The 64,034-nt window shown below is 41.2% G+C and overlaps 2 protein-coding genes and 3 long non-coding RNA genes across 7 annotated transcripts; 1 reads left to right on the top strand and 4 right to left on the bottom strand.

Annotated features, from left to right (window-relative positions):
• Positions 1–3,505: 3,505 nt before the first annotated feature.
• Positions 3,506–18,871, bottom strand: si:ch211-122l24.6 (uncharacterized protein LOC557261 homolog). Of its 2 annotated transcripts, none has more exons than XM_042099656.1 (5): positions 18,613–18,871; positions 13,283–13,393; positions 9,692–9,833; positions 8,362–8,476; positions 3,506–3,899 (listed from the first exon to the last, which is right to left on the bottom strand). In XM_042099656.1, the coding sequence occupies exons 1-5, from the start codon at positions 18,680–18,682 to the stop codon at positions 3,897–3,899; spliced, it is 441 nt and encodes a 146-aa protein (XP_041955590.1). In that variant the 5' UTR covers positions 18,683–18,871; the 3' UTR covers positions 3,506–3,896. The 2 variants fall into 2 exon arrangements, with proteins under 2 accessions (XP_041955590.1, XP_041955589.1); XM_042099655.1 differs by lacking the exon at positions 3,506–3,899 and adding an exon at positions 5,589–5,807 and having other exon boundaries at positions 18,613–18,870.
• Positions 4,007–5,439, top strand: LOC121714620 (C-C motif chemokine 13-like). Of its 2 annotated transcripts, XM_042099663.1 has the most exons (5): positions 4,007–4,058; positions 4,094–4,214; positions 4,427–4,544; positions 4,772–4,849; positions 5,090–5,439. In XM_042099663.1, the coding sequence occupies exons 2-5, from the start codon at positions 4,136–4,138 to the stop codon at positions 5,235–5,237; spliced, it is 423 nt and encodes a 140-aa protein (XP_041955597.1). In that variant the 5' UTR covers positions 4,007–4,058; positions 4,094–4,135; the 3' UTR covers positions 5,238–5,439. The 2 variants fall into 2 exon arrangements, with proteins under 2 accessions (XP_041955597.1, XP_041955596.1); XM_042099662.1 differs by having other exon boundaries at positions 4,016–4,214.
• An 11,936-nt stretch (positions 18,872–30,807) lies between the features above and the next one.
• Positions 30,808–31,686, bottom strand: LOC121714748. The gene is made up of 4 exons (XR_006033416.1): positions 31,644–31,686; positions 31,393–31,490; positions 31,093–31,218; positions 30,808–30,947 (listed from the first exon to the last, which is right to left on the bottom strand). It is a non-coding gene; the product is annotated as an uncharacterized LOC121714748 (long non-coding RNA).
• A 104-nt stretch (positions 31,687–31,790) lies between these two features.
• LOC121714762 lies at positions 31,791–33,361 on the bottom strand. The gene is made up of 4 exons (XR_006033420.1): positions 32,411–33,361; positions 32,233–32,326; positions 32,000–32,044; positions 31,791–31,838 (listed from the first exon to the last, which is right to left on the bottom strand). It is a non-coding gene; the product is annotated as an uncharacterized LOC121714762 (long non-coding RNA).
• Positions 33,362–38,506: 5,145 nt separating this feature from the next.
• Positions 38,507–40,183, bottom strand: LOC121714771. The gene is made up of 4 exons (XR_006033424.1): positions 40,042–40,183; positions 39,581–39,743; positions 38,971–39,060; positions 38,507–38,742 (listed from the first exon to the last, which is right to left on the bottom strand). It is a non-coding gene; the product is annotated as an uncharacterized LOC121714771 (long non-coding RNA).
• Positions 40,184–64,034: the final 23,851 nt, after the last annotated feature.

Below are 64,034 nucleotides of genomic sequence, written 5' to 3'. Positions count from 1 at the left end.
CTGCATCTCTGGGTCATACCCTGGACTGCCATGTCCTCCACACTCTCTTAGTGTGTTTCAATACGAATAGTGTGGTGGCCCTGGTCCTCTCCTCTCTGGTGGCCAGATTCTCCACTGGCTGGGCTCTGTGGGCTTTGGGCTGGACACACACTGGGAGGTTTCTCTCAGTCCTCCAACACTGGCTACTTAGTCAGGCCAGTGACACACTAGAGCTAATTAAAAACTCCCAGAAACACCAGGAAGTACTGTAAGTCGAGAAGGCCTGGATCAATCCCTAGAGAGTCACACTGACCCCTAGGGGCCATGACTGATAGTCTATTTTTGCACTGTGCTCAATCTCACTTGAGATTTCTTGACAGACATAAAAAATGGCTTCAATTGTGACATTCAGAAGACAAGCGCCTTTGGTGTTTAGAGGGACATTAGGGATAATTTATATTCAAGTGTCTGGAAAAAAAAGCCAAAGATATAGAAAAGGAGAGATAGAGAAAGAGAGAACGTCTTTTTTATCTCAGCATAATGATCCATCTATGAAGTGAAATGTGTCTCTACATATACAGAAAAAATGTCTCATTCTGACAAAGTTAAACGGACATCACTGGGCAGATTTTGAACTGTCAAATTCTACTGCTACCTGCAGCTTTATCGCATGAGTGAAGCAAAATGCTCTGTGGGTGGGGGTAGAGAGCAGAGGCTCTGAAATGTTTATCTGTATAGTGCCATTTCAGAATATATATTGTCTCATAGTGCCTCCCACAGCCCAAGGCCTGAAACCCCTAAAGCAAACCTAAAGTGGCTGGGGAAACTTTGAATAATCACAAGGGAGGCCTGTTTGCTTGAGGCTGGTCTGGTCAAGAGATCTGGTTGACTAGACTGACGAGAGACCACATCTTATAACACCATGCAAAGCTGACCTTCAATGGGTAGTGGACCACTCATTGCAAATATGTCATTATAACATTTCCTTGACAAAGACATTAAAACATGGACATGCGTTATTCATGTGGTGTCGAAGTCACTGATTAATACATTACATTCCCCGAGCTCAAAGTTCTCTTTCAGTGTGTGATCAGTTGACAGTGTTGCGGTAGTAGGCCTCCAGAGATTTGGGATCAGCTAATAATGTCTGCGCTTCTTAGCTTGGAGCAGACAGCTCTGTGCTCGATAGAGCAACAACAGACATCAATCTCCGGGGACAACCGTCTGCCAATCAATCAAGCCCTCACCCGGCCTTGCTCGCTTCATTATGATGGAGATGGTGGACGGGTGAGATAACTTAATCCTACCCTGCTCTCATCTCTCTCTCTTTCTCTCTCTGTCAGTCAGTCTATCCTTCTGTCTCACTCACTCTGTTATCTGTATGTCCTTAGAGAGAAGATAGAGGGAGGGATGGGGAAAGGAGGAAGGGGAAGGCAGAGGACAGACATTTTAATCAGGCTATTCTGAAGTAATGAGCCAAGGTCAAGCCTGACCCCTTGCACACCAAAAGTGCCCCCGGCTCCCCCTCGCCCCACAACTCCCCCATGACCCCTTGAGGTCACAGCCAGAGACGAATGAAGTGTGAGGGTCATCTAGCAGTCGATGCTGGACCCCAAAGGCCTGGCTGGACCCTGATCAGATCAGAGCGTCTGTGTGTACTCTGTAAGAGTAGAGGTCACTCTGTCCTGGTGGGGAATCAGGAGGCTGCTCCTGCCTGCCTGTGATATGATCCAGCTGGCTATTCACCTCCCCATCACAATCAGCTTGACAAGACTGACTGGGAATCAGATGTGACATCATAAACAGAACGACTTAAAGCAGATCCACCAGCGAGGCCAGGCAGGCAGGCACACTTCCCCGAAGTCCACTGACTGATGGTATATATGTGTGTGTATGTGTGTGTTTTATGAGAGGGCTGAGAAATAAAACAGAAACATGGAGAGAGCAGGGGGTGTGTGGATGACAGAGTGAGAGGAAAGAGAGAGAGGTTTCATCTTATGATTCTTTCAGCTGTGTGTGTGTGTGTGCACGCATTCCTCTGCTGTGAGCACATCACTCTCAGTGCATGTGTTGAAACGGGACCACTGATTCAGCTGAATGGCACACAATCATATTTTAGTTCTAGCTCATTTGTTTTTCACAGTTAATTTCATCAAAATCTGTACAAAAACTTAATACAGTAATAATGTTAGTGGAACCCATCAATGAATCAGTGACGACATATGTCTTTAAATGTTTCAAGATGGTCATTAAGATGTTTTCAAGCCAAAATTCCACGATCAAAGATCAGTAGACTTTAAATGGCATCATTCTTGGCCTCACACTATCCCCCAGTGGTGGCAGAAGATACTGCAGGATGTTGCATAGAGCAACAGTGTGTGTGTGTGTGTGTCTGTGTGTGTTAGTGTGTCTGTGTGTATGTGTTTGTGTGTGTATGTGTGCATGCACAAGTCTGTAGATCAAATGTGGGCGGAGGGGGTGAATGTGCAACCTTTGATGAAAAGATAAAGACTCAGGCCCTCTGGCCCAACATGTGTCTGTGTGGGGGTAGATTGACATGATTAAACTGTGAATAAACTGACACAGATGCACACTGGACAATGTCCCTGACAATGTCAGGAAACACATCCACACATGGTGAATATATGAGGGGAGTTTGCTTAGATCGTTGGCTTGGAATTTGGAATAGTTCCAGTTTGATACATAATGAAACGCTATGATGGTGAAGTAAAATGCTAATCTGATTTATAATCTAAATAAATAAAAAATACCACACCTATGCTCATGCTGCCTAGCTCAGCCTCATATGAAATGCGTATGTCTTCATTAAACCTTTCTGGGGCAGAGAGGCTGTACGTGCTAATTTGCTCTTTTGCACACGGGGGACAAACCTTTCAATTCACTCAAATGGGTCACAGTGTAGATTAACTCTCTCAGTTTAGCCTCACACTTTACATAACGTGTTTTCTTCCCACAGACTTTAGCAGTCATGTCATAGTATGCTAAACTCTATTTATAGAAAATTACTCTCCAGAGATGTTCATACGTTACACTATGTTGTATTGTATCAATATGATTCTTGGCAATAGCAACTTCCCTGTTTTACATTGAGGTGTTTCAGTTTAATTATAATTAAAGAAGGAAATATGCTATTAATGTATATGTGATTAATGTATTGCAAATTAACATATACACATACAATGTACATGTGTGTGTGTGTATGTCTGTGGTTGTGTGTTGCACATGTGGGTGTGCACATACAAGTGTGTGAGTATAATGATACTGCCAGTGCCATTCCATCCAGTTTATTTTAAATATCAATACTAATTTGAAGGCAACAACCTAATATTGATCATAACAGCAATGAGAGAGATGAAAAGAAATTATGAGCAATGCAAACGATAAATAAAAGCAATAAAAGTAAACATTATTTGTATATCACAAGAAAAGCAGTATGTTGTATGTGAATATGTTTTGGCAAAAAAAAAAAGTCACTTGCCACCCACAACACCACTTACATCATACTCAGCCAACTGTATTTCCAACTTCATACATCATCCATCATAAGAAACAAAAAACTAACCTAATTTTCTATTCCTTGGGGTATACTTTTAATAACACAGTGTAGGCCTAAATGTCAGCGCTCAAATGAAAAGGTTAGACTCTGACACATCATCAGATCATTGACATGTACAGCTGTGTCATAAGACAAATCAATAGGGGGCAGACAGCTTGAAAACAGCTACAATTTGCATGGTTGTGTGGCTTGTAGAAACTGCGTGGTGAGCACTTTGAGAGGTGGTAATGCACTACTGAGTTTCCTGTCCCATTTGTTGCACGCTGGTTGTCCTCATTTCCACCACCGCATCTCTCTAGCTTGGACGTGATTACAGCATCCTGGCATCATTTCTCACCTTTCACTACACGTGGGACAGAAGCACTTTTGAGTATTTGATCGACCTGCCCTCCAACCACCCCACTCAGACATATATAAAGTCCCACAGGCAGTCAGTCACTCAGTCATACTCAAGCGTTAGTCCATACTTAAGGTTGATCATTACTCAAGCGTTAGTCCATACTTAAGGTTGATCATTACTCAAGCGTTAGTCCATACTTAAGGTTGATCATTACTCAAGGGTACTTCCGGTTAATCATTATGTCTCCTCGGTATCTGGTCACCACCATCCTGGTCTGCTGCTTTGCTCTGACTGTGCTCTCTGCCAGGTCGTATCCACGTGAGTTTGTCCTCACCTTTTTTTTTATCAATACTGATAGCTTGTCTATAGTGAAAAGTATGAAAAGTGGATGAGAAAGTAACAGCTGCTGTGGTAAAACAACAGCAGCAACAAAACTACAAATGGGTTGGTATTGTAAAAGTTCACAAATCGATTGGTATTGTTGAGTTTGTATGTGTGTTTGTTGATGTGCTTGTATGTTTTGCTGTCAGCTCGTCCTAAGAGGGCGGCCTGCTGTGTGAAGTTCACTAAGCGGCCGATCAGTGTCAACATAATCAAAGGTGTCACCATCCAGGACTCTCGTGGGCCATGCCGCCTCAGTGCTGTGATGTGAGTAAACGTTAGATATGTAATACTCTGATGGACTTATCAACAGACACCCTCTCCAACAAAGACATTTCACAACCAAGCTTCGAAGGGTTAATATAAGGGAAAACAAACAAATGAAAGTATTTGATATCAAACTTTATTTTCTCTATATACTCATGCCAATATATATATTATTTGTAATTCGAATTAAAATTGTATTCAGTGTATGTATTTATATTTTTTTCAAGATTTCACACCACCACCACCACGGATGTTTGTGCGACTATACGGCACAAATGGGTGAAAAAGGTTCTTGAGCAACTTAGGTGCAGTAACATTTATTTCATCTAATATTGTGTAAAATACATTACTATATATTACTGTTTATTGATCCTCAACATGTAAATTATATTCAGTCTCAATTGATCAAATGTACTGAAGATATACATACAGGCTGTACAGTAGGCTATGTACATGTACATAAACATACAGTAGGCTATATGTGTTGAAATATGTTTTTCTTCTTCTGTCATTGAAGTTAATGCTAAAACATGACTCTCTTCCAGTGATAAATTCAAGGCACTCTCTAAAACCCTGGAGAAACACAACCTGCTGAAGAAAAAGCACCCTGCTGTGGTGATGCCTACTAACGGCACCGGCATCACACTGGTGGATGTAGAAGGCTCTACAGAGCCATTCGGTGCCTTACAATAGCCGAAGATTATTTCCCCTCATAAAGCTTTAAGAACCGCTTTTAAATCTGGAACAGTCTGTTGTATTTTAGTCTTAAGTGTTAACTTACTAAATTATAGTTAGAGACAAGTTATTAAAGCTATCTTTCTTGCACACAATTTTTCTGCTAATTACAAACTGCTGATTACATGTCTTATGGTAATAACGCAAAGCTAAATGACAACTGACACCACTGAGCTGATATTCTTAAATGTACAATAAGAGTAAAACTTATCTGTGTAATATGGCAAAATTAGTTTTTTTTAGTCACAAAGAAACTTTACTTGTCAGATATTTTTTTTAATTTTTTCACAATAAAAAATATGAAGAAAATATAGTGTAATTTTTTTTAAATTTAAATTCTTGAACTGTAAATATTTGACATTTAAAACTCTCCATTAGAGAATCTTAGAAAACACCATAACACATTTGGCGAAAGGGGTCCAAATGTGCCACCTTATTGACAAGTTCCTGCACATCACTTTGATCTAGTTCCTCCTCCGTTTCTGGGCGTTTGACAATAGGCATGCCCTTCTTAATATCATACATAAGCTGTTTGAAATAGAGAAAGACAGAAAAAAAAAGATTGTTTAGTTGTGTATATTTGTATATGTTGATTGTATAGTTATTAAGAGGTAAGAAAAGAGGTATAGACTATTGAGTGTGGAAGTCCCCACTGTCATTTTGTATGCGGTGGATTAGTATTTTCTTGATGAGGGATTTTTGCCCTACGGCTTAGGCTAACTCACTCAACAGCCTGGGCTGCCAATAATTGTATTGTGGAAGGCACCGGGAGTAGCCTAGAGCTGCAATGATTAGTCAACAAAGTCGATTATAAGAGTTTTATTGTCGACGTGTCATATTATTAGCCTGAAAGGACTATGATAATAAAGTCTGGCTACTCTCATGCAAATGTTCAATAACATGAATGATGGAGCAACAGAGTGAGAGGAGAGGTGAAGTAAAGGTGAGGCTAAAACTTGGAGTGAAATAAAGCAGGCTGAATTCAGACTTTGTTAAGCAGAGTTGTCATTTCACAGCAGCATGAAAGTGATGCATGAGCATCTCAAACACAAGCACCACACGTATGAATGTACATTTGATTATACATATGATTAAGCTATCAAGCTTAAGTTTCATATACATCTGGTTCATGAGTCATTATTTTAATCCATGGGCACATTATTTTAATTTGAATCCATGGGCACCTCTGTTGAGGCAGAGACTGGACAGCAGGGGGCAGACTTGAGCAGGTGATGCACAACATGCACAGGACCCCAGAATAGGAGCCGCGCCCATAAGAGGCAGGGATGGTGGACGTGACAGAAATGTAGATATCAACTAAGTTGCAGCCCTAAATGGGAGTAGTTTTTTGGGCTCAATAACGCCAATGCAACCCTGAAAGCATGCATATAAACAGTGCCCCAGAATATCACTATTCGAAACCGCATCGCCTACTTGCGTATCAATGATGTCATCGCCACACCTCAGCTGCCTTGGACTTGACTAACAATGTATTGCCTAACAATACTAGTTCTTCTCATAGGCTACATGACATTACCTACAATTACACTCAGTAGGATAAATATCACAACTGGTGCTGCGTAGCGCCAATAGCTTATCATGACTTGGTGGAGTGAACAGTGTTTTTCCTATGTGTTTTCTTGATGCATTCTAGCTACTGTCAGTGACTGACGCGAGAGAACTAGTCAGAAGTTATTAGGGAAGTGCGGTGTAAGTTTAAATTAATTTGTGCGTAGTGCCGGTGTCATTCATGTATTTTACATGTCTTACAACATAAATAAATGCATTCATAGTCTAGTGAAGTCAGATATGAGCCTACAAATCGCTTAGAAATCACACTAAGCGTATAGATGCGCACTAAATGCGAATGCGTGATTTGATGCAGGCAAAAGTATCGACTGTTACTAACGAAGGTATTATATCAATATTATAAATGTGGCGATAGCCTAGAACTTGGGTAGGCCTACATTAGTAGCCTATGCACTTGCGGTGATAGAAACTAATGTGAATCGCGGACTATACAACCAAAGAAAGTAAAAGAGATTATTGGCACCTGTGTTAGCCAAATAAAGGATGGGACTGCACCCTTCACAAACCGTAAAAATTAAGTTTATTAGTTTTACAGTTGACTACAGTTGACAGTTCACTATCAGTCCACACAAACGATTCTGGTTTCCTTGCACTAGCCATTTTCGCCGTAGCCTATTCTGTCTGTTTGTAAACTACATCGCGCAAGCTTTGGTGAATTTATGAAACAGAAACAGTGCCACCTATAGGCCTGGAATATGAAGTAACGTGTTGAGTCGTGTTGAGATGGATTCGTTTGGACGCAAATATTCTTGAAACGATTCCAGGGAAGACGGGGGGGGGGGGGGGGGGGAAAGATTGGTTTGGTATGTGTGGACTAGGCCTAAGTCATCATCCTAGATTCTGCTTGACTCTCCACACACACACAAACACACTGAAAATGATGGCTTATGTGATATGTTTCTATTTCATATATTTTTAAATTCATATAGAGTGTATTTAGTTAATAATGTATTTTTTAATGTATAGCATTTTACTAGTAATTACTAGTAGCTAAACATATTTAGTAATTTGAATGCTTCATATTGACGTTTAAACTATAACACTTATAGATCAAGTGTTGACGTGACCTGAGCTAGCAGTTACCAAGGAGCTCTTTCCAGATGTAAAAGTTTGCCATGGTTGCGTAGCCTATTTGCTATTATTATGCTATTATAAGCGCAAAGTGGTTCTCTCTCTCTCTCTCCCTCTCTCTCTCCGTGTGTGTGTGTGTGTGTGTCTGCGTCTGCATGAGGCTATGTTCAATTCAACTTGGTAGTTGATCCGTCCGGTCAATAGCACCGCATTCACGCCACTTCATGATTATATTAACGTCATCAGACAGGCTGTAAAAGTGTATGCGGGAATTTCTCGCATTAAGATGGCTAGAGTTGTGGGAAAACCTGTCAGTTGTCCTGCCAAAAACCTGCTAAACAAACAAACAAACCACTGCATAATCTTTCTGACCATGCACCGACTAACTTGGAGATAGTCTTCTGACCATGCACTGACTAACCTGGAGATATTCTTCCAAGTTGATGCTGTTGTACTTCTGAAAGTCAGCTCTGTCAAAAAGGGCCCTGCGCTTCTCCTCTGAGTCACTGTAGTTCACCAGATCTAGAGCTGCACAGCTGCGGTTGGTCATGGGGAGCAAAATAAACAGCGTCACAAATGTCTCTTCAATACCAGTGGAGTTTGTGTGTATCTGCTGCCATCTGCAGACAGTACTAGCAAAAAAATCAATTTCAAAGATGAGAAATGTTGTCAGAGTGGTAGACTACATGTCCTGGTGTAGGCACACTGTAATTCTGTATAGCACTACTGTAAGTTGTATTTCTCTAGGTGTTTACAGAGAATTGAAACACACACACAAGGGTGTAGGTTTGGTCTCAGCTTTGGTGGGGACACATCCCCAACTCCTGTTGTCATGATACCAAAATTATTGTTTCAATACCAATACCAAGTGAAGAATCTTGATTTCAATGGAATTTTTTAAAATTTGATTTGATTTGGGGGCCCCCACCACCTTGACGCCATCAGTAGGCTAATATTGAATATTGTGTGATCATTCACATCAGTGGTGATCGTACCTAATTTGATTGACCCTCCACACACACACACACACAGACAGAAAGTGATGGTTGTCATAGTTTTCTATTTCATATTCTGGAATACATATTGGTCGGCTTCAGTAAACTGTTTTATATGATGGCAATAGGTTTAGGTTTTTGCTGATGGCAATGACAATGCCAGCATTACTGTAATCACTTTTGGTTTAAATTAGAAAAATGTCGAAATAGGCTGTGGCAGAGAATTTCTAGGGTTGGGATATTACACGTTGCCACTGTCTCCACCAATGATGTGTATCGCTGCATCATCAACGTTGTTGGAACTACGTTGTTCGAACGCCGGAGGTAGCGAATTGTGACACAAGCATGATGCTTCGTGGAAACAGGTGTTACAACATTGTTGTTTGAATGCAAGCTGCATGGTACCACGGTGGTTGAGCAACATCGTTGCTAACTTTTCTAGAAACGAACCCCTGGCCGTCGGAATCAGTCCAAATAGCACAAAGGAGTTCACTAAAATATTGGTGGGGATAATTTTGTCAAAATATTGATTGGGACTAGTACCTAGCGTCCAACCCTAAACCTAGGAGCACACACACACACATACACACACCTTGGGCTAATTCCTAATGAATTCTTAGGTGCCATTTGCAATCCTAATCCCAAACACTTTCCTCAAACTGTCTGTTCAGTGTGTGCGGTAAAGAACTTCACTCTACTCCTGGCATTATGGTTGAGATTCAGAAATAGCGTTTTGTGTTTTCCTTCTGAACTTACAAGTCTGTAAAGTTGAGCAGTTTGTCACCACAAATGTCAAAGAACTCAAACTGATGTCTGAGGTTCAGGAAGTCATCAGTTGTCCACTCAGGATACAGCTGTTTCCAATTCTCAACAAAGCTGGGCCAATCGTCATCCATCACTGAGAAAAAGTGCAATATAATAATAACTAGATGTACCGCAGAGCGGTACAAAATATGACCGCCGCCCAGTCCAGCACATTTTTTCCAGAAAAATAAGTCACGCTTGTCAAATTGTGTTCATTTCCTACTTTGTTCCTTTTTTGTGTGTTTGTAATTGAGTGTCTGCAGAGTGTGTGGTTGTTTTTGTGTATATGTGTTTTGTGTGTGTTTTTTTGTGTGTGAGTGTGTGTGCGTGTGTTTGTGTATGTAGGTGTGTTTGTATGTGTGGGTGCATGTGTGTGTGTGTGTGTATGTGTGTTTATGTGTTTGTGTGCGTGTTTGTGCGTGTCATGTGTGTGTGCATGTATGTGTGTGTGCATGTATGTGTGTGTGCATGTATGTGTGTGTTTTTTTGTGTGTGTGTGTGTGTGTCTTTATGTATGTGTACATAAATAAAGCAAATCAGGGAACCACCTACTCTTTGCGATAAGTGCCATGGGATCTTTAACAACCATGGTGAGTCAGGACCTCAATTTGACATTCATGCAAAGGAAAACATCTCCTGCAGTACAGTGTCCCTGTCACTGCAATAGGACATTGGGATTTTATACAACCCCACCCCCATCTTGCCTGTTCATAATTCTGAGAAATTCTTGAATTGTGTGCATGTGTGTGTGTACGTGTTTATGTTTGTGTGTGTGTGTGTTTGTGTGCGTGTGTGTGTGCGTGCACGTTAGGGCTGGGACAACGCGTCAACGTAATCGATTACGTCGACGCAAAAAATACGTTGACGCAAAATATGCGCGTCGGTTTGTCAGACCCAAAAATCTACGGTGGGCCGCCACAAAACCGGCCGTCACACATTGATGCTCTATGTTGTACTATTTAAATTAAAAATCCTTTGAGCTGCACTTTTTACACACGCAGCCTTTCCCTGCCCCGCCCGCTCTCTCTCATAACGAGCCCGCTGCCCCCCTATTTAACACAAAATATTCACGATTGTTGAAGGATTGTTGTTGCCACATAGAAGCATTGCATAGAACACGGCTGGCTAAATTGCTATTAAATCCGCTTAGCATCATGACCATGCTGTGCAAATTTGTTCAAAACTGCTTCAGTCAAGTTAACTCTGCTAAGGTCTTATCACAACATAGTACATTGAGGAGACTAAACTTAGTTAAGTTATGCAATCAAGCAGTATCTCAAAGCTAATGTTAGAATACTGTTTGGATGTTGAGTTTAGCATGCTTACTTACAGCTGCTTGTCAATTTCGTTACTCAGGGCTCATTTTATTGACTCTGACACTGAATGTTTGCAAAATCCCGATGTAAATGGAAAAGTGTTTTCCAAGACTCAAAAGTGCTTGTCCCAATGAGAAGTACAAACTGTTATTTGAACTAACTACAAGTTAGTTCTTGAATTTCCCCTGGGGATCAATAAAGTATCTATCTATCTATCTATCTACGTTATGAACGTGCGTGCACGTTAGGGCTGGGACAACGCGTCAACGTAATCGATTACGTCGACGCAAAAAATACGTTGACGCAAAATATGCGCGTCGGTTTGTCAGACCCAAAAATCTACGGTGGGCCGCCACAAAACCGGCCGTCACACATTGATGCTCTATGTTGTACTATTTAAATTAAAAATCCTTTGAGCTGCACTTTTTACACACGCAGCCTTTCCCTGCCCCGCCCGCTCTCTCTCATAACGAGCCCGCTGCCCCCCTATTTAACACAAAATATTCACGATTGTTGAAGGATTGTTGTTGCCACATAGAAGCATTGCATAGAACACGGCTGGCTAAATTGCTATTAAATCCGCTTAGCATCATGACCATGCTGTGCAAATTTGTTCAAAACTGCTTCAGTCAAGTTAACTCTGCTAAGGTCTTATCACAACATAGTACATTGAGGAGACTAAACTTAGTTAAGTTATGCAATCAAGCAGTATCTCAAAGCTAATGTTAGAATACTGTTTGGATGTTGAGTTTAGCATGCTTACTTACAGCTGCTTGTCAATTTCGTTACTCAGGGCTCATTTTATTGACTCTGACACTGAATGTTTGCAAAATCCCGATGTAAATGGAAAAGTGTTTTCCAAGACTCAAAAGTGCTTGTCCCAATGAGAAGTACAAACTGTTATTTGAACTAACTACAAGTTAGTTCTTGAATTTCCCCTGGGGATCAATAAAGTATCTATCTATCTATCTATCTACGTTATGAATTGCATCTATACATCAGCTGCGTTTTAACTGCGTTAGTGTTACAATTGCAAGGGAACGAACGTCTTAAAGTGACAGGAACTCAATTAGACCTATACACTACTGAACTTTATTGAATGCTACCTCTGACTAAGAATGCATTACTTTGCACTTGTTTAGTCTTTTATTTTGGAATTTTAAGAGCAATAAACATATATTGCAATGTTAAGGAATTCATGTTTTTTTCATTCAGATATATAAATCAACGTATAAATTGCTATTAGTCAACTAATGGGGAGATAATCGATAATCGAATTGAATCGAAATCTAATCGGACTGAAAAAATGAATCGTTAGATTAATCAATGCATCGAAAAAATAATCGCTAGATTAATCGTTTAAAAAATAATCGTTTATCCCAGCCCTAGTGCACATGCTTGTGGGTTTGCCTGTGTGTGTGCCCGTCTGTGTGCATGTGCATGCATGCGTACATATGTCTACCGTGTGTGTATGTGTTGAGAGAAAGTGGAATAGAACATTATGTCCAATATTCCAATATGTGGGTTAATGTTCTGCATTTCTCATTAGTAGGTCACTTTGATACTAAAAGTATGATTCTATAAAAGTTTGATACTAAAAGTATGACTGTATGATATTTGTACTGTCCCTGTGTATATCTGTGTACGTGACTGTATTTAGAGATAAGCAGGAATATTATGACTGCAGTGTTTCACTGTTCTGCATGGCTGCGTCAGTAGATATCTGCTCCGGATTGCCAGGTTGCCACTAATCAGGGTCTGATTCAGTGTAGTCCACGTGAGATGGGATGACCAACGCCATCTCCCGTCGGCCTGGAATGATACTTAAACCCTAACTATTTACTTGTCTAGTTAGAGCAGCTGATGGATCTTTAGGTGAAGTCATGCTGTCTCTCCCTTGATGCGCATCATTGTAAATAAACTCTGTTCCTGATTTTTCATACTATTGGTCTGACTGGGTCTCTAATAAATCTATGGTATCAAAATTACCATCAGTGTCATACGTATGATTACTGTGAATGTGTGTGTGTGTGTGTGTGTGTCTGTGTGTGTGTGAATATCTGTTTATGCACACAGCTTCGCTGTGCGGCGGTCATAATAAGAAGAACAAGACGAACAAGGCAATGGAAACAACATCGTCATCATCTGCCACCATCATTTCAATGAAAGAAAATGAGCACAAATCAATCAACTGTCATTTTCTGTATGGGTAATAAAGCCAACATACTCTGAAACTTGGCCTTCTCTCTGATTGACCGGATTCTGTGTTGAATCATATCATAACAGAAGGACAAAGTGATATCATGCAACTCCTTTCCAAAGTCCATTGAATTAGACTCTGCAAGGAGAGAGAGAGAGGGAGAGAGAAATAAGTGCAAACAATAACAGGGGTGCATTGACAGCTGCAGAGAATTCACCTCTGATAGGGGTTGATATGCCTTGTTTTAGTTAGATTCATTTTGGATATTCAACAGACACTCAGCGTTACAAACATGATAGCTATTCAGTTTGTTTAATACTGATAAGATTGTTGTAGATAAAGATGCATTATTTAAAATTTGACCATCACACATATTCCCATTATGGGTTTGAATTTCATCTTCCACTTTTAATAATTCATTCTATGAGGGACATATCTCCACTTAAACAATGCATTTGTATTCATGTTGGCTTTGTTTTGTTTTCACATTCACTCATTTAATCACATTCAGGTATTATATGTGGGGCAGTCATGGCCTACTCCGGGTTAGTGTGTGCTTCACCTCACTGTGTGCTCATTGTGTGCCTCACCTCGCTGTGTGCTCTGTGTGTTTCACTAACGGATTGGATAAATGCAGAGACCAAATTTCTTGTATAGTATACTTGGCCTATAAACCTGATCTACATATTTTAGCTTCACAGAAGAGAACTTCTGACGGCAAATTTGAGGAAAAGTTGGTAAACCACCCTTCTTACCTAATTTGAGGGTGCTGATTCTGAATATTTTGTTTACCAAGCTCAATTCTGAGTTCTAAGCCACATAATCAGCATTTTAACATAAACCACTCAGGTCTTAATCAGATAGGACCTACACCAGTATATGTTGCAATATCTGTGTGCATTCCTACCTTAGGTCTATTTCTTTGATATAGTTAACATAATTTGCTACTACATAACAAATACCAAATAACAATACAAAAGTGTCTTACAAACGTTCCTGCATACTTCTTAAATGTACTGTAGTCAGATGGGTGTCCTAAAGACATAACTAGATCTTGAGCATCTATTACCAGTGTTGAATGAGCAGTTTTTGCAGTGATCACTACTGGACATTCCACATTGCTAGACAGCACTTGAGTGAGGATAGACTTATTTCCACTTCACAAATAACCATCGCTGTCTGCAATAGCTACAGTACAACCAGTTCATAGCTGAGGATTTGTCCTAGGTGCACTTCCCTTTCAGCATCATATGCAGTAATGATGCACTGAAGAATGTTTCTTTTTGTTGCACTATAAAGGATATCTTGTCTAATTTTTTTGCAAATAATGCAATCTCCATAGCACTCTTCAGCACTCCTCAAACATACACACTCTTCCATTTTTTGCATGGCTGGAATTTGAATGATAGGAAAGAGCACCAGTGAAATGTTTTAACTAGGCAAGCACACCTTTGCAGTAAAAAATAAATACAGTGTAAATCTTCTGTAAAGACTGACAACTGTTCATAATAGTTAGTGACAAAGTACTTTCTACAGAAAAATGAGCAGTGACCTACTATTCTATCAATTTATTATCAAAGAATCTATTTTGTTTCTAAACATCATACTGAATTTTAGCTATTATTTCAATTTATATTTTAATTTTAGCTTATTTTCATTTGCTACTTGAGGGTCATTAGGGTAATTCCTGTCCTGTCCTACAACATATCTGATACATAAAGAGTATATTAATGCCTTATGTTTTTGCAATTCCTATGATATCTGGTGGCAAAACCAAAAAGTACGTGAATTATGCTAATTAGCAAGCTTAAAACTCAAAATTGAGCTTGGTAAACAAAATATTTGAATTCCGCTCCCTTAAATTGTGTGAAATGGCCCCTTTACCGACTTTTCCTCAAATTTGCCAACAGGACTTTTTCTGAACTTTGTTAGCTATCTGCTCTCCCTCTATTTGCAGTAGGGGGGCAATTCCACGGAAAATTGACTTTTTGTCACATTTGAAGTATTAAAAAACATCGTTTTAGAATTTTCGAACGAAATGGTTAGTAATTAGCACGTTTATGATACTTTCCATAGAGGGTAAGATTATCACCACTTTTGTTCAGAAATTCTAAAACAATGATGTTTTTTAACACTTCAAAATAACATTTGCTAAATGAACCTTACATTTTTCAGTAGCCATAGGTGTGTAGATTTGAAAAAAATGTCGTTTTGTTCTTAACGGGAGCATTTACTGCCTGAAATATCCAATTTTGTTTACCACGCTCTGAGTTATAGTGCTGGCCTGATGGATCGCCTATTTACGCCGTTTCAACAGCACATAAACGGTTAGACCGAGAATTCTGGTCATGAAATTAAAATTCCACTGGAGCTCCAAGCGGATGTGTACACGCAGCCTTACAACACTGTTTACAGCTCTTTGAGTCACGGTAAAATGTCATTTTTGGTACATAGCTAATTTAGATACACCTATGGCATACCTGTCAACATTTAGCTTTCCAAAATGGGAGATTTTTTTTCGGGGGGGGGGGGACAAGTTCAGTGTATCAACAACACAACAACAGTTTATGTGATGTGTTAATCAATTAAATTCCCAACAATTTCACAACAGCTAGTTCTGGAGAGGCCATTCAACCAGCCCGCTGCTTCAACCAGGCTGTGCAGTCGGAACCCGCTTCCTTATTTGGGTTTTGGGTTGCCAGGTTTTAGCCTATGACAAAACAGTTGAAATTGAAACTAAGTGATCGTGTATGTGTAGGGTGTATTTCATACACAATCTGGCAACCTGGGAGATGTCAGACTAATAGAAAAAATGCATGGATCAATGATTTTAAAATGGAGTTTGATGGCCATGCAAATTACGGGAGTTTTCCGGGAGAAATAACAAAACAGGAGGGTGCCGGGAGATGACCTTGAAATACGGGAGAACCCAGGAAAAACGGGAGTGTTGACAGGTATGACCTATGGTGTGGGTGCTTGCGTTTCTTTAGGAATCCGCCATCTTGGTTTGTATAAAAATGGATATTAAGTGACACATACACGCAAGACGGCGGAAATACGGGACCGACGGTAATAGGGGGAGTTCCGATAATGGTTACTTTTTTAAGAAGTAACGAGTAACGAGCAAACACTACTTTTTAAAAGTAACTTCCCCAACACTGACTATGAGCTGCGGGAGCGCACCTATGTTCCCCGGGTCCTATGTTCCCCGCTATTTGTATGGGACCGGGGTACCCTTTTTGTAGAAAAGGGTCCTATGTTCCCCGCCTTGTATCTGACCACGGAAATTGCATGGGATATCTTGCGAGTGCACATTTCGTGCAAAAACGGTAGCAAAGTGTATTTTTCTGTCAATGTTGCTTGCCGTAGCACACCAGGTAGACCTACACATACGCGCACGGTGCAATATTGACACAAGCCAGAAGGGCGATTTTCCTAACTTCCACGTTGAGTATAGCGGAGTAAAAGAATAGATGAAGAACATTTTTTATAACATAGGCCTGCAATGGTTTTACTTGTGTAGTGCTTCTTTACTGAATATAACGAGTTCAAAGTTAACATTGCATCGCATTGTCCGCTTCAGCACTAAATTGAGGACAGCAACACACACGAGCTGCACCTCTGACAGAAGAAACGCGCTACAACTACATGCCTTTTTAAGTTGATATTTAATTGGTTTGTTTTGTTCATTTTTCCATTCGCTGGCACGCTGCAGGGGGGACTGCGCGTTGCTCCGAAGCCCCTTTGGTCTGACTCGTCAATAATCCAAAAATGTCCCTTTGGATCTACAGCCCAGTATAGTTTGATATCTCTTTGTTCCGTTAAAATTAATCCCATTCTTCCGACAGCTCAACCAAAGGCTATTTTAGATCACCTCCTTCACCTCTTGTACAGTAAGAATCAACAATGACATGCCAAGTGCAAAGACAATGACAAGCTTGGGACTGAAGCCATGCAGACTCGGCTAGATTTAAACACAGCAGGCCGTTGCAGCAAGACACTGAGCCAATCCTAATATCATAGGAAAACAGGTGGGGCTGTGTCATTAGGCTGATTGCCACTGACACCAGCTACTGTTACATACAAGACTTAAAGGTGCCATGTGTAATGTCTGCCAAAAAATCAATTCATACTCCACATTCCATAAAAGATGGGTCAGTATACCCCCAGAAAGTGAGTTTGTCTACCCTAGAGTAACAACCAAGACACGTGTATTGCAGTTTGGCTGGCGGTTGGATATTTTTACCTCAATTCTTACACATGGCACCTTTAAGTGTCTCAATTAAATAAATTAAACGTGACTATATCGCACTGGGCTCCCCCTGCAAAGAACTTCAGTTCGTGGCGCCCCCTCTTCCTTCCCTCCTTCCCTCATCACAAACAAAGTGTTTTCCACCAAAAGCTGTCACCGGTCTGCACGTCTGTTGTAACTGTGTTGACTGAAGGGATTGTGTGTTTCTGGTTAAATAAAACGGATATATGTGAGTGTATATGTGAATATTTTCCTTATTTATTGATGTCATAAGCATGCTTTATAGGTAGCCTAAGTTAAGTTTATGCTAACATAGCCTAGCATTATTAACTTAAAGGAATTATCCGGAGTAAAATGCACTTTAGATCAATTTACGGATGATTGGGAGTACATACGTTGAGTTGACATCCAAATCATGTCATTCGGATGTGTTTTGAGTGAGAAGGGCATATTATTTCGCCGCTACAAAACGCTATTTTTATACCTCTTCTACAGTTCCAAACAACATTACACTTACGTGGTAGTGAGTAGAGGGTCCCTAAAGCCAAACCGAAGTATCCCGAGGTCTTTATGTGGTCGGATAGAGAGTCCAGAATGAATTTCATCAAGCCAGTACCTTTCCGGAAATGTTGCCATCTTTGCTGCCATCTTTAGGGGAAAGTCCGTAAGAGTCGATTGCTTGTGTGCTCTGGAAATTCACAATTTCGTCGCCGTTTAAAAATAAAATAAAACATAGTCCAGTATTTCTTTTGAAATTGAAATGAAGTTTTTTGGACTGGACTATGTTTTTTTTTTTTTTTTTTTTTTAACGGCGACGAAATTGTGAATTTCGGGGAACCCGGGGAACATAGGGATGACCCCTGAGCGAACTGACATTTCAAACAAAAACGCCCACACACGACTGAACGAGGGGAGGCAGCGTGATACCATGCTCCTGTAGCTAACTAGTTAGGGCTAACTTTAGTGGATCAGCGCCGTTATTGCTCAATCATTAAGTGTGACTTTTAGGATTGGGGCTATCAGATCACGGCTGTCACGCCGAACAAAGAAAGATTCATGAATAAAACATAACAAGGATATCGTTGCAAAGTTAAAATGACCATACCTTCATCGAAGTCGGGGTCCACGTAGCTCTCTGGCTCATTGACCAGAGGGTATGATAAGGACATTCCCATTTCCCCCTCTTGGTAGTCTAACGTTATGTTAGCTGAGAGACACAGAAGATGTAACTAACGTTAATCGTTTGACGTCAACGTTACTAAGTTATCTAACTTTAAGATTATCAGTAGCCTAATATAACGTTAGGTCTCGCTCGCTTTATCAGCCGTCTCTGGCCTAAGTTACCGTTAATATCTAAAACTGATAGTTCCATAGGTCCTTGATTGTGATTGTGCGTTCGATGCCGTTGTAAAATGCAGCATAAACCAGATAAGAGCCATAAAGCCAGAGCTATCTACCAAACCTTTGCTATCTAGAAGCTACAAGGCGAGATCTAGCACAGTGTTTCTCAAAGTGTGGTCAGGGACCACTGGTGGTCCGCAAGCTATTCCAAGTTGTCCGCAAGCAGACGTGGTAAAATATAATATAGATCAGTTCTTTGTTACAGTTAGCAAGTTAGCTCTGGGGTAGCAAAAATCAAAGTGTTTCACGTAGATCACAGTGTCATTCCCCGCTCTGAGTCGCTACTGGATGTGAGTCCTGCATGCTCAGATTGATATTTAGCCTACGGCAAAACACTAAGGGATCCGACTGCAAGCAAGGTGGGAGAGCCTGTTTCATACTGAAATCTGTGGAATACATCAAATAATACACTTTTCTGTTTCAAAAATGTGTTGGCTATCTATGATTGTTTGATTGCTAGTTAGATCAAAATGTCATTTGCAAAAGGCAAAGGGACTGAAACTGGCAAGAATGAAGCTGCTGAAAATGTGTAATCTGAGGGGATTGTTTTGCAAACAGCTTCAGGGACATGTTTTGTGCAACCCATAGGCCTATTTTGACTTGCTGAAAAATAGTCATAATAGGCCTATGGGCACTTTAAGATGCATTAAGCCACCCTATTTCCATGTTTCATAATGGTGTCTTCACCTTCACTTTGGCATTGTAGGCTACCTTGGCATATTTTATTGTGTGTGGAATCATGTAAGGTTTATTAAATATAAAAAATGTAATTTGTTCATACAGTGTGATGGATATTGTGTCAAATTGCATTAGAGGATGACTAGATAGGTGTTTTTGCTTCTTCATAGAGAATCATAAAAATACCTCAACAGGAGCATTGGAAAAGAAGAAATTACTTGAAATCATTATATTTAAATAAAATAATATTTATTTTGTTCCACATGCAGTACTGTAATACTGTATATTTGTCAGGCTATAAGACAATAATACATTAAAAAAAAAAAAAACAGCCCATTAACCAATTCAAGTAATTCAAGTCAATAAATACAATGAATGCACCAATAAACTAGCAACCTCAAATGCAATAAATAAGACAAATAAATAATAAATATGATGTTGTTTAAATTAGACAGTATTTTAAGGTTAAAGTTAGATGAGAACATGTGGCGTGTTCCTGTGTTCAGACGATGGTTGAAGTGGCAGTCGCATGACTGGAAAGGGATTGTGTGGCAGCAGCAGTGCTGTTGCTGATTGAGGACCTTGCAGAGGGTACCACACTCTTAGGTGATGCACTTGTGGCTCTCCTGAAATAAGATGGGAGACCATTAGTATCTGGACTCTATTCATACTGATCAATGCCATTTGCCTTCATTTTACCATGACACTGTGAAGATCAACAAACAGAGTTCTTCATAGCTTTCTGTTCCACTGTCATTATTTTCTGTTTGGATGAACAGATTTTTTTTTAGTATGTCACAGATACCGCTGCTAAACTATAGTTTATACAAAAGTAAAATGGAGCAGGTCAAAGTACTTTTTCTCTACACACTTGCTAGATTTCAGATTAAAAAAAAAATGCTTCCACTCTCTGAACCAAACAGCTTTTAAACTGGTCTTGCTTGTATTGTCAAAAGATTCTGACATTTTTTGATAAGTTTGTCCCTCTGTCTCCCTGGTCACTGTCCACATGTTCTAGCTTGGGCGATTAAGTCATAGGAATAATTTATTTATTTCTTAGAAATATATAAGAACATGGAATCAAACAGGGTTTGGTGAGAAAAACAAATCTATCTGACAGTATAAATACTCCTGATGGGTATTCCAGGAACTTACAGCAGGTTTTGTTTCTGTCTGATGCTTCTAATGATCTCCTGCACCCATTTCTCCTGCCAGCGACTGCAGAAAGGTCCCTCAGTGGTTTCAAATCTGTGGAAGGACATTGCTTTCAATGAGAATTTTTCACTAGAAAACTCAAAGGACTAATATTTAGTCCTTTTATTTAATTAACAAACAAACAAAATAAAGAAGAAGACAGTGTAAAAACCAGGCAACACTTACATCACTGCAGCGACACATGGGAGATTTTTCTTCTGAAACCTGAAGCCAGTGATGGGTGCCGTTACTTTCTTGGTGGACACCATTGTGCAACAACTCAAGGGCTTCTCACCAGTCACTGCATGGAAAAATGACCTTCATTAGCACACTTGATTAAAGTATTAATTCAAATAGAAAACATCCAAATAAAGTACTCACCAGTCTCTAACACTGTAAGGGAGAGGAAGATGGTGATGATAGCAAGGCTACCCACAAATGGTCTGAGGAGCTGCATGTCTTCTGTTGGTGTATGATGATGCCTCTTCACTGAATGAGCTCCTCTGAAGACCCACGGGTTGACTTGACTGGAGTTCAGTCTGAGGACCTGCTTTTATGGTCTACAAAAGAGGAACTCCCACATGAAACTCCCCACTCGTGCATCTATTTATAAAATACTGAGGAATTCCCCAGACGTAGTGCCTTCTCTCTATTGCATTAGAGAGCAGGATATGATGCCATGAGCCAGAGCATGGTGAGGTTGCCTTTTGCAATGACACTTTTTTGGGAAGGGCTGTCAATATCTTCTGACACTTCATTCATTACAAGCTGGCCTTGTTGCTTGAAGTAATCATTCTGGTTTTATGCTTTTAATTGCCAATTAAATGTGCATGGAATGCTTTAATTTCAATGTATTACTGATGTGCTAAATGCTTTGTTTTGAGTACTGGTATGTAGTCCAAGAGTACAAAATGAAGTAGAAGAGATGTGAAAGCTGAAAGAGATGTGTTCCTTTGCTTTAAATATCTTGCTATTTTCTGCCATTATGCAGCACCATTGTGGCTATAGGTCTTTTTGTTTGTTGCTCATAGGTCTACCAGTGAATTGGATTTAGTAAGATTGAAGTTGAAAAGGATTATGTCAGTTGATGACTGTCTTGATGATGAACTTGCTCATGAGCCCGCCACATACACACACACACACACACTCACACACTCTACACTCATCATCAGAGCCGGAAGGTAGAAAAAGCAGAAGGATGCCAGAGTTATCTGAAATGGAGAGGCGCCAGGAACTTTGTCAAAGCCTGTCTGGCATGTTCAGACATGTTCTTCTGTAGTTTGCATTTTTAGATATCCGCTTAATTGGCACTTTTCCCTTTTTATCTGAAAATCTCTGTATTATTTCAATATGTCAGTGGTATATAATCCACAGTATTTTGGTATGTGCAGATGAAAAAGGATCAAATTTAATGTACCTTAACACAGACACATCTGTGAGACACTGAGGATAGCAGCAAGGTTTAAAGGTGACGACATGCAAGTTCTCTGCTCTCAAAGAATCACATATTCATAGCATTTAGGATAGGAAAGTGAATCATTTTAGCAGCTGGCCAAATAAACTATGCGTGCTCTGCTCACTAACTGTAATTTATTAACTCATTTAACAACTTAAACACAAAGCATAACATTTTAAATTATAGGAATATAAAATAATTATATTCGTGCAAGGAGGACATTTGTTATTTTTTGTGCCTATATCTTTAATAATGCCTTTCCTTTTTGACAAAGAAGATCATTCAAAACAAAATAGCCACACACAAACATAGGAGTCATAAACAGACGACATATGAATCAAAATAAGCTGGGAGATGTAATGTTCCAAATAGCAAGAGGCTGGCGGACCACTGGCATTTTGCTCATCGGTTCTCTGGCGGTCCGCTGGCGGGTTGCAGACAAATTGCCCAATATTTTGCCACTATTGGTCTATTATTATTATAAATATTTTTCATTTGTTTAATTATACTCCATATATCATTTTATTAACTTTTCTTAATATTCATGCAAGTTAAATTTAAAGAGATGGTGGTCCAACGGCGGACCACAAGTGGCACGCCACCGGTGGCATACCACCAGCGGTCCGCTATCTGACAATCTGATTTTGCTATCTGGGGTGCAACCAAAATGGTGGAAAAAATATATATTTTAAAGTTTCAATTTTGGCGGGTTGATGGGGTATGGTGGGGCTTGAAAATTCCCCACCTCCAAAGTGGGGAATGACAGAAAAAGGTTGAGAACCACTGGGTTAGTTCAAACATTAGCCAAACATAAGGGTTGGCTTCCACCACATTATAGCCTATACTACTATTTCAAATTAGAACATTCTCCTAATAGAGACACTTTCAACTATAGTTCTGTTAGGACTAGGGATGTGACCTAGTAGAGGCTAAATGCACGTAAACACCGTTTAAGCACCTCCTGAATTTCGGAAATAGCGTTTACGCGGAAATAGCGTTTACGCAGAAATAGCGTTTCCACCTAAATTGCGTTTATCCACTTAAAGAAGCCCTATGCAACAATTTTAGCAAAAATTACCTTAATTATGCAGGTTGTGAGCCGTTCTGATGGTTCTACAAGACTTTCTGGGTTATTTGGTGGGTGCTTCGTCTCCCTCTATCGCTTCTCTGCGGAAAAAACAAATATGCAACTTTCTGAACCCGGCCCGGGATGTGACTCAGCGGAAGTATCCAATCGCACCCAAAAATGTAGTCAGATTGTAGTTTCTAAGAAGACTGCAAAACGGACGCCGACTTGGCTTTGTTGCTGTTGAAATTGTAAGAAGTCTACCCTTGGGTGAACTTCGTTTTTGTAATGGTTTGATAGTCTCTTGAACAAAGTGTTTGCTGTTTTATTGTGAGCCCTGTATGTGTTTAGCTTGGTTTCTTGATGGCTAGCTTGCTAGCTAGTGGGGGTTTAGCGTAGCAGTCACTTGCTACTGAAGCTGCAGGGGGAGCTATGTCGTGAAAAATGCGGGCCCAAAAAACCCAGAAACAGCGAAGGAATAACCAGACCTGCATAGGGCTTCTTTAAATAGCATACCGTTCTTAAACTATTCTAAATTAAACTCATGCCATTTTACAATTGTATAGTTTCATATTGTTAGTTTCATAATGTTGAATCTGGCCTGGGCAACACAGTTTATGCATATTGCGCTGCATTATGGTGTCAGTGATCAATCGTCTTGCGGGCGGCAGTCAGCAAGCATCAAAGATTAGTCACACGAGTAAACGAGTTTGGATAATGAATGTTTTTTTAAATGGATATACGATTTCTGAAGCGTCAAGACAATATGCCAGAAAACGGCCTTGACTACAAGCCCAAAGTGAGTGAGCCTCAGAAACAATACAATTGATGGTCATGGGTGTATTTTTGGCCTAACATCCTTTAAACCAAAGAGAATGACATCTCAGGTTCATCTCATGTCATCTCATTCCCTTTAAAAGCAAGCAGCGCAACTTCAAACAGTGCATCAGTAGTTAGTCAGCGGCGCATTTAAAGGAATCAAATTGAAACACAACTACCAAAGAAACACTAACCAGGCTGACAGAGGGAGAGAAAGATAGAGAATGGTAGAGGGAGAGAGGGAGAGAAAGGGAGGGAGAGAGAGACAATAACAATATATAGGCCATCAAACAAATGTACACTTAACATTTAATTCAACTTCAGCTCTGTGCATGACAAAAGGCAAGAGCTTTGTAACACAACTACCAATGAAACACCAACCGGGGGGGGGGGGGGGGGGGGGGGTGAGTGGGAAAGAGAGAGAGAGAGAGAGAGAATGGCAGAAAGAGAGAGAGAAAGAACAACCCTAGAACAACTTACCAACCATTACATTTGGTTAAGCAATCTACAAAATCCCATACAACATAATTATGTGTATTATGTATTTTCATCTGATTCTTCAATATATGCAACAAGCTTACCAACAGTTTTGTTCAGTTTGTTCATTTCAAAGTTTCCATGGGGAATCTAATCTAATTTTTTAAACGAAAAAAGCAATTATTTAATGCAATTAATAATTTAGGTTACAATTTTTAGCATTACCCACCATTAAGAATTCAGAGGCTGTTTAAGTTCTGATTTCAGTGGGCAATTCGGTTGTAACATTTCAATAGTAATCACCAACACCACCCTAACTTATGAAGATGCCTTTTATAGTTATTGCACATCTGAAATCTCTCCATGATCTGACAAAAAAGGTTTTGTTTTTCACCAGGTAATACACAGACAGTCCTATTGGCATCATGCATTCCACAAGATTTTCAGCGCTATAGCTACACCAGTAGGAGGAGAAAGGGCCCGCGACCTAAAGCAATTGTTTTTCAGTCCTTGAACAATCGTGCACGAACCGTATGGGACGAACAGGGAATAGCCACAGACCTTGATCGGTGATATCTTTGATAACTTCTACCCATTGTATGCGTGGTATGTCCGTAGTTGGAATACAATTGGAATACTGTCTTTTATCTAAATCTTCATCGATCTGTTATCAAAAATAACCTGTAGGGCAGTGGTAGGTGGGCTTAGTGCACTGTAAAAAGGAAGTCAGGGCGTTGGTTGGAACACAACCAATGGCTGCCCAATTTATGAAACCACATTACGTTACAATTATAAAACAGTATAGTTTTCAATGAAACACAACCATATTGTGTTCAAATAGTCATTCCAATTGAGCAATCTGTTTATCTAATTGAATCACATAAGGTAAGCATACTGTGGAAAAAAAGGAAAAGAGGGTTTGTCACAGTAACTAAACCACAAAACATGAAATTAAACAAACTCATGTTTTTCTTTTAAACACAATGCTATTACGTTGAAATGACATACTTTGTCACAGCAATGAATTTATCCAACAGAATCATATACGATCATTGTGAAGCACCTTCTGAACCAGTAAGGCAAATAAACACATGCCTTGGTGTCCATTTCATTGTGTTCCCATGAGCATTTGCAAAAACACTGAGATAATCACGCAGCTAATAGTGTTGTCAAATGTTCTCACATGGGTTTTCTTAAAAGAGGGTTATGCACCAGTACAATTTGAAATCGAGTTGTATCTTATGTTAAGCTTTGAGATTACAGTAATCATGCTTTGTTCCCACATGAGTGTGTTCTGGAGCATGCACAAGATATCAATGGTTCCATGGCATATGTTTCCCATGCACCACAATGAATGTTTCTGAATACTGTGATATAACATAATCAGCATGTTTCATGTCAAAATTTAATCTAAGTCTTAATCTCACAATTATATTCCTTTCACATTGATTTCACAATGTATACATCTCAGTACATGTATTCACCTGTATAACACAATGATGTTGAAATTACATGAACATTTCATGTGAACTTAATTTAAACAATTTTATTGGAATTACTTGATCCAATTGGGTAATCACAGCATGAATCATTTTTGTAAACTGAAAGAGAAATGCTGGACTAATTCTAGCCATTTCATGTATGTGCAACCGATGCACACAATCAAAATCAAGTAAATCCAGTGGGGGGTTCTTTCAGTGTCACAGGGACCTAAGTTCAAGTCCAAGTTCAAGTCCTTAGCAATGAAGGAAAAAATAATCAGAAACACCATGTTGTTTCTTCCTTCTCATGGGGCCCCACAATCTACCCACCTACCCCCCCCCTCTCTTTCTCTCTCTCTCACACACACACACACATACAAAGCAGAGATCAAACAGGATTCATATTTGACTCACTTCCATCAGGTTAAACAATGTGTGGTAATTTCAATGAATGACTGAATACCAATGAATGAATAGTCGGTGCATGTGTCTGGCTTGGTGCCTAGACTACTCCTATGCTTGGCTGCCTGGCTTTACAGAACCCTGTGATTCATTGGCTGGCTCCTTGCTATTCTTTCTGGGGAGGATCATACATTCTCAACAGGGGTAATAAAAATGAGGACAATTTATGTGACCACAGATGAATATTTATTTTGTTGTGTACACTTATTACATTGTACACTTATTACATTACCTAAGGTGTTCAACAATAATTACAATTCAGAATTCAATAAATATTTAGGAACTGAATGAAAATACATTTTTTTTCCTTAAACACAATAAATTAGACAAATAATAAATAATAAATTGTTTAAATTAGGCAACATCTTATGGTTAAAGTATAAATATAGAAGAGAACACATTGTGGCTTCCCCGTAGTCTTCCTCCCTCAGAGGCTTGTGTTCATACGATGGCTGAAGTGGCCGTTACGTTACTGGATAGGGCTTCTCTTGTCGCACCAGTGCTGTTGGTGATGGTGGACACTGTAGAGGTGACCACACTCCTCATGGCATTCCTGAAAGAAGATTAAGACAGATGAGTGCCATTTAAAATATTTTTCTCATGTGACTGTGAGGATGTAACCTGACTCTCGCCAGATGAATTTCGTTCCGCCTAGCTCCACTCATCCATCTGGGACCAATCCATTGGAGTGTTGGGCCTAATCAAAAAATGCTTGCATATGATTGAATAAGCCACTTGTCCGTCATCTATTGACGTGCTACTTCGACCACTCACATCAAAGCCAACCCGTGACGCTGATAACAGTCTCACAGTCGCTTCTACGCTATGTCACATCTATGAAACTCCCGCCCTGCGTCCTGATTGGCTGTACCATAAAATCTGGTGCAGAAATCACTCTCAATGGATGTGAGTGAAGCTAGGCGGAGCTAAGCGGAACGAAATTCATCTGGCGAGAGTCAGGTTAGTGAGGATGATCAACAAAGTCAGAACTCTCTCTTTTTGCATGTCTGTCAGGTTAAAATTAGTACATGCTGAAACTTATTTGACCAATAACTTACTGAAACTTGATTGTTATTCCTCAAAAATGTTGCTTTACATAAAAACGTCTGTCAAATGATTCATGAAAATGCAGACAGAGTAGCTCTTGATTGAAACCTAACTTATTTTGCATGAGCTGTGCAAATGGACCTTCACTCAGATATATATATGTTCTTCTTATGGAGTCATGAACCATCTTCATGGGTATTCCAGGGACTTACAGCAGGTTTTGTTTCTTTCTGATGCTTCTGATGGTCTCCTGCACCCATTTCTCCTGCCAGTGACTACAGAGAGGTCCCTCAGTGGTTTCAAATCTGTGGGAGGACATTGCCTTCAATGAGAATTGTTCACTAGAAAACTCAAAAGAACTAATACTTAGGAACAACAATACAAAATAAAGATAGAGACAGTGTAACCAACTAGGCAAAACGTACATCACTGCGGTAACACACGGGGGATTTTTCTTCTGAAACCTGAAGCCAGTGATGGGTGCCGTTACTTTCTTGGTGGACACCTTTGTGCAACAGGTCAGGAGCTTCTCACCAGCCACTGCAAAAGGAAAGAATGTGAATCAGTCAATTGGATTGCCACACTGAATTAAGCTATCAAAACTCTAGCAATGGCAAACAAACATATACGAATAGTGTAGGTACTCACCAGTCTCTAACACTGTGAGGGAGAGGAGGATGGTGACGATAGCAAATGGTCTGAGGAGCTGCATGTCTTCTGTTGGTGTATGATGATGCCTCTTCACTGAATGAGCTCCTCTGAAGACCCACGGGTTGACTTGTCTAGAGTTCAGTCTGACGACCTGCTTTTATAGCCTTAAAAATGGGGAACTCCCCACATGACTGGATCCGTGCATCTATTTACTTCTGTGGGAAATCACTCTCCGGTCAGCACTTTCTCTGTCTGGACTCAGGAAGCGTGATGTGTTGGGATTTTGCAATCCAAAATTATTCATAAGACTTAGTCAGAGGAGCTTACGCATGTGTCCTTTTGCAATGGCCCTAAGGAAGGGCTGCCAGCAAGTGAAGGTGTGGGATAGCCAGAAAGAGTGTGACTGAAAGAGAAACATTTAATTTATATTCCCAGCTTCTGACCTTTTTCACTTTTGACACCATTAAACTACATCATGGCTTTCACTTAAATTACTGCTGGAATTAATTATGTTATTTGCATCATTTTAAATGAATGGGCAGATGACAATTTAACATGGAGTGCTTTAGAAGTAAATTAATGAATTTGGTTATCTTTATTTATCTTTATAGAAAACCTAGATGGAAAGAGATGATGTCAAGTGATGACTGTTTTTATCCCGCACTTGCTCATGAGTTCATCGGAAATCGAAAGGAGAAAAAGGAGAAGGAAGCCAATTTTTACTTGAAACGCTGTCAGTTCACAGACTGAAGAGGTCTGGCCAAGCTGTTCTCATATAGTCTGCAGTATGCTACAGTTTATATCATTATCAGTTTCATAAGGTATAATTTATATGACATGAGTTTGTGTCTATTCAGGTTAATCAGCTGAAACTCATCATCCCTGTTTTGTTTTATTATTTTACATAAACACACTGTATGTTCAAATCTAGTCCCATCAGCCTGCCTGATGGGCTGTTTGGGGTATTGACACCAGTGGGAAAATCGTACAACTTACGCTATAAGGGCAGCCGTGGCCTACTGGTTAGCACTAAGGACCTGTAACCGGAGGGTTGCCGGTTCCAACCCCGACCTGTAGGCACGGCTGAAGTGCCCTTGAGCAAGGCACCTAACCCCTCACTGCTCCCCGAGCACCGCTGTTGATGCAGGCAGCTCAATGCGATTAGTGTGTGCTTCACCACACTGTGTGCTGTGTGTGTTTCACTAATTCACGGATTGGGATAAATGCAGAGACCAAATTTCCCTCACGGGATCAAAAGAGTAGGCTATATATACTTATACCTATACAGTGCAATAGAGTGTCCCAGTGACTTCAGTTTTACTTCCGCTACAATCTTTCCAAAAAATATGACGGGAGTTAATGGAGAGATAACAATTATGTTTTGGTCCAGTTTGAATTGTACCACAAATTTCACATATGGTGTGTGTGAATTTAAAAGATAATTTTTCACGTCAAGAAAGTACTGTTGTTCGATAGACTTCAAAAGTTATGTTGGTTTTGTGCGAATCCACTCAGTGGACTACATCTCTCGTCTCGAACGATGTACGTCACCAACGTAATGAAACGATAAGATTAGCTGTTATGCTAGGTAACGGTGCATCTTGCTGCCTGCTATGTCACTTAACAGTATCTAATGTACAGTCTATGGACGAATACAACTTACCTGATGTGTTTAATTCTCTGACTCATGGTATTTTCATCGGCAAGGAAAGCCCAATTAAGACCTGTTGCTGGTATGCTTGTACAATCTAGTGTGGCTGTGAATGAGCTAACGTCACTAGCGCGACTGATGGGTTTGTAGTCGTTGGAATTACGATCTTTCACAATGTTGTAATTCAATAGTTAGGAAACAAACTGCAAATGTCTTTACATGAAAAATTGTCTTTCAAATTGACAAACATCATATGGGTAATTCAAGGCACAAGTCAACCGGGACCAGAAAATAATTTATTTTTCGCCATAGACTGGCGTTCAAATTTTTTTGAAAGATAGGTCCCATGGAGGCAAACGGAAGTGGCGTCACTGGGACACTCTATACAGTCTATCCCTCAAATGTTGCATGGACTTTTCATTTTCATCCCCCTGTATTTAGTTATGTCTCTCTCTCTCTTCCCCCCCCTTCTCTCTCTCTTTCTCGGTATGTCTTAACACCTATGTTTTGGTAAGTGTATTTTGTATGTCTGTGTGTGTGTGTGTGTTCATCAGGAATCCCCTAATATTTAACAAAATAATGCTCTTCATCAGAGATCACCTTTATCTAGTTATGTGTTCTCATGTTTCTCACATTTATGCCACTAGTAATAAACTCCTCAAACACTATTTAAAAGAGTTTTGGGGGTCACGTTGGTTAGTTGGTCAGGTCTGACAACTACTGGGTAAATTAAAAATACTAAAGCAAATACATAATGTACATTGCAGATAAATGAAGGTATATACAATGACTTGACAAAATATAGGAAATGACATATTTATTGTATTTCACAAACATTTAAGCAGAATTAAATATACAACATCAGATACAAAGCAAATGTTCATTATTTGATTAAGGGATTTCCGTGCCTGATAAGCTTCAAATTATCAATGACATGCAGCATGCATACTGTATTTTCCAGAACAGTACTCTTACCACTGGACCTCAGGTACAAGCAAAATACAGAATTCTGTGAATACCAGTTGGTGTAAGCCTGCTCTGTCCACATCCAAGCTCCCTAAAATACAGATACATCAGCACTTTGGAGGTTTGATCAACATGTGTAACATTCAACTTGTGTAACTTGAGCTTTTGCTGCTTTTAATTCCAAACTGATTACTACAACACTCCCAGTTAGACTAAAGAAACATGCCTCTACTGACCTGGAAGTTGAAACCTCCAATCCAGACTACTGATTGGCCTGAAAGTTGAGCAAGACTTTGCAAGAAGTTGTATTCATCAGGAGATTGCACAGAGGCCAGACTGCCTTGCTGAGCCACACAATAATTCTGGACAGAAAGAGGGAGGGGATATGAGAGATGACCGATATAGTCATAATACATGTGAGCTGAATCATTTTCCAGTCTAACTGCACAGTTTTATACTTCCTCATATTTAGAGGTCACAGTATTGTGTTAGTCCAGTGGGAGAATGTCCATCTGCCTCTGGTCATTGTTCCTTACCTCGGCACTGAGCCAGCTCCTCCTAGAGGTCACCAGCAAAAAGCAACGGGAACCAAGTCAGAACCAGCCAGGAGGACACAGGGCCATGGGACCTGCAACTGAATCATAGCTACTTCAGTGTCTCAAAAATGGTCTCAATCAAGATCAGTATTGACTGATTTATTTATATCAATATGTTACAATGAAACAGTATATAATTTTGTTTATGTCAATGAAGTAAATTATAAACAGTTTTGAATATTTACACTAACCGGGAGACAGATCCTTTTGAACTGTAGCCTCTTCAGTTTCAGAAAAAAAGCATGGTGTATTTGTATCTCATGACATCTATCAGTACATCACCATCACCCCATGTTCTTCACCAGCAGCTAAGATGATTCTGCAGATCATTTTCATACCTTCAGGCAAAGGGTCCTCCACCATATTGTTTACCTCCAAAGTTTCCTCTAGGAAAAATAAAATAGTACCATCAGTCTATCATTTAAATCATTCATTATATGCCATAATTCTTACAATTTTTTATATGCCACACATCAATTGGATATTTACAACTGATTGTACTATGATTGAACCTGGAAACATTTGTCTAGCCTACTCAATGCCTCACCTGGAACAGTGTTATCTTCAGCTTGAGTCTCTAGAACTTCTGCTGCTGAGATAAGACACCACAGTGTTCACAAAAGATTATCCAGATGGTAATGATCAACTTAACAGGCCCACAACATAGCTGTTCTAATGCAAAAGCATACGCCTTATATGTCTAAAGCTGCTGTTACTCCATTGAAGGGAGATAGATGGGGCACACCATGTGTCAGTGTCTGGTTAAAGTCTATGGCTTACCTGAAGCAGCAAGGGTAGCAGCAAAGAACAAGCAGAGAATAACTGCTGAGAACCTTCATGCTAACTGGTGTAGAGTTGGCTTCCTTTGGAGAATCTAAAGATAAAAAACTTTCAAATGTATGGATGGATCATTCAAGGTTTCTCTGAGTGCATGATGAAAAAGGAGCAGGATTCTTACCTGTAGTAGATAAGTATCAGGTGAAGTGATGGAGTGATGAGAATAGGATTCTGTGTGCTTTATATACCATTCAGGGACACATTCTGGAGGAAGCAGGAAACAATGTCAGTTTATGCAGCTGTAATCAGATTTGGCAAAAAGACTTCTATCAGACTTGGCAAGAAGAAACAATTCATTGGTCAAACTTCTACTGTTATTTGATCTAGTTCCCCACCCTTAACGTGACCATGGCAATGATTAAGTTAATGATCACACATACACAGTAAAAATACACAGTAAACAAAGACTCACCTACTTCCTTTTGTTATCTCAATTTCCTTATTAGTTGAGTTAAGGGTGAAGAGCAGAGCAAAACAATTAGCAGCTAATGCAAGATGCTAAATCTTGCAGGCATTTTCAGACCACACACAATTCCAGATCACACACAATTCCAACTCTTTCCAGCAGCTGCATTGCTTTTAGTGTCAATGTGGCAAATATTACTGCAGTTCAGACAGAAGAGAAGTCTTAGATGTTTATCAAATGATTTATTCATATTAGTGCATGATATATGCTTGGTCTAGATGGACTAGATCTGCTTAAGCTGCTGTTGTTAGATTCAGTGGCTGCCAAGAGTAACAAGTGCTATATAGCTACTGCTGCTATTGCTGCTGTTGAAATACAACACAAAACAGACAGAATTTAAATCTACTATATGTGTGCAAGACCCCCCTAGCTTAAGCAGATCTAGACAGGTGGAGCTGGGGATGAGGAGAGAGCAAGGAACACTTTTATTGAGCACAAAGATGCATGCATCAACCTGCAGTAATGTGTGGAAATTAAATAGCATTTAGGTGCCATTGGTAGGGATCCGATTGACCTACATGTCGGAAACCAATCAACTGTGTCACTCAGTTTCCTGTCTTGACCAATTGTTGGCTGACATGGATTGTTTGAATATTTCTCATTTTACAGATTTTGGGATTGTTTCAATATGTCCTAGATATTTAAGGCTACCCAAATCATAATAATTATAATAATAATTATGTGATCTGTGTTCATCCTTTACCCAAATGCCATGGTTATGTGAAGGCAAATTTAACTAGAAATATAATGCCAGAGGAATTACAATAGTGGATGGAAAGCTGCTGGCTTAATGTTGGTGCGGAGATTCCTGGAAAAAAAAAATTGAATCACTTAATCTTTGAGTTCTTACAAACCCTCGTACCAAAAAACCTTGTGTGTTCTTGAGATATAACACTCAAGGTGTTTTTGACCTTGACATTTGACCTTTGATACCTTTCTTATACACGCGCACACACACACCAACAAATGCACAGACACATTAAGCAACGTCACTCACGTCAAGTACATGGAAATTAACACTAAACACAAAGACTATTTACTATGCATAACATTTATTTCATACAGGTTGGTGCACAAACTTCTGTGTAAATGTTTGCATGTTATGTTACCGGCGGCCGCTGTGTCCTCGGTTTTCCCAAGGGGTGCTGTTGGGAAACAATGGACTTTTAATTGGGTTTCCCGAGGGAACTGGCCATGTTCAAGTGGGAAGCGCCAAGGGGGGGAGCAGGGCAATCCTGATCAAGTTGCTCTGTATGTTCGTCTCTATATGTACCTCTTTGAATGTGTTTACTATGTGATGTTTATTTGAATCTGTTCTTAGTTCATGGAGGAACATTACTATTTTGTCTTAGATTCTGTCTCGTGAATTGTGTGTTAATTGTTTGTTTTGTCTACCCCTGCAATTTAGAATGGTGCTGGCCACCTGCATATATGTTCACCCCTCTGTTAGTTTAGAGTGAAGTCTAGTGTTGTCTTGTGACGTCTATAGTACAGTTATTTAACAGACTTTTGTAGTCGTGTTCCGTGTGGAACTAGCTGTGACTTTAGGACTTGTTGATAGCTGAATTACTTATGATTATTTTGCATACCATCATACTTTTCTTCACAAGCTGTACATGGACTTTTCATTTGCTTGCTCTTATTTGACAAGCCCTAAATTAAATCCAATTTATGTACTTTACCACTACTGTCTCTCTGCTTCTGTGGCCAAGCCCAAAACTAGACGGAAACTCAAGGTAATTCCGTCACAACCAACATCAATTCACTTCATCTTTGAGTCTTTTATTTTGGAACAGTTTTTGGCAGAAGAAGCAGTTGAACAGGATGTGTAGTCTTAATAGGGACAGTTTGTATGCTTAAAGCCTGAAACTGGCAGTTGAGCCAGGTGGCCTGACCACCGACCTGGCATAGGATTCTAATTGCTTAAAGTGCGTATGTCAGGTTAAAAAAAAAAAAATTGACAAATGAAGGGACATGAAGCAAGATAGTAGTGAGTAGTGATTTTTCTTGAAAAATCAACTATAAATACCATAGAACAATATTTACAGTTATTTTAATAACTGAATTTATGGACATTCCAGGAAACATTCCAGACACAATGATGACCTCATAAGAGGGAGTCCAGCAAAGTTGGTCAATTAAAACACATGGGATAAGGGATCATACAGTAGGTTTTTTTACACTGGTGAGGCCAAAAACATAACTTCATTCCAGTATGTCATGCTAGAGTCTACTACCTGCCTGACGTAAAAATATCCTGATACCTTTTTATCTTTACTGGCAACCATTATTGATCTTAAAATGTGATGAAGAGGATATGGGTAAGTAGCAATGCTTGAAAATGCCAGTTGTGTCACTTGCCATCACATATAGGCCATTATATAGCCTAAACTAAGTAGAATCAGTAAGCAAATCATTAGTCTATGTTCCGCCAACCATGGGCATATATGCTTTTCTTTAGAGACCTGACTATGAAACCATCAGTGTATATGTGCTACCACTCATTTGCTCTTTATATACATCTGCTTATCAACTAATGTTAGCTATAGACAGACTATTAATTTGCTTACTGATTGTACTTAACTTGTTGTATATGAAAGCCTATGTGATGGCAAATGACACAACTGCCATTTTGAAGCCATGATACATACTAATAGTGATCCGATCCTACTCACACCCCTAACCCTCAATTTCTCACTGATGATTTGATGGCCATGATTTACCAAAATGTTGTAGCCTATTCGTCTTTACTTTGTCCCTGCCAGTCAGGCTCATGCTTATGAACCACTGGTATGTCATAGAGAACATTTTTGGCCTTATCAGTGTAAAAGAAAATGCAGTTAAAACCCATTCTCCCCTATGCTCAACTTTGCTGGACTCCCTCTTATGAGGTCATCACTGTGTCTGGAATGTTCATAAATTCAGTTATAAAAATAAGTAAGGGATAATGTATAGAACACGGTCATTGTCGGGAGATAGGTCCCGACAGGGCGAACCGGACCCCGACGCGCAGCGGAGGGGTCTTGTTCCGCCCTGAAGGGACCTATCTCCCGACAATGACCGCCGTTCTATACATTATCCCGCTTATTACACGGCTACTTACCAAAACGACACAATAAACTCCCCACGATATGACTCTTTAGCCTACATAGCCTAGGCTATAGCCTATTTGTTACCGTTTCATCATGGCTTTTGCTGAGAAACAAATAGTTCGCAACAACACACGCTGAACTTGAATCAGACATTCTTTAGAACACAGCTGATCAACCGTCTGCTTTCACTTTTGAATGAAGTTCCAATCCTTGCGTAGTGATATGAAAGAATTGACTTAGAAGCACAAAGCCAATTTTCCTTGACAGCGGTCTGTTATACTTAGCAACGGTCTGTTATTCAGAATTAGCAGACCGCCGAACGTTGGGAAGGCCCATTCAAGTGAATGGAGCATTCTGCAGCACTATGAAGAGCCGTATAATAACTGTAAATATTGTTCTATTGTATTTAAAGTTGATTTTTCAAGAAAAATCACTACTCACTACTATCTTGCTTCATGTCCCTTCATTTGTCAAAAATGTTTTTTAACCTGACATACGCACTTTAACGGCTCTATTGTGATGTCATCAGCCCAATGTTAAGTCTATGGGGAAATTTTGAGTAGTTTTTAATTAATAGTTTAAAAAGTATAAAAGTTACAAAGATGAAAAATACAAAGCCCGGGTGTCACAAATTAAGACCTAAGTAACAAAGTTTGAATTAAGTTTCTACGTTAAACGGTTGAAGCTGCATTAACTGCGTTAGAAGGAAGAATAAGAAGCCTAGGAAGAACAGTACAGTGCATTTTCATGCACTGTAATAATAAGAAGCCAGGAGATTTCAAGATAGTGGATTCCATCCATTATAATTAATTTATTTGAAAATGTGCAAAGTGAGCTGGCTATTTAAAAATGAAACTCATAGAGTTTACTCATTCCACTTTCCACTTGTAGTTAATATATATTTTTTACAGCAAAGCAGAAACATGAGTGTCTGTGTCACATGTTGACCCTCATGCCTAAGGAAACCAATCGTCACGTGACAGAAAATACATCATCACGTTAAGTCAGCCTTGAGTCTATAAATATGTGATTGCAGTAATACATGCAGCAGATAGTCACTATTGGTAATTAATAAATGCAAATGTTCTGTCATTTTGTAGGTGGTCTATGTATATTAGTTAGTGATGTAACTGAGTGGTCAGGTAGCTTTTAACCTTTTGTGTTCATAAAGGCATATACATGTATGCAAATAAACGGCAAAGTCATAGTACATGTTGTAAAGTAAAACTCAGATAGGTAAACATACTGTAGAACAAAGTAAGCTAACCAAACAAGGGAAAGAGAGAAAGAGAGAGGGAGAGTGAGAGAGAGAGAGGCCAGAGAGAGCAAGGCCTCCTCCAGAGGAAGTGAGGCAGGACATAGCCTAGCTGGTCAAAGAGAGCCAAAGGAAAGAGCTCAGAGGTGAGGAGAATCTCCCCTTTTATCCAGAAACAACTTAGCATAATTAACATAGATGCAGTTTGTGTCTAACCAAGGGTGCAAAAAAGCAGAAAAATGCAATGTGAGTATAGCAGAGCCATATAATGCATGCAATGATGACATTACATAGACTATTGTCAATATATAGATGTCACCGTACATCAAATTGTATTTCATGTCTTTAAAAAATAATGTAAGAAACATTATGCAAAATCTAAAATTGCATATTATGGAGAGATATGCAATTATCTACACAGCCCCAACCATACTGTCTTTACATGGGCTATCCTTCTTCAGTCAAGGTAAGATAACCGGGGTGGGCCAGCAGGTGGCTGGGAAAGCACTAGACACACACTTGACTAAGAGGGTTATCCATAAGTTATTCAATGCAAAACACATTTTACTAATCCGATATGATCCAGTTTTTCCCAATTATTTAAATTCTTGTGAAATGTTTTACATTTACCAATGCTTGTAAGCTGGCTTTTATCAGTTCTGTTTGTTTATATACCTTTGTTATTAAAAACTTTAGATAACTGATGTTCAAATAAAGTTCCAGTGTAACTATACATTAATATATAGTATGTTTATTTATGCTATAGAATGCCAATGCATGTGGTTAGCTGCAGAGAGAACAAAAGATGAACAACTGATGAGCAAACATGGAATGTATTGTAGCAATAGCAACATATCATGTCATTCATAAATTACAAAATACAGCAATATAGTGAAACTGTTTTCCATTGTCTACCTCAACTTATGTATAGTATAATACAGGTGCATCTCAAAAATGTAAATTTTCCCTGTAATTTATTTCAAAAAGTGAAACTTTCATGTAATCTAGATTCATTACACATGAAGTGAAATATTTCAAACCTATATTTTGTTTTAGTCTTGATTAACTTTAAAATCCTGCTCCTCACCTACAAATACCCCAAACACTTACACCCCAGTATCTTACTGATCTCCTCCACCCTTACATCCAGTCATGGCCCCTTTGGTCCTCTGACAAGGTAGACTAGGTGTCACACCTATTCACTGAGGCCTTTGGCCCCTATTCCCTCTTCCCTTCCCTACCCCTCCTTTTCGTTTCTTGTTAAACGACCTTGGGTATTTTGAAAGCTGCAATAAAAATACAAGTTATTATTATTATTATTATTATTATTATTATTATTATTATTATTATTATCTTGATGATTACAGTTTACAGCTCATCAAAAATAAAAAAAACAGTATCTCAAAATATTAGAATAAAGAATTTAGAATACTTCAAAGTTCGACCTGAGAAGAGTTCTGATCAACTAATTCAGTAAAAATACTGGCAATGGTTTCCTGAGCCTTTAATCTTTCAATTTGGGTATGGCCATGGACTTTTTCACGATATAATTTTTTGAGATGCACCTGAATACTTCTCAATAAAATCTAAATATATCAAGTGGTCTTCAAAACATTTTTTCCAGTGGAGGTCTTCAGGGCCTATAGAGATAACATAACATATTAAACAAATTATGTCCACTGTTTCTTTTTTAATGTAAATTATCTAATAACATGTTCTGATAAAATAATGAATGACTCCTAAATATGATTTCATACTGCAAATAGGCCTATCTTCTCAATCAGCTAGCACACTGATATCATCCAAATATGAGTAAACTTAATTAAAAGTCAAGTAGGCCTACGCTGTAAATAACTGATGGAACTTACTGTTGATTAAGCTCCCTGCATTTTGGTAATAACTCTTTCACCCAAGGAGCTTTTGGGGAAGTGCAAAACGTACCCTCAGTCGTCACAAATCTGTGCAGTAGAATCAAACATGCATGCTATAGTCACTTTACTTGAATTTAATTTCTCTGCATCACGGCCCTATTTAGTGAGTGAGAGTGCTCGGAGCGCTCGGAGTGGCAATTTACGAACACACCCTGTGACTACGTTCGTGGCACTCCTGTTAGTAAACTGGAAAGAGTAAAAATAGGAATGCATTGGTCCCCTTAATCCCATAAACAAACAGATAACTATCACACCAACTTATGTTGTGCCTTTCATTCAGGTTTGTTCAAAGATTTAGTAAGTATAAGCCCTTTCGCTCCCCACTTCGATGCAGCTCTGTAGGTTCTACTCAATCCAAACAGTCAAAAGGGGGGTCCATGCAGCATATACAAAGCTCCCAGATGTGCCAGTAATCATGCCAGATGATATACACACAGTGCAAGCTGATGTCTAATGATTGGGCAATGAACTTTCATCTTAAAGTACTATCATTATCAGTAATACTCATTACAGATCTATCTAAAAGAACATATCCCAGTATACTTACACCAAAGCATTCACACAAGGCGGTCTCTTTGCCCTATCGGGGATGCACTTGAGAATGGTTGCTTTAATTTTCTGAGTGGAGACCTTTCTGCAGCAGCTGAGTGGCTTAAATGCATTAATCATTCTTAATTGTCTGGGTCTGTGGGACCTCTTTTCAATGTTTGCTAAAAGAAAAGAAAATGCTATTTATTATATATATTCAAACTCAGTTATTCTCACAAAAAACACAAATCATTTATATGATCATAAATGTGATCTCACAGGGGGTAAATGACAAATATGAACCATACATGATCTCACTGGCAATTGAGCTATACATCTGATTAGTATTTTTACATAAATTGGTATATACAGTACAGGGTGAACTGCAAAATCAAGCATGTGTTATAAAGAACAGCATGCATGCAGATGTCCACCCCCAGTTCATCTGGCAATGTTAGTGTACTGAAATCAGCTACTTACCCACTCCTGTCCTTGTGAAGGTCAGTATGATGGCAGAAACAGCTAGACTCATGATGGCTCTCTGGTAAAGCATGCTTTTTATTAATTATTTTTGCTCAGCAGGCTTCCCAAAGCTAGCCAGTGATCTAGATGGCTGTATGTGTTCAGAAAAGGGGATGATTTGGTGGAGAATGGCCGTTTCTTTTGGTTGCATCATTGGCAGAAGTACAGTCATCAGAGTCATCCCTACATTTGCTTAATGTTCCTGTTTTCTTTTCAAGAATGACATTGCTAAATGGCAAAGAACAGAGGGCCTCTTTGGCTCACTACAACATGCTCACCTATCTTACATTAATCCGTTTTAGAGCTGCATGGTTAATAACAGTCATTTTGGTAAGAACTGATCCAAACTCCCTGCTTATCGTCTATTCAGAGAGTGGACCAGTTTGGACAATTTGATTAATTTTTCTTTACATGGGAGTCAAGTCTTGCTCTCTGACAAATAAAGATGTTGTAATCAACACTACAGTAGGACTGTCACTGCCACCAAACCAATTCCTAGTCCAACTCCCTCATCATTGCTCACATGCAGTATGTACTTCTACTTTTTCGGTCAAGTATTATCACCACAAGCACTGAGGTAATGGAGAGAGATTTCAACATCACACTGTTTGTTAAGACGGACCGTTGGGCTTTACAGTGCCCATTGGTAGTTGTTCATGTTTTGGAACATATACAGCCATGTGTTGAAAGCCATGTGAAGTCACCGCTTAAATTATCTCCATCTCCATCAAAAAATAGCTTAATCATTCATTCATTCAGTTTAATTTTCTGATTCAGACATCATGGCTCCAGGCCATAACTCTGCTATGAAACAGAGACATGCACATGCACAGGCCTTTACAAAGGTTCTGTTTTTGAGAGCCTCAAATGCCAATAGTAGGTGGGATCATCAGATAACTGATTCCTGTGTGACTGTCTTGGCCTGTGACCAAGTATGTCTCTATGAGACTCCTGAGGTGAGTCACAGTGATGGGGACAGGATGTGTCTTGGGTGTGCTTGCAAGGAGGATTAGGAAGGAAGACTTAGAAGTGACAGTGATGGAACAGTCATGTGCACTTGTGGCACTGTAGTGTGACCACCACATAATAAGCGTCTTTATTTAACTTTCTATATTTTCATATTTTATTGTTCCCGGGATTATTTCTATCAGGGCATCAGCAAGCATAGAATGTAAATATATAACTATGAACATGTCACACAGAACTCGTAATAGTTTAATAACAGTGATATTTGAAAAATAATTTATCTTTTTCTGTTTTGTTCTGACATGTCTCTCTTGTGTTATGCTGAAAGCATGTGAATTTCCCTTACCCCCCCACCACCACCCATGCTTACTCTAAAAGATTAAAAATAGTGCCCCCCATGGAAATTCCTATGGCCCCATCTGCCACTGAACTCTGCAGCCCTGAGACTCTTTTCTCAGGGTTACAACAAGGAGAAGAAAAAAGGAGAAGGATGTGGGATTCCTCTTAACCGCTGACAGCATTGGCCGGGAGGACAACTGATCTTATTGAGAAGTGAGAGAGTGGTTTCCCCCACATGAATGGATGTGTCACTGATTTAGGAAAGTCTGAGACACTCATCAGCACGTCTAGCCATTGGCCTTGTTCCTTACACAGTGACATTACATTTGAAGAAGATACAATGAAGAAAATCTCAAACCAGGTTGTAAATAGCACAACAGCAGTGTACAGTAACATCCACTTCTGATTATACACTGGTGCAAATAGCATACATTATTATGACCGCCGCACAGCGAATTTTCAAACAAGGATTCCCGGGACACTGAAAGACCGGGGTGCACAAAACTTGCTGGGCATGTAGCCCCACAAGGATAGCATGGAACCATTGCTTTTTGTTTTGATCTGTAGCGCCCCCGCTGGACTGGACCCCCCGAAAGGAGGGTAGGGCGGACAGTTTTCTGTGAATATCTCGAGAACCGTAGGGTTTAGGAGGACCACCTTTTTTTGTATGTTGATCTTAAGGGGCCATGTCATTCCATAACCACTCATTTCATGTATAGCGCCACCTAGTTAAAAAAGAAAAGTGTTGTAATCACAATATCTCTGGCTGACATGGTCAAAACTGCACAAAATTGAAAGTGTCAGATCATTATGACACCCTCTGAATGCATGCCAGTTTCGGGGACTTTTGTTCATGGGGGGCCATACAATAAATTCATTTATGTGTACATTTAGTGACCATACACCAACAGAGTTTTCTGTGAATATTTTGAGAACCGTAGGGCCTATGATGACCATTTTTTTGCGCATGTTTGCCTCCAGAGGTCATGTTAACCAATTCCATATGCACACATGTGCATAAACAGATATTCACACACACACATACATTCACAGTTTCAAAGATCCCATGGCACTTATCGCAAAGACTAGGTGGTTCCCTGATTTGCTTTATTTATGTACACATACATAAAGACACACACACATGCACATACACACACACACAAAGACATGTAAACACACACACACTACACATGCACACATACGACACGCACAAACACGCACACAAACACATAAACACACATACACACACACACATCCTCACACACATGCACCCACACATACAAACACACCTACATACACAAACACACACACACACACACACACACACACGCTGACGCATGACTGCACTGCAACCTACAGCAACAACCACATAGTGAAATTTGCTGACGACACAACTCTGGTGGGTCTCATCACCAAGGGCGACGAGACTCAATACAGGTTGGAGGTCGACCTTCTGACCACGTGGTGCAGGGACAACAACCTCCTGCTGAACGTCAGCAAGACCAAGGAGATTGTTGTTGACTTCCGGAGAGGTCACACCCAACACCTGCCACTGACCATCGACGGTGCTGTGGTGGAGAGAGTGAGCAGCACCAAATTCCTGGGGGTGCACATCAGTGAAGACCTCTCCTGGACCACCAACACTGCATCACTGGCGAAGAAAGCTCAGCGCCGCCTGTACTTTGTACCAACATCTGTACCTGCGGAAACTCAGGCGAGCAAGTGCTCCATCAGCCATCATGACCACATTCTGCCGAGGCACCATTGAGAGCATCCTCTCCAGCTGTATAGCTGTGTGGGGCGGAAGCTGCACTGAATACAACAGGAAAGCCCTGCAGTGCATAGTGAACACAGCTGGAAGGATTATTGGTGCTTCACTCCCCTCCCTGAAGGACATTTACACCACCCACCTCACCCGCAAGGCGACCACAATTGTGAGTGATGCAAGTCACCCCGCTCACAATTTGTTTGATCAACTGCCCTCTGGAAAGAGGTACAGAAGCCTGCGCTCCCGCACCACCAGACTCACCAACAGCTTCATACACCAGGCTGTTAGGATGCTAAACTCTCTCCCTCTCCCCCCTCCACCCTCAGCTACATAACATCCTGGACTTTGGACCCACAATGGCTGCCTTGCACTACTCCACTTGCACTACTCCACTTGTACACTTGCACACTTTGCAACTTGTTGTTGTTGTCCTGTTGTCCTGAAAACACTTCTGAACACACTTCTGCTGCTCTTACATAACTTGCACCACTATGCCACTTGCATACTTAGGTCAAACAGAACTACCTCAGCCATTTATTGGACTTTTGCACTATTATATTGACTGTCTACTGTATGCACAATTGCACATTTTCAACTCAAATCTTGCTGCTCTTATTTTCTTCATTGTACGGTATGTGCCTTCTTATTTTTACTTTTTATATTGTTTACTTGAATGTTATGTTTGTCTGTGGACCTAATTGGTAAAATATGTCTTGTCTCCACCGTGGGATAGTGGGAAACGTAATTTCGATCTCTTTGTATGTCTTGACATGTGAAGAAATTGACAATAAAGCAGACTTTGACTTTGACTTTGACACACACACACACACACACACACACACACACACACACACACACACACACACACACACACACACACAAACAATCACACACACTGCACACACTCAATTACAAACACACAAAAAAGGAACAAAGTAGGAAATTAACAGAATTTGACAAGCGTGACTTATTTTTGAAGAGGTTCATTAGGCCTACTGATATACTATTTACACTGTTTCTCTATAAAGGCCAATAAAGTAAATTGTACCTGACAGCTCTGATGAAGGCTACAGAGGCAAGGTAGCCGAAACTTGTCAGGTACAATACAATTTACTTTATTGGCTTTTATAGAGAAACAGTGTAAATAGTGACTTATTTTTGTGGAAAAAATATGCTGGACAGGGTGGCGATCATATTTTGTACCGCTCTGCGGTACATCTAGTTTGTTAAGTCTTTGCCCATCAGTACTTACACCAGGGTGTAAATAACACACATTGCTATATACACAAGGGTACAGATAGCATCCACTTCTAATAATACACTGGTACAAATAGCATACATTGATGATAACCGGGGTGAAAATAGCCTTTGCCAAAAAAAAATGTCTATTACATTTAGATTTTATGAATTGGGCAGTGTGTGAGTATGTGTATTATTTTCTGCATTTGAGCACTTTGGTTTGTTCAATATTTTTTTTTTTTTGTTTTGTACCCTGATGATTTTGCAATGGAAACCATACTTGGTATCAGTTCTGCTTTTTTTGTGGAGGGAATTTACAGTAAATGTTTCCAACATTTTTGCAGTGCTTGGACAGTCCTACAGAGATGGGCAAAAATATTGTAATAAAAAATGTATTTACAATATAAAATACCCTAATTTTAAGTGTTAAGTTGCCTAATAGCTCATGTGCCTTGTGTGTAATCAGTTTTGGATGACACTCATCACAGCCAAAGTTGTTCCGAAATGTATTGTGTGTGTGAGCAACCTACTCATTACTCATCTTGCACTAGATCATCTTCATGAATCTCAATATTCTGATCACAACAAGTCTGGACAAATTGCCTATATGCCACACACTTCCTGGAAGGCTTTTCAGCCAGCGCAAACATTTCCAGTGGGCCATTACCACCTGCAGTGTTTTAGCGTATACCTGATGATCATGTTGTCCCTGTGCTTCCTCTGTTTGTACATTCCATCAGAGGGGAGAGAAAAGCAGGACATTGCAGAAGGACATTGTACATTCTCTTAACCTCTGACCACATTTGTAGCAGGGCAAGGATCAGGGACATCAACTCATGGACCACTCAAACCTTAACTGTTGAGACAGCAGGCCACTCTTGGTTATACATTTCAATGATACTTTTTGGATGAGTAACCATTGTGATCTGTGCATGAATGGAAGTGTGTTGGTCAGTGACTTACTTTTGCTTAGATGAGGTGATATCCATACAAAAGGCCTAATTGGGACTGGATCTGAGGGTCTTTGAGGCCCAGCCCACTTCAAAAGATTCAGTCCCTCCACCAGACTTTGACTCACACTTGAACTTTGATGCACTGTGTTAAGGCATTGTAGACTATTTTAGCTGATAACAACAGACCTTTGGGGCATGACAAATGATTTATCTGTGATTTACGCTGCATCCAAGTTTAAAGTCTGTGTTCATACCAAGGCCGTAGTCATGACGTCAACATCGGGGGGTGGCTATGGGACCTGCCATGCAAAAATATTCTTAATTACAGTAGTTTGGGCTTTTCTGACCAGTCCAATCATAGAGCACTGGGCCTGCTGGCCTCTGCTGTTCTGCATCTCTGCTGTGAAAATAGAGGAAGCGTGTCCCTGACAGAAGCAGTGGTAAGTTTAGTAAGTGTCACTCTCCCAGTCTTCATGAATGGATCCTTCTTCTTTTTTCCCTTTGAAGTGAAATGCATTGTTTCCGATTCTGAAAACCCATCTCCTAAAATGTAAGCGAAACTAAAATGCAGATCTCTTTCTTAACATGAATCTCTCTTTCTTAACATGATCTTGAGCCCCTTTCTGAGTACAGTCAATGCTACATGAATTGTGAAAGAGTAGAAATAATGACAGGTTAGTTTATTTTTAGGTTTAGGCATCTCTATATTTGCTTCTATCTCTGTGTAAGTGTGGTTTGTCAGGCAATGTGAGGGAGATGTGTTTTGGGGGTTGAATAGATTTTTCAAAAATATCTAAGGCCTGTCTGTGCATGTGCATGGCCACAGAGCTACTGTAAACCCAAAGCACAGTTGTTTCTTCCATCATATGCAAATCTCGGACATGGAAATGACCACTAAAAATGGGCCAAACTGAGCCAATTTAGATTGTGACACCGAACACAGACTGTGGTGTAAACCATCCCTGTGATCACCCTCCACACATTACGCTGCCACTTTAAGCTGGAGATTGAAGTAGAAGTTGCTGGAGCCTGTTGTTCGTGGTCATCCTGATGCATTGCTCAACAACAGGAGACACCCTTCGGAAAATAACACTTTTATAACCTTTTGTATATATATATATATATATATATATATATATATATATATATATATATGTGGGTGGTTGACGTTTTAGGCCGAAAAAAGTTTTTGAAAAAAAATTCAGATATTAGGCATGGAAATCACTTAGTCCTGTTGTACTGACCCTTCCATTCCCAAAAATATGTATGGTCTTTTAGATTTTTTGTTGAAATTCATATTTATTCACTAATTAGTTGTGGTAGTGACTAAAATTGTCATATGGTGTGACATTAAGTTATTGTTTGTAAAATTATAATGGGGTATTTTGTTTTTAATGTGAGCAATGTATTATAATCTCCTATCATTACTTCATCAAGATCTAGCATTTCCTTGTGCAAATTTATTACATTTTACAGTATATTTCTTCATCAATACAGACAGTAAGGCATATGTCCTCAATCTTTCAATAAACGTCATATTCATTTTGACATACCTTGATATAAAAGAAAGAAAATGCTTGTGACTTTTGCTGACCCTATTTTCTATCTGTTCCATTGAGATTTGTATGATATAGACCCCAAAAGCCTTTTTATTTTTATAATTTCTTGATGTCACACCAAATTATATGGTGTCACGACATATGATAAATAACACCACAAAACAATCTGTTAATACAAAAATGTGTATTATATGTATTTCACAAGCAACAAAAGGCAGTTTAAGACAGGTATATCATGTAAAGGTTCACTTTCAGAAATCACAACTATGCAAAACAGAATGCCACCAAATATTGTATAGCTCTTGGGTTCCCTGAGTTTTTCTCTTCTCAATGGTGGGCTTCAATCTGAATGTTTGTAGTTCCCCTTTGAGTTTATTCTCTTTATATCTGTTAAAAGACAAATTCAACAATTTATTCAGATAATTTAAAAAGTTTTCCTGCATTATAATCAGATTAAATTGTTGCAATTACTTATAGTGTTACAGACAACATTAATATTACTGTTTTCTTTAACACCAGAATTTATTTTCTCAGACTACTATTGATATTTAGAATGTCAAATATGTATCTTTTGTATCCAAGGCTGTGGAGTGAGTGAGTGAGTGTGTGTGGGGGTGATTTCTGTGTTTTATGTGTGTGTGATTCGCAATACATGCAATAGTTGCACATGATCTTAAATAATAAATGTTAAATCATGTTAAATATGTCAAAATATATATTACACTTAATTATGAGTTAAACATATGTATGAAAAAACATTATTTATGCAGGAAAATGCAGTTTCTATCATACAGTGTGACAAATAAATCATATGGTGTGACAAGAAAACCCGGTCACACTATATAATATGGGGACACACCATATGAGGTTTCATGTACTTAGCATGACATTAAGCAATGTGCTTTCATGCTAACATCCTAAAAACATGCTAACTGCAATATGACAATATCGTTTTAAAGGTAATATTGACTGAAAAGTAATTTTATTTGGGCATTTTTGCGTAAAATGCGTCACACCAAAAGACAATGCAAAAGGGAACTGAATCAGGAGTGCCGGATATACTTGATTTTTTTGAAAACATGAAGAGAGAAAACTCACCTTGTAACTTTCAGTGTCCTTCTGAGGTGTTCTTCCTCCTGAAAGAAGGAGGACCCCTACTCCCCAAAGGTCTCCAAACAATTGCCCGTTTAAAAAAAGTAATATGGCGTCACACCATATGATATCCATTTCTGGGACAAAGTGTTTTAGTTAACCCTTAGAACCCTAAGCTGTTTTTAGGGCATTTTCACTACCTTTATTCATAAGGATTTATTCTGGTCATTGTAAGTGCCACACACACATATTATATATTGTTTTTTTCAGCAGAGTCTAGGCTATCCAGATCATTCCATCATTTCATGTATTAGTACTAGCATTGATTTTATTTTGATTTTTAAATAATTAAAATATAAAAATCATATTATAAAAATTCTTATATTTTGACCTGTATCTCACCACAGCAAGCTCATAGCTCTACATGCATTTCATGTGTGTGTAGGGCAGACTGTCCTGAAACGGGCAATATAATTGCCATGTTGGAGGGATACTCTGGGGCTGAGCAATTTACAGAAATATGTGGTGTGTGATTTACAGAAATAAATGCCATTTTTTATTTAGCGATGAAAAATGACCATTCTGCGCTCCATATCTGTGACACGAACTGATCTGACCTGACTTGACCCAAGTTTGCCTGTTAGCATGTGTGACTATGGTGTATGCACTCATGATGATTCTCAACTTTGTACTACATTACCATGAACAAAGTAAAGGCAAAAAAGGTGTTTCTTTGTTGAACAAATTGGGATGCAATGTGAGCCTTGAATTGGATGCCATGCAGGAATTTGCTAGGATCTCAAAACCGGATTATGAACATGTTTTGCCATAGAGAAACACACGATAGCGTTGGATTATAAACATGCTTTGCCACAAAAACAGACAAAAACGTGGGGTAAGTCCAGCTATATGAAGTTATTATTTTGCTGTCACTTCGTCTGTTTTATAACCCAGAAGGATGTATTTGGTATCAAATGATAGCTCTGTGTCTCTATCATCTAACACACGTGGCATATATATCCGATCACGGGTCTGCGAGTAATTACTCCGAGAGTAATGGGTGTGCAGTGTTGGTTTGTGTACATGACCATTAATATTTTGCAGTCACTTCGTCTGTTTTTATAAGCCAGAAAGATCGATATCCATGGTACCAATGGATAGCCCTGTTTCTCCTCTTTCATCTGATATGCTTGCCATATCTATGCGAACGGGTTCGCGAGTAATTCAAACGAGAGTAATGGGTGCGCAGGTGAACGCAGAGAAGTATAGACTGTAAATAGAATGCAATTTGATTTAATTTCATGATTTATTTAAATTTTCATACTTGATCGTACAGACAAGTGCGTAGTCTCTTTGGAAAGCCCCACTTCTTCTCTGTCATAAAATAAAGGTTTTATCTCGTTGTGATGAACAGTCGCGGAGCAATGTAACAGAGAAGAAAGGGTGTGTTTTTTGACACTTTGCGTCAATCGGGTTCTAAGGGTTAAGGGTGGCTTCACAATATTATGCCTAAACTTTTAGTCAAGCAGACTCACAAGTAGGCATCTGGGTTATCAATATATGATTGAATAAACAGAAAATGAATTCATTTCTTGTTTTTATTCAAAATCAAAATTTGTGAAATGTGACTGGGACAGTCACACCATATGAGCTTTTTCTGGTTTGGCTGAAAATTGTGAAAAAATGAAAGAATAATCCCATGAATGCTCTGTATGTTCATATAAAACAGCATTTTCTGAACAATATCACCATAGTTTTTTATATATTTTTTTATAATTTACCTATCTTTGACACATTGGACCAAAAAAAGGCCATGTCATGTCAACCACCCATATATATGTATCAGTGGCGGACCATCAGGGCCTTCAAAGCCTTCTCTGGAGGCCTAACTTTTTTCAAACGAAAAAAAAAACTAGATGTACCGCACAGCGGTACAAAATATGACCGCCGCTCAGTCCTGTACACCCGTTCCGTGAAAATAAATCACACTTCAATTTGTCTCCATATTTTACTCCATCCCCCACGCTATCAATTTGCTTGGTATAACCGCATTTATAGTTTTCTACAAATGCAATCAATCAAATTGGCCTCCATCACTCAACCAACGCAAACGGTAACATTACCTAGGTCCTTATTGATATTACAAGATTAACGTACCTGCAGTAAAAACTAAGCATGTCCGATAAACATCCTCAGATTTATTTCGGCTTCAAGAAGAAATGGGAATTATATTTCATGTGAACATCGTCCTATCCTTATTAGACGTTCTCTGCGGTAAACTACAGTCCTTGTAGGAAGCGTCCATTGTTTTTCCAACCCACTTTTTACTTCCAACAAAATTACGTCTCACTGCAACAATGCGCCATCTAGTGGACAAACGACTACTTATCGCCAATACTGGAAATGCAGCCATGATGATGATGAAAATTTATTTTGGCTTTCTTTTAATCCTACTGAATTTGTAAATATGTATGACTTTTTATCTCTCTGAGTTTTGTGGAAATTATTGGTGAAATCAGACCATCAGACCAGGCTATCAGACATTCTAAAATAGCCAACAAGCAGTAGCAGCATTAGGGCAATACACATAGATATACGGCAATACATCTGGTGACTTTTATGTTTAATAGCATGGTGGTGTGCCGTGACATTTTTTTTAAATCATTTTCTGTTGAGACCTTTTCTCATAGTGTAGGCCTACCGCAAAATAGCCTACGTTTGGCAAACACTGTAGGATAACCTACTGTAGTTCCACGTGAGTAATCAGAGCAGCGCGGCACCTAGAACAGTTGCACTGTAACGTTAGAGCTACAGCTAAATAGGAGAGCCACAGTCTGAAGCAAGTTTGCTGATGTCAGATTAAACTAGATAGATAGATAGATAGATAGATAGATAGATAGATAGATAGATAGATAGATACATACATGCATACATACATACTTTATTGATCCCCAAGGGGAAATTCAGGGGGTCTCAGTAGCATACAGACATCACACACAACATGCACTTACAGCAGAAATATAAGTATAAGTATAAACATATAACCAAACTCCACTGTACAATAGAGACAGTAGGAGATAAGAAAAACTAACAAAACTAAATACTAAATATACTATATAAATTAAATGTAAAAAATCCAGTGTGCTTGAGGGTGATCAAGCATGAGACACTTGTAGTGACAGGGCCTGTAGTTCTGTGTGCATGGTGAGGTGCTCAAGAGAGTGAGTGTCATGGTGAAGGTGCAAAAGTAGTCCAACAGTAGTCCTGTAGTTCTGTGTGTATGGTAAGGTGCTCAAGAGAGTGTGTGTCATGGTGAAGGTGCAAAAAGTAGTCCAACATTAGTCCAACAGCGCAACAGTGCAATAATAAGGTCTAGAGACCAGCATAAATAATATGGACAAATAGGAGAGTAAAGTATAATGTAGACAAGGTAATATAAAAAACTATGTCAGTGCAAGAACAGGTTGAGGTAATAGGGTTACAGCCATTCAGTATTGTAGCAGAAGCCATTGATCATGTGTGCTAATATAGCATTAAAAAACAGTGTAGCAGGAAAACAGTAGTAAAAACATTAGGCTGTGGACATTAGTAAAACAGTAGTAAAGCAGTAGTGGGCAGTCAGTACTCAAACATGGAGAGGGTGGAGAGGCAGACAGACTAAGCAGAGAAGTCTATCTCTCCTCTTACCTTTAGTGAAGCATTGAACAGTTCAATGGCCCTGGGGACAAATGACTTCCTCAGCCTTTCAGTTGTGCATGGCAGTGAGCGAAGTCTCCAGCTGATCAAGCTCTTTTGCTTTTTAATAGTGCTGTAGAGTGGATGGCATTCATTGTCCAAGATGTTGATCTGTTTGTTCAGGGTCTTTTTGTCAGATATTGAAGTGATTTGGTTTGGACACATCATTGTAGACCGGTGGCAGTGCTATATGTGCGTGCGAGTCATGAACATAAATTAGGCAACCGATAGCCTAAATATTTCAAAGTAGTCTACACAAACCCATACTTAAGTACATGGTGTTCACTTTCAATATGACATGGACTAAATTGCACGTCTTTACTGGACAGCAGCAGGCAGCAGTTTATAATGTACTTGTGAATATGGGTGGTAAATAAATAGCCTAGCAGCCTACTTTGCTGCTGAGGATGATCTGTTAACCAATAAGTAATCGGAGCATTAATTGTTTGTGTAATGAAGCTACACAGACTCGCTACACAGACTCTCGCGTAAGAGAGAGAGAAAACTATTCCCCCCACCATGAAATGCTGGGAAATTGCACACATTTTAACGCTGAAATGTAAAAAAAAAAAATCTCCCCCGTAACGCCCCCCTATTATTATTTTTGTCAAAAAATAGTCATCATCGAAGGCCTAACCACTGAACGCACGGTCCGCCACTGATATATATATATGAAAGTTTCGCGTGAGCACATGAAACTAAACTTTAGATTTTTATTTGCTCATGTCCCCTTACGGGCTCCGTAGTTATGGAACCGTGGGCCGAAAGAAAAATAAACAAAATGTTTTCCTGATCAGTAAATACTTCTTAATTCATAAAATATAGAGGCATAACATTAGGTGGAAGTGGTAGGCTATGAGTGCTCATTCAATGTGTATGCGTGTTTGCAAAAGTGAAACTGACAAACTGAACCACTCCTGGGTAGGTGAATGAAGTGGATTCCTGCAATGTTTATGAAAACAGCATAGCGATTGGATAGCCTAATAAATCGCTAGCTAGTATCTAGCTTATATCGTAGCAAATAGCCTATATGCCCATATGGCGATGCCGATGACGGATGTAAAATAGGCCTAGGCCTACAGTACATTTATTTCACTCGTCTCGCTGGAGTGAGCGCATAATGTGGGCTGTTGCGCAAAGAAATTATTTAGGGAAATGATCTGCATCTCCATTTACCAAACGCTAGTTTTGCTAACATCTCTGCTGTCTCTGTGAAATATGTCTCCATGCAAGGTAGTGTCAAGCAGCAGTGAAGTGAAACACCTTATCATGCAGGTAGCCAATGTTCACATCACCTGAGTCAGACAGAAAATGGGCCCTGCTTGCTCTGTTAAAGTTTGTATGCCCCTTCCAAACTGCGTTAAAAGGGTGTATTTAACAGCCAGAATTTTGAAATTTTCCCGGGGGAGAATTTTCCCAAACCCCCTGTAATATGGCCGGTGCTAGTGTAGTGGTTAAGGAGCTGGGCTAGCGTGCAGTAGCCTAAAAGTTGTCGGTTCAATTCCCGGCTTCCACCGTTGTGCCCTTGAGCAAGGCACTTAACCCCCAAGTTGCTCCGGGGACAATGTAATCCCTTGTAATATAGCTGACATATGTAAGTCACTTTGGTCAAGAAGTGTCTGCTAAATGTAATGTAATGATCAGCATCACCTCCCACAAAATACTATCAACATCCTTGCTACCGGTCCGTCAGAAATATGACAACTGTTGTCTGGTCCGTTTAATGAAAAAGGTTGGGAACCCCTGCTGTAGACTGTTTAGACAGCAAAGCACACTGGGAGATTACAGCCTAATAATAAAAACAGCTGCGGGAATTCATTTCTGATATCTGTGTGGGTCTGAGTTATAATATATGACATAATGTACTACATTTCCATTGTGTGAAATTGTGCACCAGCCTGCACAGCGACAGCAAAGAGAGACGTGCTGGCTGCATGCCACGTGCACGCGCATGTCACGGTCAGGTGGGGGCTTTTTTGATATTGTGAACAGGGGGCAATATCTGTTTAATACATCCCTGGAGAGCATAATTACGTTAATTTGTTCAGTTTTTGAGCAAGACAGTCGTTTGCATTAACACCAAATTGTCTTACTATGCAAGTGCAAAGGGCAAAGACACACGTCAAAAACAAACCACTGACAATGTTCAGAATAGAAAGACACTTCTGTGGTAGTGTGGTGAGGTTCTCTACAGACAAATCGAAGTATTTAGTATTGTAAATGTTGTTTATAGATTACAAAAGGTTATAAGGGTTATAAAATGTTATAAAAGGTTATAATATATGTCATGAGCTCTCTCTCTGCCTGGTAACACGTGCTGATTGAAGTCTGATGACCTCCACCTGTTCCTGCTCTGCTCTGCCTCACCCTCGTTACCTACCAGCTGCACTGCATTCACCACTCATCATGCCCTCTATATAAAGCCTTGCTTTTCAGTCCACACTTGTCAGATCGTCTGCAACCAGCACCAGTTACCTGCCTGTTTATTGAAAACGCCTCTGACTCTTTGCCTGTGATCCCGGACCCGCTCGACTACTTCTGTGTTCTCCAGCCCCGGTAATCTTGACCTGCCTTCCGTCCCTCTTCTACGAATACCGCCTAGTCCTTGACTGTACTGCTGCTTCGTTTCAATTGCTGTTGTGTGTGTGTTTCCCCCAGGACTTCCCGGATCATCCAGCTCCTGCCTTCGCTGTTCGGCTACTGGGGGAACACACACACGCAGACTCTTGGAACTCCTGTACCCCCCCCGGAACCCCTGAAACCTCCAACCCTTAAATAAACTTTTGAACGTGACGCAATTGTGGTCCTCGTCCTGTTTGGTGTCTGACAGTACGATCTGACCAAACATGGACCCAGCGCACGGTCGAACCAGCATGGAAACCGACGAACCAGAACCACCCACCGCCATGCAACGCCTGGAAGAGACAGAGAGAGAGGTAAACCGCAACACTGCTGACATTGCCTCCCTACTTCAAGCCGGCTTGAGCCAGCGTCAGCAGTTCCAGCAGCAACAGCAACAACTTGCAATGATCATTCAACTTCTCACCAACCTTTCTCCTCTGCCTGCTCCCACCGGCCCAGCCCCAGCCAGCCTGCTCACCGGCCCAGCACCCGAGTCTCCTGCCCAGTCCACTGCTACCGTGGCTGCCGGAGCCCCAGAACCCAGGATCGGCAATCCAGAGCGGTTCAGCGGCGACCCAACCCAGGTACGGGCGTTCCTGACGAGCTGCCGTGTCCAGTTTACCCTGCAACCCAGGACTTTTGCCACTGAAGGGGCGAGGGTCGGTTACGTGATCACTCACCTGACGGGCCGAGCTCGACTCTGGGGAACGGCGGAGTTCGAGCGCCAGACCCCAGCATGTGCAACCTTCAACCTATTCGCAGAGGAGATGCTCAAGGTATTCGATTTGGAATCCACAATAGCCGAGGCATCTCGGATCCTGATGAGTATTCGCCAAGGCAGAAGGACTGTTGCGGATTACTCCATCGACTTTCGAACCGTGGCAAGTCGGAGCTCCTGGAACATGGAAGCATTGGTGGATGCTTTCCTCCACAGCCTGGCGGACTACATAAAGGACGAGCTGGTTTCCCATGATCAACCCCCCACTCTTGATGAAGCCATTGCTCTGGCTGTCCGCATCGACCGCAGGATCCAGGCCCGCCGTCATGAGAGAGGGCGCCAGAGTCCATCCACCAGCACACGGAGTGTCCCAACTGCCCTTCTGTCCGCACCTGCCACACCATCTAGCCAGCCGGACCAGTCTGAACCGATGGAGATCGGCCGCACCTCCCTAACCCCTGCAGAGCGCCAGCGACGCATCACCTCCAACTTGTGCCTGTACTGTGGTGGTGATGGTCATCGAGTCGCCACCTGTCCAGCAAAAGCCGGAGCTCACCAGATGTAGGAGGAATCCGGATGAGCTCAATGAACATTCAGCCCTCCATCAGCCGTAAACCCCTCATCCAAGTCTGTCTTCACCTGTCTGATTCCACCCACACCCTGGCAGCCCTGGTGGACTCTGGCGCAGAAGCAAACATTATTGACACAGGACTTGCTCGTCAGCTGGGCTTGGAAAGCCATCGCTTGTCCACTCCTGTTCCAGCCCGGGCCCTGGACGGTCACGCAATTGGCACAGTTACCAGCATCACAGCCCCCATCTCAATGATGGTGTCAGGAAACCACCGAGAGACCATCCGCTTCCACCTGCTCAGCTCTCCAGGCCAACCCCTAATCCTGGGCTACCCTTGGCTCCGTCTCCACAATCCTCACCTCGATTGGGCCTCCGGAACTGTGAAAGAGTGGGGAAATGCCTGCCACCTGACCTGTTTGCGTGCTGCCTCGCTGCCCCCCGGCTCAGTACCCCCCAGCATTGCCCACGACATTTCTAATGTCCCTGAATGTTACCATGGCCTCCGAGAGGTGTTCAACAAGACCAAAGCCACATCTCTGCCCCCACACCGTCCGTACGACTGTGCCATTGATCTCCTCCCTGGGACTGCTCCACCCAAAGGTCACCTCTACTCACTATCCCCTCCTGAAAGAAAAACTATGGAGGATTACATCAGGGACTCCCTGGCAGCTGGACTCATCCGCCCGTCTTCCTCTCCTGCTGGTGCCGGGTTCTTCTTTGTGGGAAAGAAAGATGGTTCTCTTCGCCCCTGCATTGATTATCGAGGTCTGAATGATGTCACAGTGAAGAACCGGTACCCTCTGCCTTTACTCACCTCTGCTTTTGAATTGCTCCAGGGATCCACTATTTTCACCAAACTGGACCTTAGAAATGCTTACCACCTAGTGCGAGTAAGGGAGGGTGACGAGTGGAAGACAGCATTCAACACCCACACCGGCCATTATGAGTACCTGGTAATGCCATTTGGCCTCACCAACGCCCCAGCGGTATTCCAGGCGCTGGTGAATGATGTGCTGCGGGACATGCTGAATAAATTCGTCTTCGTGTACCTGGACGACATCTTAATTTTCTCCAGAACTCTGTCCGAACACACCCGTCATGTCCAGCTGGTTCTTCGACGGCTCCTGGAGAACTCTCTCTATGTCAAGGCGGAGAAATGCGAGTTCCATGCTCAGACTGTGTCATTCCTGGGATACATCGTCGCTGAAGGCAATATCCAGATGGACCCCGCAAAGGTCTCGGCAGTTACCTCCTGGCCAGTTCCGGGGAATAGGAAGAAGCTGCAGCAATTCCTCGGTTTTGCCAATTTCTACCGGAAATTCATCCGGAACTACAGCTCCGTCGCCGCTCCCCTCACAGCTCTGACCAGCATCAAACACCCCTTTTTCTGGACCCCAGAGGCCAACACAGCCTTTCATACCCTCAAGGCCCGGTTCACCACTGCCCCCATCCTCCAGATGCCGGATTCAGACCGGCAGTTCGTTGTCGAGGTGGATGCCTCAGACGTGGGAGTCGGGGCCATACTCTCTCAACGGGCAGAGGAGGACAACAAGTTGCACCCCTGTGCATTTTTCTCTCGACGGCTTTCACCTGCAGAGCGCAATTATGATGTTGGAAACCGTGAGCTGTTGGCTGTCAAGCTTGCCCTGGAGGAGTGGCGTCACTGGCTGGAGGGGTCCACAGTTCCGTTCCTGGTCTGGACCGATCACAAAAACCTCGAATACATCCGCAATGCCAAACGTCTTAACCCCAGACAGTCCCGCTGGGCCTTGTTTTTCACCAGATTCAACTTCACCCTGTCATACCGCCCAGGTTCTCGGAACACCAAGCCGGACGCTCTCTCCCGTCAGTTTCATAAGGATGACGCCCCTTCCCAGGAACCTGCATCAATTCTGCCCGATCCCTGCGTCGTAGCTGCCCTGACCTGGGATATCGAGGAGGAAATTCAAGAGGCCCTCCGTGACCATCCCAGTCCCAGTGCATGCCCAGACGGTCGTCTCTTCGTCCCAGATAATTTGAGGTCCCGGGTCATACAGTGGGGACACAACTCCCGCCTTGCCTGCCACCCGGGCTCCGCCCGCACCTGCCATCTCCTTGCCCAGCGCTTTTGGTGGTCGTCTTTGAGAAGGGATGTCCGAGAATTCGTCCGTGCCTGCCCCACCTGCAATCAGAACAAGTCCTCCACTCGGCCCCCCGCTGGTTTACTCCAGCCCTTGCCTGTGCCCACACGACCCTGGTCCCACGTCTCCTTGGACTTTGTAACTGGCCTCCCACCATCAGGTGGGATGACTGTCATTCTCACTGTGGTTGACCGGTTTAGCAAGATGGCACACTTCATTCCCCTCCCTAAACTGCCATCTGCCAGAGAGACTGCCCAGGCTGTTCTTGATCATGTCTTCCGTCTACACGGGCTGCCCAGGGATGTTGTCTCTGACCGAGGCCCGCAATTTACCTCTACATTCTGGAAGGAGTTCTGCCGTCTTCTAGGGGCCACAGTGAGTCTCACCTCTGGGTTCCACCCCCAGTCCAATGGTCAATCCGAGCGGGCAAACCAGGAGCTGGAGAAGGCGCTGCGGTGCATGGTTTCTCGCAAACCCCAGGCTTGGGCACAACAACTGATGTGGATAGAGTATGCTCACAACTCCCTCACCTGCTCTGCCACTGGTATGTCACCTTTCCAGTGTGTGTATGGCTACCAGCCCCCCCTGTTCCCCAGCCAGGAAGGAGATGTGTCCTGCCCGTCTGCCCTCGCCTATGCCCGCCGTTGCCGTCGTACCTGGTCACAAGCTCGTGCCACGCTACTCAAGTCAGCTGTCAGCTATGCCACTGGGGCTAACCGCCGAAGATCGCCGGCACCCGCCTACCGTGTTGGCCAGAAGGTGTGGCTGTCAGCCAAGGATCTCCCACTGCGGGTGGAATCGCGTAAACTGGCACCTCGATTCCTCGGCCCGTTCCCTATCCAGAGGGTCATCAGCCCAACCGCAGTCCGGCTCCAGTTGCCAACCTCCATGAGGGTGCACCCTACTTTCCATGTTTCGAAAGTCAAGCCGACGCATGAAAGCCCGCTGGTCCCCGTGCCGCTTCCTCCTCCTCCTCCTCGCCTCGTTGACGGTGGGCTGGTGTACACCGTTCGACGCCTGCTTCGGTCCAGACGGCGAGGTAGGGGCCTCCAGTATCTCGTCGACTGGGAGGGCTATGGACCTGAGGAGAGAACCTGGGTGCCAGCCAGTCGGATTGTGGACCGGACACTCATCGCCGACTTCCACCGTCTGCATCCTGATCAACCTGCAATCCGTAGGGGCCGCCCCAGAGGGGTCCCTAACCGTCCTGCCCGCCCGGCTTCCTGTCATGTGCCTGACCCTGACCCTGTCTCGGTACCTGTCCCGTCTTCTGTCCACGACCCTCCAGCTCCCTCCGAGGATGAGGATGTTCACTCGGACCGCTCGGAGGAATTCTAGCCCTCCACCGGCTCCCCTCCGCCCTCCCGACGTGGTGTCACTCTTGGGGACTTCTGGGGCCGTCCCTTAGGGGGGGGGTTCTGTCATGAGCTCTCTCTCTGCCTGGTAACACGTGCTGATTGAAGTCTGATGACCTCCACCTGTTCCTGCTCTGCTCTGCCTCACCCTCGTTACCTACCAGCTGCACTGCATTCACCACTCATCATGCCCTCTATATAAAGCCTTGCTTTTCAGTCCACACTTGTCAGATCGTCTGCAACCAGCACCAGTTACCTGCCTGTTTATTGAAAACGCCTCTGACTCTTTGCCTGTGATCCCGGACCCGCTCGACTACTTCTGTGTTCTCCAGCCCCGGTAATCTTGACCTGCCTTCCGTCCCTCTTCTACGAATACCGCCTAGTCCTTGACTGTACTGCTGCTTCGTTTCAATTGCTGTTGTGTGTGTGTTTCCCCCAGGACTTCCCGGATCATCCAGCTCCTGCCTTCGCTGTTCGGCTACTGGGGGAACACACACACGCAGACTCTTGGAACTCCTGTACCCCCCCCGGAACCCCTGAAACCTCCAACCCTTAAATAAACTTTTGAACGTGACGCAATTGTGGTCCTCGTCCTGTTTGGTGTCTGACATATATATACACTGGAAAATTTCGCGTGAGCACATGAAACTAAACTTTAGATTTTTTTTTTGCTCACGTCCCCTTAGGGGCTCCGTACATAACAGCATTCAGTTGTGCCGCAAATTAACAGACAGAAGCACCGGGCATAATCTAGCCTAAATTCATGGCAATTTTTTTTTTTTTTTTTTTTTTTTTTTAAATCGGAGGGCCCCCATTGGCTCAGGGCCCCTGTTCATGTGAGCACTTGGCACAAGCCATGATCCGTCCCTGATGCTCTCAAACAACATTTTGAACCTGTTATCTTTGGGAAATAGACCCTAGGTTGTTTTTGCTCCGGAACATTGCTTTAAGTGTGATCATGATCAGGATCATGAGTGTCAGCAAAGACACAGCCAAGGACCCAGGCAACAGAGATGGGAGAGACAGTAAGGGGCTGCAGATGTTTTCTCCAATGATGATGGCAGTGATACTTGAATTGGACAATGTATTGTCCATTGGATTGCAATACATTCTGTATACTGTTGTCAGCAGTTTCAAACACACAGTCAAACATTATTGGTTACCACTTTTAGTGATGTGTTAGTTTCACTACTCGCTTAAAGATGTCAACTGCATTTTGTGTAGATCTTCAAATCTGTTGTACATTTGAACAGTGCGAGTTCACTTTGTAATGATAAATTAATATATTAATATTGATACCCCTAGGGGGATTTCTGCCTGATACACTGGCATCTCTTCCTGTATCTTCCTCACGGTTGACCTACTAGCCTAGTTTTGGAGATGCATATTCACCTTAATATATAATTAAGAATGTTTAAAACTCCATTGATGTTTTGTTTTGATTGTGTGGATATTTTAAATTTAAAACGGGAAGTGAAATGCCTGGATAAAGCCTGAAAAACCATCCTAAATACTCCCTCCATCCTGGACTGAAGAGTTGGTAGAGAGACCTTTGAAGGAAACATATATGTTCCAATATAATGTATTAATTTGGAATAAAATGCATGTAACTGTATACCTGTCTTTTTAGTCATTTATTTTTTATTACACACATAGTAAATTAATACATAGTGCAAACAATGAATAAATATAATGCAATAAGTTAGAAATAAGTGAATTAATTCAGAGTACAATAAATTACAAAACACATCCCAATTACAAGGTCGCCTTTAGTGTAAATACTGATACTGGTTTACTAATAGTCAAATAGATATGAGAAAATCTCAGTAACAAAAGTGCATTTTAAAGCTGTGTTGTCATCGGGGAGGCCGTGGTTGTGCGGTTTTCTCTTCCAGCCCTGGATAAAAAAGTAACAGACTAACGTTACAATGGGCAAAGAGGCGAAGCATTACAGCCAAAGCATGTGATACCAATAAATCTCACAGTGTTAAATCTCTGTCAGAAGAGAGAAACTTACTGCAGTTTCAAGCTCCTGAGCTCTTTGATGATCCTGCGTACCCACTGTGGTCTTGGTGCACTGCATATGAAATCCTTTTCAGTTTCAAAGCTGTGTGGGAAAAAGGGACAAGTCAAGACAAGAAATGCAAATAAAAAAATAACAAAAATCAGTTTTGAGCAATAATATTGACGCAATTGCGACATGTGAGCTAAAAAAAGACTAAGACATAAGAATGGTACATTTCTGGGAAATGACATGACTTACACAACAGCAGGGACACAGGGTGGCTTCCCAGTCTGGAATGCAAAGCTAAGAATTGGATCTGTGATTTCCTTAGTGGAGACCTGGGTGCAGCAGCTGGGACCCTTTGCACTGACTGAAAAAAACATACAAAATAAATATTTTCTTCTGATTTTAAATGTGTTTTTAAATGTCAGCAAGGTAAAGTTGATCAAGATTAGTGATGAGATGAGTTTCTTACCCTGTCCTGCTGTAATTGAGAAGGAGACAATGACCATGAAGATGGCCAGGCCAGCGATGGAATTCTGAGGGAGCTGCATATTGCTTGTAGATGCTCAGGTCCTGACAGATTAAATCTCAGAATCCTTAAATGTTATGTCTTCTTGCTAGATGATTGGCTATTTATCTGTGTAAAAGAGGAACTCAGCGGAACCGGATCCGGATGGGGCAGGAAGTCTTGCATTACTCATGGAACCACCCATGTGAAGGGCTGCCGTGTCAGCATATCTGTGCCGGATCTGTGTGACGTGGTCCAGAGACAGGGGGAAGGGGGGTTCTGATGCCTAAAAGCTCCCTGTGTGACACCTGTGACTTGACGAGACATCATATCACATGTCATTGGTGGTGTTCCTGCTGCAGCATCAGGAGTACAGTGTCTGCACATGTGCACCCTTACCAAAAATGGTATACTTTAATTTGATCAAGTAAACTGAAGTAGCCTGGAGATTCCAGACCCAAATCTGAAAGATTATGGATCTGGCCACGAATAATGTAATGGCCCAACTCGAGGAGCGGCACCACGCATGCATTTGAAAATGTCACTGTACGCAATTGGATAACACTATACGACCAATGTTAACTGACTGATTCCGGACTTTGACGCAATTAGATAACACTACGGCTGTCATCTGTTTAGCTCGCCTCTGGGCTGATATCAGATACACAGATATGATTGGTTACCCGCGATGCAAGTGGCAAAAGTTATGTGCATCATTTCTCGTTCCCAGAGTCTCTTGCTGAGCAAATGCTTCCGCGAGAACTCTGGATTCCAAGGGTAAAACTGAAGTGCAGTTGAAGTATAATTCCCAATGTGGTCTCGTAAACCCACATTTAGCAGCAAAAAGGACAGACAACTTATCAAATGTTGAATATATACGTTTCATTTTGTTTTTGTTTTTTGATGCCAGCAACAGGTTTCAAAAAAGTTGGGACAGGGAATGTTTACCACTGTGCTGCTTCACTACCCTGGAAACTCCTGCCTGACTCGTGCCTGTCTGTCCTGGTCGGCGACTCGACGGAGCGGAGTGGCGTTGGTGCAGCTTCATCTGACGACCAAGCGACCAATTGTAATCTGGGTTGTGTTAAAACTGTGATTCAGTACTGCACACGCCTGGACTCGAACCCGCGAAACAGACGCACCCTAGAACGGGAGTCGAGCGTGCTAACAATGGAGCTAAAAGCCCAGGCTATAAGCTTTTGTGTCAGCAGCACTATTGACTCTGTTGGCTCTCCATTTTCAACAACCCACAACGGCGCACCCCGTGTCGCGCAACTTTAATGCTTTGAATTAAATTTCGAAGCAGTCACGTGGGTGTGTGGGAAACGAAGCTTCGGACGTCGCTGATCACGTGATTATCACAAAACGAATCAAGCTCCGATACAAAGCTCCACTCCAAATTGGTTCATGTCTTTGATGCACACTTCGAAAGCAGGGGGTTCACAGGTAACATCACTAGGGTGGAGAGAAAACAAACGCTCCTTCAGGTACTGAATAATTTAATTTGAGCCTCGGCGGTGGCCGGGAATAAGGGTGATCTACGTAGCCTTTGCTGTGTGAAGTATTTATTGTTGCAGTGTTTGCACAGTGGTTTCTGTACATTTGTTTTTATGATTGAATTTGTGATTAACTGTGTTATGAGATGAACTGTCATTTCCATTGAGCACGTGTGCACTTTCTCTGTGTAATTATCTGTAACTTATAATCTGTAATTTATATAACCTGTTTTATTCCGGTGGCCCGGCATAGTTGTTACTTAAATTCATGTAGCCTAATTATTTATGACTCAGCACATAGCACTTTACAACAGCCAGAGTTCTGGAGTTATTGCTCTCCCCCTAAATGTTTTAACTTTCTATGTGAAATTAATTGTACAATAAACCTCTTTTCTATAGCCTATAGCTAGTAGACTGGTGTTTTCCTTTGCTCAGTGCCCTTGTTCAAATAAAGAAACCTGCAGGGGGCAGAATTCCGCTGTAGCCCCCCTTCACGGCTCCCACACACAGCTGCGTGCATCGCGTTGCTGGAGACGCATCCCATTCACTTTAAATGGGCTCACGTGATCCGTTGCCGAACTGAATTGTGGGTCCGTCGCGTCGCGTTTCTCCCGCTGCTCGCGTTGAGTTCAGCTGTTGCTGCACCGACAGACGGCACCGGCCAATCAAGTCAATCTACGGACGGCACCAACCAATCACATTACGGTTTTGCTTCAAGTCATTTGCATAGCTACCGTCGGGAACACCCACTGGAATGCCTTGACGGAACGCAGCTGTGTGTGGGAGCCGTTACACTACCAAGTTACAGCAAATTAGGCCCATTAGGCCTACATAATGCCACTTTTATAACGCGTTACTCCCAACACAGTATAGGCACAACAAAACACTAAGAGAGGAATTAA

The sequence above is a fragment of the Alosa sapidissima genome, chromosome 1 (assembly GCF_018492685.1).
Source record: "Alosa sapidissima isolate fAloSap1 chromosome 1, fAloSap1.pri, whole genome shotgun sequence".
NCBI classification, from domain to species: Eukaryota; Metazoa; Chordata; class Actinopteri; order Clupeiformes; family Clupeidae; genus Alosa; species Alosa sapidissima.
This window is presented reverse-complemented; position numbering and strand designations above follow the sequence as displayed.

Excerpts from the sequence above, each read along its gene's own strand:
- LOC121714620 (XM_042099663.1), top strand. The coding sequence starts at position 4,136 with ATGTCTCCTCGGTATCTGGTCACCACCATCCTGGTCTGCTGCTTTGCT. Across the intron at positions 4,215-4,426 it reads CTCTGCCAGGTCGTATCCAC|CTCGTCCTAAGAGGGCGGCC; the intron begins GTGAGTTTGTCC and ends TTTTGCTGTCAG. Across the intron at positions 4,545-4,771 it reads TGCCGCCTCAGTGCTGTGAT|ATTTCACACCACCACCACCA; the intron begins GTGAGTAAACGT and ends ATTTTTTTCAAG.
- si:ch211-122l24.6 (XM_042099655.1), bottom strand. The coding sequence starts at position 18,682 with ATGGGAATGTCCTTATCATACCCTCTGGTCAATGAGCCAGAGAGCTAC. Across the intron at positions 9,834-13,282 it reads AGAGAAGGCCAAGTTTCAGA|TGATGGATGACGATTGGCCC; the intron begins GTATGTTGGCTT and ends ACTTTTTCTCAG. Across the intron at positions 5,808-8,361 it reads ACTTGGAAGAATATCTCCAG|CTTATGTATGATATTAAGAA; the intron begins GTTAGTCAGTGC and ends TATTTCAAACAG.